Genomic DNA, 72,089 nt, shown 5'->3' with positions numbered 1-72,089 from the left:
AAGCTTAAACTTCTTTCCCTTCTCCATAGAAGTAGGTTCTTCCTTTAATAGATAATGCAGTGTGAGTTCTAAGCATAGAAGAAACTCTAGATAAAAATTTCTGGAGGTCAGTGATTGATATGATGTATCCATAACCCTGGTTCGTCCTTAGGAAGTGTCTTCTCTTCTTGATGTCAGTGGGATTCTGATATCTTATTGGCATTTGGCAGAGACAGCTGCTGGCTGATTGTTGCTTCATTGGGAGACTTCCTTATTGTAAACCCAGGAATAATGCATTCTGTAATCCGGGAGAAGTCCAATATGCTTCCCTTTCCCTTGTAGAGTTGGATATTAGCAGGTCAATCCTCCCTGAAGATACTGGATATCTTTTTTTGAATTATTTGTTATTGTAATTTTATATGCTTGTATTTGGAGCTGATCATCTCTGACAACCTGTGCTTCAATGAAGGCGATGTTTTGAGCAGAGAAGGCACTGAATGACCTTCCTTCCAGAATTATCCAGTTCACTTTCTCACTTCCCCCTCTTCTTGTTCTTGCATCAGCTGTTTGATTGAGATGTGAAGGTCCCTCACAGCTCAGAGTGGCAATTGGAAACTAGATTTCTCCATAGACTTGGGAGCTAGCAGCCTTTGTGAGAGGCTAATCCAATTATCGAGGCTGAAAACTCAGGAGAGATTTTCCAAATTGTAATGTTATGTCCACTGCTTTCTCTTTGTTAAAAATAAACATTTCTGAGTTGCAGGCCCTTTGTTTGAGTTGGTTGGGTAATTGAAGGAGGAGGAGGGACATGTCCTCTTGGAAGCCCCCAAGTGGTATATGTAACATCTTACAGCCGTATCTTCTCCTTACATTTTTTCATTTAATTTAAAAAATGGTCCTATTTTACATTTAAAATTATCTGGAAATGTGGGGATTTGTTAACCCTTTCAATTTTGTTTTGTCATAGGCCTCTTCGCAAAGCATGCCAGAAACTCTGACCAGGAAAAAACTTGGTGTTGCTCCTACATTTCTAGTGAAGAAACTGAGGTAGACTACAGATTTTCTGTTCAAGATCACATGGCAAGGTTTAGTGACCATGCCACAGGAAGAGCAGAATTACGGTCTCTGCCTTTGCTCCATTCTCTACAAGGTCACTGAAATATTTTTTGCAGCTTTCCAATCTGATAATGTGCACATTTCATGATTTCTGACATTCAAGTCATTCATTCAATGTTATTTATTCATTCGATGGTGTTGAAGACTATAAGCATACCGGTGTGCCAATCTCCCTCTCCCTATATATATATTTTTTAAATTCACATATCTGTACAAATTAGACTCATTAATTTTGAATTTACCCTGGTTAACATAACAAAATAGAAACACGTTGGAAGGATCTTGAAGGATATCTCAGAGAAATAGATTGGGGAATACGCAAGAGAAAAGGTATTCTGGAGGGGAAGAAAAAAAATGATAATTTCCCAAGAGAGATACAGGTAAGTTCTTCAGAAAACTCAGTGAAAGGAGAGAACAGACACCAAGGCGGCTCTGGGAAATCAGGGGCTGCATTCTGGAGGAGGTGATGTCTGAACTCATCCTTCAAGGAGAGGTAGGATTTCTATGTGTTGAACTAGAAGGACAGGGAAGCATATATATATTTTTTTGGGGGGGGAGGGGGTATAAATTCAAGATCATTTTTCTTTTACAACACCGGATACATGAACACTTAAAGTAGGTGGGTATGTTGGAGGTAAGGCAGTACGTGAAGAGCCAGAGTGTTTGATTTCAACATGATGTTAGTTGCTGGAGGTAAGGCAGTACATGAAGAGCCAGAGTGATCGATTTCAACATGATGTTAGTTGCTGGAGGTAAGGCAGTACGTGAAGAGCCAGAGTGATCGATTTCAACATGATGTTAGTTGCCCCACACTCAAATTCATTCTGGCCCAACTTGGGTGAAATATGGCTGTTTGCACTGAGGATTTTTTTCCAGTTTGTTGTTTGTTTTTCTATCTTCTTACTGTCATTTTTCTCTCCATGATCTGCCTTTTTACACCCCTTTTCCTTTATTTATGCACCAGTTACCTCCTCCCTATTGTTCTCTTAGCCCACTGTCCATGATTATTGGCCTTACTTTTAGGATATGAACTTTAGTATAAAAAATGACCTACTTCTGAGTTCCACTTCTGGCCTGACAGCACGAGGGAGCTCTGTAGACATAATACCCTTAGAAGCCGGTAAAAAAATTTTCAAAAAAAAGTTTAATCTCCAGAAGTGGTCCAAAGGGCATATAGCAAACAAAGAAACATTTATTCTAGAAAATCTGCACAACTCTGAAGGAATAGTGAGAATCTATAGTATCAAAACCAAGGCTCCCTCACTCCCCACTCCCAGCTGAGTGAGACAGAAACGGACTCCAGACTGTTGCTAACAAGGATACAGGGCTCCACCCACCCTAGGCTCCCAGTCGAGAAGCTGTCTTCCCAGGGGGAGCAGTGTGTCAGCATTGCTCATCCTGTCCCAGCTATCCATCGCAGAGGCGAAGTTCCGTGTGAGTACAGCCAAGTGGTGACTGTTCTCTTCTTCTGCTCAGCCTCCACCAATGGGATGGAGGCTCTACTGGGAGTGCACCACTGCGAACAGTGAAAGGCTAGTCTCCCTTGTCCCAGCTTGTCAGGCAGTGTTTCTGAGCTGGGAGAAGCAAGCCAAGAAGACCTGACACTATCATCACCACCATCCTGGGGGCACTCAGCCCCTCCAGTGGGGAGTGCCATTCAAAGAGAAGCATGGCATGGTCCCAACCTCCAAACTCGGAGCTCTAGCTCAGAGATCTGCCTAGGGGAAAAAGCAAGCCTGAAACAGATAGTTCTGAAACTCTTCCCAAAAGAACTGACTTCATTTACAAAAGAGCATCAAGAATTTGAGGCTCGGCCCTGGCCAGTTGGCTCAGTGGTAGAGCATAGGCCTGGCGTGCAGGAGTCCCTGGTTTGATTCCCGGCCAGGGCACACAGGAGAAACGCCCATCTGCTTCTCCACCCCTCCCCCTCTCCTTCCTCTCTGTCTCTCTCTTCCCCTCCCGCAGCCGAGGCTCCATTGGAGCAAACATGGCCCGGGTGCTGAGGATGGCTCTGTGGCCTCTGCCTCAGGCACTAGAGTGGCTCTGGTTGCAACAGAGCAACGCCCCAGATGGGCAGAGCATCGCCCCCTAGTGGGCATGCCGGGTGGATCCCGGTCGGGCACATGCGGGAGTCTGTCTGACTGCCTCCCCGTTTCCAGCTTCAGAAAAATACAAAAAAAAAAAAAAAAGAATTTGAGGCTCAAGAGCTCCCTCAAAAGCAGTGTAGTCCATGAGAAATGGCAGTTGGGAAGATACTGGTAAATTCACTGGAGATGTAGACTACACTGTAGGCCCTAGAATTATAAGAATGAACCAAATGGAAAGTCTAGAGTTAAAAAAGTAGAGTAACAAATGAGATAATCACTAGATTGTTAGCTGGATTGAAAGACTTAAAATTTATAGGATGACAATATTTTCCAAATTGATCTATAGATTCAGTGCAATCCCTGTTCATATCCTATATAATTCTTATAAGAAAACTAGTGATAAATCCTCATGATTTTAGATTTGGTCCTGGATTCTTAGATATGACATCAAAACCACAAGCAACAAAAGAAATGATAATTTGGACGTTAACACTTAAGACATTGTGTTTCAAAGGATGCTATTAAGTAAGTGAAGACAGCCCATAGACTGGGAGAAAATATTTGCAAATCATTTATCTGATAGAAAACTAGCCTCTAGGATATATAAAGAGCACATACATTTCTATAATAAAAAGACAATGCAATTAAAACATGGATAACGACCTTGAATAGATATTTCTCTAAAGAAGACATATAAATGGCTAATAAGTACTTGAAAGGCTGCCTGACATCATTAGTCATTGGGGAAATACAAATCAAAACCACAGCGAGATACCACTTCACACTCACTGGGATGAATATCATAAAAAAGACAGATGATGGCACGTGTTGGTGAGGAGGGCAGGACCTCTCCTACAGTGCTGGCAGGGATGTTAAATAGTCACTTTAGAAGACAGTTTGGCAGTCCTCCAAATGATTAATAACACAGTTACCATAATACTCAGCAATTCTACTCGTATGTATATACCTAAGAAAAATTAAAACATGTTCACCCCAAAACTGGTTCACAAATGTATAGCAATATTATCAACAATAGCCCAAAGACGTAAACAGACCAAGTATTTATCAACAAATGGATAATCAAATTGTGGTATATCCATATAATAGAATTTTAGTCGGCTGAGAAAAAGAAATAAAGTACTCACAGATGCTACAGCATGGATAAGCCTGAAAACCAGTAAGCTGTCAGCAATTTTCAACCTTTTTAAATTCACAGCACGCATAAACTAATGACTAAAATTCTGCAGCACACCAAAAATATATATTTTTTGCCCATCGACATTGAAATGGGTATAATTTTTATTCATTCACACTGGATGGCTGTTGTTCTGTCAGTTTTTTATTTGACAATCTAAGGGAAAAGAGGTCAGTGTCCCTGACTCGACATTCAAGAATTGCATGTTGTAAAAATTCTTGTGGCACACCATTTGAAAATTGCTGTGCTGTATGAGGGAAGCCAGTCACAAAATATCACATTTATAATCCCGTTTCTATAACATGTTCCGAATAAGTAAATCTACAGAGACAGACAGTAGGTTAGCGTTTGCTCAGGGCTGGGGCCATGAACAATGGAGATAGCAGTGAGACTTCTGGGGGCCAGGGTTTCTTTCTGTGGTGATGAAAATGCTCTAAAATGGACTGCAGTAACAGTTGAATGAATTTATGAGTATACTTAAAACCATTGAATGGTACCCTTTAAACAGGTGAATTGTATGCTAAGCCTCAATAAAGCTGTTCAGGGCTCCAATGAAGGTTCAGGAATATGCCGTTATTAAAGCCATTCCCTGACACGTGAACTGACCCTCAGTGAGGAATGGCAATAATGATGACGGCAGAAATCACACTGATTGGCTGTACCTCGAAGTTCCAGAACTCTTCTTCGACCCTGCCTTGTCTTTCCTCCCCAGGGCACTCTGCCGTGATTAGTTAGCCCTTCCCCATGCTAAGGGGTCTATTTCCCTATTGTCCACTTGTTTGCTAAGACATATACCTGGAAGTTTAAAAACTAACCTGGATTTCAGTTCTGGCTTTGCCAGATTTAATTGTATAAAAAAGGACATTTATTACTAAGTCTTTTTTCTTGTAATTAAAAAAAATTTTTTTTCAATTACAGTTTACATTCCATATTATTTTGTATTAGTTTCAAGTGTAGAGCACAGTGGTTAGACAGTCAACTGTTAGAAATGAGTATTCTTGCTGATATTTCCAGTACTCAACTGGTATGGATAAGTAAGTTTTAGTTTTCATTTAAAAAATTGATTGCTCAAAGAAACAAGAGCTTCCCTCCTTAAAAACTTGACTAAAAAGAGACAAATGATCCGGCACGGCCCAACCACTACCCATTGGCCCAGTTGAGCTTTCTGGAATTTGTCTCAATTATGACAGCATTCTTTATCCTCACACTAACGACGGCATTGGTGGTGAGGTGAGGCGAGGAAGACAGACGGATGGCCCAGCATCCTCAGAGACAAGTGCTGAGTTGTTGACTTTCCTAGGTGTGTATATTATTTCTCTTTGAGTCCTTGCTGTTTACGTTCCACTTTTCCTCTCTATGTCCCCTTTTTTCAGGTCTTTTAGCTTATTTTAAAAAATTAGCTCCCACGCTTTGACCCCAGAATCCATCCCTCCATTCACCATGACATTGTAGTAATTGTTTAGCGATCAGCTCCCTGCTTTTGTGGGACTGATTTCTCCTTGTCCTGCAATGTGTGTTGGTGTAACCTAACCCTGCAGGTCAGACCTAGTTAGGTTGACTTAAAGTCACATTTTGATTGGACAGCCCATAGTTCAAGTGCACAGACTGAATCTCTACCCCTAACAAATATATTTCCATTGACCACAAGTATGAGACCAGGTAATTCTCTGTACTCTACCCTCTACCATGACCAAGAAAACTAGAACAAACTGTAACATGGATGCTGCACTGTGAGTCTAATTTTCCCATGTGAAGGACAGAGCAGTCCAACATACAGAACTCTGACCCTATCTATCACTGCCTCCCGTGTAAAGAGAGCTTAAAGATGCTAGGGATCAGCGCTGAGCAATCTCCAACCATATGCTGCCCCTTGGCTTTGCCATATGGCTCTGAGTCTAATTCAAACTCACTTTTCAGCATATTTGAACGTGAAGGAGTTACATGGAAATGAGGGAAGTGCAAGGAAACCGCCCACCAAGCGCAGAAGAGATTTTAGAATGGCCAGTCTACCATGTGTCCTCCAGCTGGACGGGGACGGAGTCAGGTGCAAAGGCTTGTGGATGGTGAACGCAGAACGCAGAGCAAACGTCTGTTGAGGAGCCCCGAGGCAGCTGGGCCTGTGAGCTTTGTTGTGCATTCCTGACTGTGCAGGCCCAGAGGACCTTAGTCTAAGGAAACGGACAGAGGATTTACTTCATTTTGCAGAAGGAGGACATTTTTTTTTTTTTTTAGTTCCATCATTTTAAAACCTCACATTGTGCTATATTGTAGCATCAAATACTTTTATTTTGTTTGGGGGAGTTACGGATAGTTTTGAAATTTTTACTTAAAAAAATTTATTCTGCTATAAAGTTTATTCATTTGTTTTCCTTGCTTTCTCTCTCTGTCCAGTCCTCCCTCCTTTCTTTCCTTTTCTTTCATTAGTCACCTTTTACTACAGGGTGAAGTCCTATGTAGAATACACGTATATGCAAAGCAAGCTTTCTATCCTGGGGGAGTTCCTGGTTTTAGAGAGGTATGAGTTATGACAAAAATGCCTTTGAGTAAAGATAAGTGTGTATAAGGTTCAGGACAATGTTTCTAAAGAGACTCAGAGAAAGGTGAGACCACTCTGACCTGGTACGTTGTGAGCATGTGGGCCGGGAGCAAGGACACCGAAGAAGAAGCCAGACCCTTTGTGGAGGTCAGCTTTGAGCTGAGCTGGAGCCTCGGAAGACAAGATTTCTCCCCAAACACTCCGAGTCACCACCTCCTTTTCATACTCACTTCTGGTAGCCCGGGTTACGGTAACGTGCTCCTTCAGTGGAGAGAACCGTTTCTGGGAATTAAACCCCAACATACGGGGTCATGGGAGCTTCACTGGCCATTTACTTCATAACTTCTCAAGTCATGGGAAATACAAACTACCTCAAAGATGTAAGATATTAAGAAATCAACCCAGAAGAAGCTGTCTGTGATCAGAAAGATACCTTGGGTGGTACGCTTCCACAAGCAATGAGAAATCCCCAGTGAGTTTTAAATATAAATCAGAAAATAAGTCTAAGTTGGTCATGATCTTAGCTGACATCATCTCATTTTCTCCTTAAAAGAAGCATTGCATGTAGAGGAAACTAAGGGGTCTCGAAGTTAAGTGACCTGGTAGAAGTCACAAAGCTAGCAAGTGATAGAGCATCAGAAGCATAGATGCCCAACTGAATGCATAACCAATGCATTTCAGTTATTTTTTCGTGCCTCATCACTGAGATCACTCCTTTATTTGCCATTCAGGAAACATTCAATGGATGTTTACTCTGAGCAGTTCCCTGCACTGAGCTCTACAGGAGACAAAGATGAGAAAGGCATGGTCCCTTTAGCGAGGATCAAAAGGGAAGAGTCGAAATGGAAACATATTTATGCTCAGCATTCCAAACATACCTTTCTGTTACACAAAGCACGCAGTTCCTCTCCACAATGTCACATTAAGCCTTTTATTTTTCTCTCTCTCTGCATCTTCCTGCTCCCCAGAGCCTAAACCTACTAAGATCAAGGTGCTAGAGATGTTTTTCTTTTTTTCTTTTTTCCTATTTTGACTCAAAGCAGGAAAGGAGGGAAGTACTTATACAAGCATAAAACATGAAATAATTGGTTGAAAAGACTTTCACCTTCACCATGCATGTATCCATCCTTTTGTTCTATTTTTATTTCTTTATTTATTTTTAACCCATGGTGGCCATTCCACAAGGTCTTCTTTGTCCCACACTCCTCTCCTTAGGGTCGGTAGATCCTCCTTTCTTTTACCCATGAACCAACCAGGAAAAGATTAACAGCTTACATTGAACTTGGTAGTGAACAAGAGTGCCTGGACTTTGGAAGGAAGAGAAGTGTTAAGGACCAAGGGTCTGCAGGGTTGGAGGGGACCATATGAGGAACAGGCTATGGGTCTGATACATTCTGCAGTGAAAGGGACAGTTCCTCAGTAGGGGTTTCACAAAGTCTGGGGGTGAAGCTGGGGACCTGCGGAGGGTCCATGAGATACACTCATTCCTCCAGGAATGTCGCTATGAATTCTGCATCACCTCCTGGATTCTGTATGGATTGACTAGTATCTCTTACCCCTGAAGGTGTTCACTGCATTCTACTCAGTGCTTCATGTCTCTTTGCTCATCAGTTTCCCACTTGATCATCTCTAGACTCCTAAATTCCTCTACTGTGGAAGATAAGAGAATAGGAGAGCTACTTGTGGAATTCACCAGCCAATTGACAGATGATATAGATTTCCTCACGTCGTTACCCTTTTCCTTTCAAAGATTTGTGTGCCGTTTACATGTGCACGGGCTGTCTGCAGTGACTTGCTATGATGTGGTCTGCAAACTTAGCATAAAATTGCATTAGATACTAGCTCTAAAGATTGCATCATAGGTTGCCTTCTATTAAAAAAAAAAGGCAGATATTCTTTTTCAGTTTCTCTTCCTCTCCTTCAGGAGAAGTTACAATGAAGGGAAGCGCTGATGATATTGCATCTACTCATTCTTTGTTATTGAATCAATGTCTACTGTGCACTAATTTATACCTGACTAGGCATTGGGACTACAGCTATGAATGTGACAGACACAATCTGTCCTCTCCTGGATCTTATTAGCCTGCATATAAAATGATCAGCTGCTATTATTATCCAAACTTATCATCATAGTCGTTAATGTAAACAAACATGCTTTAAACTCTCACTGGGTATTGGGTACCGTGACAGATGTAGAGTATACAGAGATAAACCAGATACAACCACTGTCATCAAGGGTCTAAGAGCTTGGTGGGAGAGGCAGGGGATTCCTCTTGAGCATGGCAGGCAGTGCTGTGTGAGCAACGAGGAGAGTGTGACGATGACTGTCTGGAAAGGCTGGGACAGGTGTCAAGAAGATGCAAAGCCTTTTCAATGACCTATAATGCCATAAGTAACCACCATGGCCATCTGTGCCTCCCTACAGTTGCTGCCTTGTTGATTCTGGGCATTTCCACTTTGTATTTAAGGAAACTCAGTGATGTTAAAAATAAGTCATATCAGGAAACAATGATGCCAAGAAGCAAAAGGATAATTCAATATATTTTTTAAAATTTATTTATTAAATTTAATGCAGTGAAATTGATAAATCAGGATACATATGTTGAAAGAAAACATCTCTAGATTATTTTGACATTTGATTGTGCTGTATACCCCTCCCCCAAAGTTAAATTGTCTTCTGTCACCTTCTATCTGGTTTTCTTGTGCCCCTCCCCTCCCCCAACCCCTCTCTCCTTCTTCGCCCCATCCCCCCTCCCCCCACCCTCCACCCCTGTTGCCATCTCATTCTTGTTCATGTCTCTGAGTCTCATTTTTATGAGACTCCCTTCTATGTATGGATTCCTATAGTTTTTAGTTTTTTTCTGATTTACTTATTTCACTCTGTATAATGTTATAAAGGTCCATCCATGTTATTGTAAATGATCCGATGTCATCATTTCTTATGGCTGAGTAGTATTCCATAGTATATATGTACCAAAGCTTTTTAATTCACTCGTCCTCTGACAGACACTTGGGCTGTTTCCAGATCTTTGCTATTGTGAACAATGCTGCCACAAATATGTGGGTGCATTTCTCCTTTTGGAGCCGTTCTATGGTGTCCTTGGGGTATATTCCTAAAAGTGGGATAGCTGGGTCAAAAGGCAGTTCGATTTTCAGTTTTCTGAGAAATCTCCATACTGTTTTCCACAGTGGCTGCACCAGTCTGCATTCCCACCAGCAGTGCAGGAGGGTTCGCTTTTCTCCACATCCTCGCCAGCACTTATTCTGTGTTGTTTTGTTGATGAGCGCCATTCTGGCTGGTGTGAAGTGATATCTCATTGTGGTTTTAATTTGCATTTCTCTAATGATTAGTGATGTTGAGCATTTTTTCATATGTCCTCTTTGGAGAAGTGTTTATTCATCTCTTTTGCCCATTTTTGGATTGGATTGTTTGTCTTCCTGGTGTTGAGATTTACAAGTTCTTTATAAATATTGGTTATTAATCCCTTATCAGACATATTGTCAAATATGTTCTCCCATTGTGTAGTTTGTCTTTTTATTCTGTTCTTGTTGTCTTTAGCTGTGCAAAAGCTTTTTAGTTTGATATAGTCCCACTTGTTTATCCTGTCTTTTATTTCACTTCCCTGTGGAGATAAATCAGCAAATATATTGCTCCGAGAGATGTCGGAGAGCTTACTGCCTATGTTTTCTTCTAAGATGCTTATGGTTTCACGGCCTACATTTAAGTCTTTTATCCATTTTGAGTTTATTTTTGTGAGCGGTGTAAGCTGGTGATCTAGTTTCATTTTTTTGCAGGTAGCTGTCCAATTTTCCCAACACCATTTGTTAAAGAGGCTATCTTTACTCCATTGAATTTCCTTACCTCCTTTGTCAAATATCAGTTGTCCATAGAACTGTGGGTTTATTTCTGGGTTCTCTGTTCTGTTCCATTGATCTATATGCCTGTTCTTATGCCAGTACCAGGCTGTTTTGAGTACAATGGCCTTGTAGTATAACTTGATATCAGGAAGTGTGATACCTCCCACTTTATTCTTTTTTTTTTTTTGTATTTTTCTGAAGCTAGAAACAGGGAGAGACAGTCAGACAGACTCCTGCATGTGCCCGACCAGGATCCACCCGGCACGCCCATCAGGGGGCGACGATCTGCCCACCAGGGGGCGATGCTCTGCCCCTCTGGGGCATCACTCTGTTGTGACCAGAGCCACTCTGGCGCCTGGGGCAGAGGCCAAGAAGCCATCCCCAGCGCCCGGGCCATCTTTGCTCCAATGGAGCCTTGGCTGCGGGAGGGGAAGAGAGAGACAGAGAGGAAGGAGAAGGGGAGGGGTGGAGAAGCAGATGGGCGCTTCTCCTGTGTGCCCTGGTTGGGAATCGAACCCAGGACTTCTGCACGCCAGGCCGATGCTCTACCACTGAGCCAACTGGCCAGGGCCTATTCTTCTTTTTTAAGATTGCTGAGGCTTTTTGTGTTCTCTTTTGGTTCCATATAAATTTTTGGAATATGTGGTCTATATCTTTGAAGTATGTCATTGGTATTTTAATTGGTATTGCATTGAATTTATAGATTGCTTTGGGTAAAATAGACATTTGACATTTTAATGATGTTTATTCTTCCTAACCATGAGCACAGTATATGCTTCCACTTGTTTGTATTTTCCTTGATTTCTTTTATCAATGCTTTGTAATTTTCTGAGTACAAGTCTTTAGTCTCCTTGGTTAAGTTTACTCTTAGGTACTTTATTTTTTTGGTTGTAATTGTGAAGGGGATTGTTTCCTTAATTTCTCTTTCTGACTGTTCATTTTTAGTGTATAAAAATGCCTCTGATTTCTGAGTATTGATTTTATATCCTACCACTTTGCTGAATTCACGTATCAGGTCCAGTAGCTTTTTGACTGAGACTTTAGGGCAGGGGTCCCCAAACTACGGCCCGCGGGCCGCATGTGGCCCCCTGAGGCCATTTATCCGGCCCCCACTGCACTTCCAGAAGCGGCACCTCTTTCATTGGTGGTCAGTGAGAGGAGCATAGTTCCCATTGAAATACTGGTCAGTTTGTTGATTTAAATTTACTTGTTCTTTATTTTAAATATTGTATTTGTTCCCGTTTTGTTTTTTTTACTTTAAAATAAGATATGTGCAGTGTGCATAGGGATTTGTTCATAGTTTTTTTAATAGTCTGGCCCTCCAACAGTCTGAGGGACCGTGAACTGACCCCCTATGTAAAAAGTTTGGGGACCCCTGCTTTAGGGTTTTCTATATACAATATCGTATCATCTGCAAATAATGATAGTTTTACTTCTTCTTTTCCAACTTGAATGCCTTTTATTTCTTCTTCTTGTCTGATTGCTGTGGCTAGGATTTCCAGGACTATGTTAAATAAGAGTGGTGAAATGGGGCACCCTTGCCTTGTTCCTGATCTTAAAGGGATTGCTTTTAATTTTTGCCCATTGAGTATGATGTTGGCTGTGGGTTTCTCATAGATGGCTTTTATCATGTTGAGGTATGTTCCCTGTATTCCCATATTGCTGAGAGTTTTGATCATAAATGGGTGCTATATTTTATCAAATGCTTTTTCTACATCTATTGAAATTATCATATGGTTTTTCTCCTTCCTTTTGTTTATGTGATGAATCACATTGATTGATTTACGAATATTGTACCATCCTTGCCTCCCCAGAATAAATCCCACTTGATCATGGTGTATGATTTTTTCCATATATTGTTGGATCCAGTTTGCTAATATTTTGTTGAGGATTTTAGCATCTATATTCATCAGAGATATTGGCCTATAATTTTCTTTCTTTGTGTTGTCTTTGCCTGGTTTTGGAATCAGAATTATGTTCGCCTGATAAAAGGAGCTTGGAAGTCTTCCCTCCTCTTGAATTTTTTGAAATAGTTTGAGAAGGATAGGAGTTAGTTCTTCTTTGAATATTTGGTAGAATTCCATTGTAAAGCCATCGGGCCCTGGACTTTTCTTTGTTGGGAGTTTTTTGATAACTGTTTCAATCTCATTTGTTGTAATCGGTCTGTTTAGGTTTTCTGATTCTTTCAGATTGATTTTTGGAAGATTGTATGTTTCAAGGAATTTGTCCATTACATCTACGTTGTCTAGTTTTTTGGCATACAGTTCTTCATAGTATTTTCTTACAATATTTTGCATTTCTGTTGTGTCAGTTGTTATTTCTCCTCTCTCATTTCTAATTTTATTTATTTGAGTCTTCTCTCTCTTTTTCTTGGTGAGTCTAGTTAAAGGTTCATCAATCTTGTTTACCTTTTCAAAGAACCAGCTCCTAGTTTCTTTGATCCTCTGTATTGTTTCTTTAGCCTCTATGTCATTTATTTCTGCTCTGATCTTTATTATTTCCTTCCTTCTACTACATTTGGGCTTTATTTGCTGTTTTTTTTCTAATTCTTTTAGATGCAGGGTTAAGTTGTTTATTTGAGCTTTTTCTAGCTTCTGAAAGTGTGCCTGTAGTGCTATGAACTTCCCTCTCACTGCTGCTTTTGCTGTGTCCTATAAATTTTGAGTTGATGTATGCTCATTGTCATTCATTTCTAGGAATTTTTTTATTTCTTCTTTGATCTCATTCTTAATCCATTCATTATTTAACAATCTGCTATTTAGTTTCCATGTGTTTGAGAATTTTTGAGCTTTTCTGTTGTGGTTCATTTCTAGTTTCATGCCATTGTGATCGGAGAAAGTGCTTGATATGATTTCAGTCTTCTTAAATTTGTTGAGAGCACTTTTGTGCCCTAACATGTGGTCTATCCTAGAGAATGTACCATGAGCACTTGAAAAGAATGTATATTCTGCTGCTTTAGGGTGAAAGGTTCTGAAGATATCTATTAAATCGAGTTGATCTAGTGTTTCCAATAAGTCTGCTGTTTCTTTGTTAATTTTCTTTCTTGAGGATCTATCTAGTGATGTTAGTGGGGTATTGAAATCCCCTACTATATTATAGTATTGCTGTTGATCTTGCCCTTTAAATCCATCAAAGTCTGCTTTATATATTTGGGTGCTCCTATATTAGGTGCATAGATATTTATAATAGTTATATCTTCCTGTTGGATTACTCCCTTTATGATTATGTAGTGGCCTTCTTTATCTCTTACTATATCCTTTGTTTTAAAGCCCAATTTGTCTGATATAAGTATTGCTACCCCAGCTTTTTTTTCATTTCCATTTGCATGAAATGTTTTTTTCCATCCTTTTACCTTCAATCTATGTGTATCTTTTGTTCTAAGGTGTGTCTCTTGTAGACAGCATATGTATGGGTCCTATTTTCTTATCCATGCAGCTACCCTATGTCTTTTGATTGGATCATTTAATCCACTTACGTTTAAGGTTATTATTGATATGAAGTTGTTTATTGCCATTTTCTTCTTTAAAGGTGTATTCCTTTTTTGCTATATTCTTTTCCCACTTTGATCTGTTTACAACAGGCCCCTTAACATTTTCTGCAGCATTGGTTTGGTTGTAATGAATTCCTTGAGTTATTTTTTTGTCTGGGAAGCTTTTTATTTTTCCTTCGATTTTAAATGATAGCCTTGCTGGATAAAGTAGTTTTGGTTGTAGGTTCTTGTTCTGCATTACTTTGAATATTTCTTGCCATTCCCTTCTGGCCTCAAGTGTTTCTGTTGAGAAGTCGGATGTCATCCTTATGGGGGCTCCTTTGTAGGTGATAACTTTTTTTTCTCTTGCAGCTTTTAATATTTTCTCTTTATCGCTTAGCTTTGGTATTTTAATTATGATGTGTCTTGGTGTAGGTTTCTTTGGGTTTCTCTTTAATGGAGTCCTCTGTGCTTCTTGGACTTGTGAGAGTTTCTCTTACATTAATTTAGGGAAGTTTTCAGCTATGATATGATTGAACAAAGTCTCTATCCCTTGTTCTTTTTCTTCTTCTTCAGGAACCCCTATGATGCGGATGTTATTTCTCTTCATGTTGTCACAGAGCTCTCTAAGAGTTTCCTCTGACTTTTTGAGTCTCTTTTCTCTTTTCTTCTCTGCTTTCATGCCTTCATTCCAGTTGTCCTCCAACTCGTTGATTCAATCCTCAGCTTTATCTATCCTGTTTTTAATTCCTTCCATTGTGGTCTTTATTTCTGATATTGTATTTGTCATCTCTGACTGATTCTTTTTTATACTTGCTATTTCTTTATTTAGGTGTTCATAATGACCATCCATTGTGGTTCTAAGATCCCTAAGCATCCTTACAATCATTATTTTGAACTCCGCATCTGGAAGTTTGATTATTTCCATATCACTCAGTTCATCTTTTGAAGGTGTCTCTTGTGGTTTCGTATGGATTGTACTTCTTTGTCTTCTCATTGTCTGTTTTGGGGTTTTTTATTTGTAGAGTTGGTTGAGTCTAGGCTTGGTGTTGTCTGCCTCCAGTTTTCAGTTATTTCTAGGTCTTCTTGGGTTGGTATCAGCTGTTATCTGTAATCCACTTTTGGATTTGGGCAGCTTTGAAGTCTTGATTTGTTTGTTTTCTTAACAGGTGATAGTCTTTTTACTGATCTCAGCAGGGGCTTCCTTGAAACTGTATCCAGGAATGTGGTGGGTGTAATCTGAGACTCTGAAGGCCTCTTTAGTCAATTAATCTCTCTGGGGTCAGGGTGTTTTCTCAGCTTCAGTAGGGGAAGGTGTATCTCAGATCTCCATGGAGACCTTAGTTACTGCCCCTCCTCCCCACTTCTTGTTTTCAGCTGGTTCTTGTTGCGCTGATTGGAGCTAGATATATGTCTGGAGATCTCTGATCCGTAAGCAATTCAGCTCTGTTTTGTGAAAGGTTCAGTCCCTCCCCCAGCTATGGCCACCTCCAGCACAGATGAGTCAGCTTTTTTAGTTCGTCTCCTGCATTCCTAGCCCCTCACAGTCTGTCACTTTCCCTGTCCTTTCCACTTGGGAGATAAGCTGGTCTTTTAACACACCTCGCTCTCTGGTTGCCAGGCAAGTGGCTGTGAGCAGTAGTTTCTGCCCTTTTCCCTGTGTGAGATCCCCTCTGGGCTCTCAGCCTTACCCCCCCCCCTCCGTTCCTGTAAGCAGGGGAGATTCAGACACTCCCTACCAGGTTTTTTGTGGCTTCTTCTTTGCTCCTTGGTTTTTGAGAGCTGTTCTTGTAGTTCAGAGTTGGTTTTTCATGCTGATTTTTCCTAATTTGATTTGTATTCCAGTTTGGTGGTGAGAGCTGGGCGTCTGTGTGTCTGTCTACTCCGCTGCTATCTTTTCAGTCCTGGATAATTCAATATTTTAAATATAAACATTACCACATGCTTTTCTAGGGTTTGGATGGACAAGCAAAGAATACCTGGGAAATTGGTGGGGAAATGGGGAGACAGAATAGAGACAAGAATCCCGTGGCCTGATGAATCGGCTTCTGCCTTAGGTTCATGACTAAAAGTGACAAAGAGAAACTTTCTACCCCAGGAAAAGAATGGTGTTTGCTGCAACAAGGACCTTCATCCTAATCCACTTGCTATGAGTCTCTGCTTCCTGTGTAGCTTAACTTTGGGACAGATACTCTCAGGGAACATTAGGAAGTACAAAAGTATAAAGAAGCATCAGAACAATCCCTTATCTTATAAGAGAGTGACAGCCTCAACACAGAAAGGTGACAATCCTATAGAATCCCAGCGACATAGTGAAAACTAATTGAGACCTATGGCTCGCTGATTCATTCATGACTATTACGGAGCACCCACCCATATATGTACTCAACATGTCAACACTGAACAACCCTCTACTCTCATGGAGTTTAAATTCTACTGGTGAGGACAGACGATACAGACACAAGAAATTCATTCAATGTGATTTTAAAATAACAGAGGAAAGATCCAATACGTTTCAGATTGGGAAGGAGTAGGCATTACTTAGTCTGTTTGCCTTGATAGCCCTTGTGGGGGTGCTCTCACCTGTTCCTGGTACTAGGGATATTAGGGAGCAAAATATTGAGATGTACAGGGCAGATTTTAACATAAAAACCCAGCCCAAGAGACAATCTAGTTACCTGGATTAAGAGAATACATTTTATACCAATGTTAAGAGCAGAAATTCTATACCGCAGGTCACAGGACTATTGGTTCATGGCACATTGATGGCTACAATGTTGGTAATGGGTATCCTAGGATAAATGAGACTAATACCGATCAAAACAGCTAGTAAACACTGAGACTCTATTTCCCTTTGTAGATGTAAAATACATAATACTCTAGTAAATGTCCTACCATGTCCTTAGGAAACCTCTGTAGTCTCGGTTAAACCATTTGTTTTCTTTATTTACTTGAACAGAGCCTGCGTTTCTTCTTCCTTTTAGCGGCAAACTGGTCTTCATTGAATATAAGATATCATTCATTGTAAGCAGTATCATCACTTAATTTGCCATTATTCAAGAAAAAGCACTCTGCCAATTATAACTGCAATACATTGTCATCTATGAGATATTCTTGTTAGAGAGATGTTGATATGGGAAACAATGTGAAACTTAGACTTGTTGGGTAGAATCAAACCTGGATCTTAGATATGCCAGACAAAGAGGGCTTCTCTTCTCTGATTTAGGACCTGTTGTGTTTGCCCACTCATTATTTTCTTTCATTCACCATAAAGTGGATAGTATAGGGTGTTAAGTTGGTAGCACAGAAAACCCACTGATCAACACAGATTTATGTGTCTTTTCATAGTATAGAATATATTTGGTGTTGTGAAGCAGTACCCACTAGTAACTATGGGCGTGTGTGTGTGTGTGTGTGTGTGTGTGTGTGTGTGTTGTGTGTTCTGGAAGGGGATAAAAGGCTTAAAGTTCTGGATATAGAGAGCTCTTGCAACTGGGTGTGGACTTGGGACTGGGTCTGGTGAATGGAGCAAGAGTAGAGGTGATACATGTCACTTCTGGACAGAGGTAGTTACTGTCTGTGGGCTGGCCCCACGCTCTTCTCACATTCTGCAGCACCCTTAGAGGCTTCATGTTGAATATGGCAGCAGATGAAATAAAAGGAGCCTGGATCCATGATTCATCCTTGGAATACCTCCAACCAGGAATATCCTCATGGAGAATTTCATGAGCAAGAAATAAAATTTTATTATGTTAAGTCACTAAAGTTTAGAGGCTGATACAGCAATAGGCCTAATCTAACACAGGTCAGTTTTGTTCTTTTATTATTTATTCTTGAATATGCAGTCCCTGCCAAGTAATATTCAATACTTCTTCTAGAATTCTGGTGAAGGTGAGATGCTTTCAGAGACTCAAGGATGATTGGTACTGAGTTTACCTTGCTCCACTGAAAGGGGGTAGAAAATCAAGCCTCTTCCCATGCCCAAGGTGTAACTATTACTGTAATACACTGGAAATTATGGGCCCAGGACAACGGCCAATCACCACTGTCTTACTTCACTGGAACACTGCTGTAGTGGGTCCATCAACAAAAGCAAGTAAAATTTGATAATCCAGGACTTAATGTTTCTCTTCTGTATTTGATACATAGCCTGTCTTCTGGAAGAGGCGCGCAAAAAGCTAGATCTCTTTGATTAAGGGCATTGATGAGGAGGAAGATTCTTTAAAAGGCACTATCATGAATCCTCTAGTACCCAGAGATAGAAGCATTTTCCAGGAAGATTTCTATAAACCCTATGTATTAACATCTCGTGAAGCAGAGCCTAGGAGATTGTCTTGAACCCTTCCTCCGAGGTCTCATCTTGACCATCAAAGGTTTTTCTCTCCAGTGACAAGAAAAAGAGGGTTTGCACCCTTACACATACAGATTACTCTATTAACTTAAGTGCCATAGCCTAGCAATGGGGTCCAGTTGTGTCTGGCCTCAAATAACACACCTTAATTCTTCTTATAAAGTGGAGAGGGTGGTGTGCTTGTGTGTGTGTGTGTGTGTCAGGGTGGGGGAGGCCAAGAAGCTTGAGGTCTGGGCATTGTACAGCCTCAGATTATTACTATGGCATGAAGTGATTCAATTTGCATTTTAGAAATACTGCTTTAATTTTAGGAATAAAGATGGATTGGTAGAATTGAGACGGTGGATGAGGTGAATTTGATCCTGGGGCAATCCATTAACATCCCCATTTTATTGCACTAATCTAGGACAAGGGGGATCATAATGACATAAATGAAGATGGACATGTTAGAATTATTTTATAGATAAAATCTATAGGGCCTGGTAAAATGTCTTGTTTCAAAATGTAGGTTTTATTATTTGGGTGTGGTAAGACCACTAGATGGAGAGATGATGACCATGACTATCACTGATAGTTTGTTACTCACAGCTCCCAGGAGGAGGAGACATGCCACACGATGCAGGGCCACGTGGGGGAGCTCTAGGGTTCATCAGGAGGCAGAAGGAGAGAGGCTGAGGCATGGACAGGAGTCTTTATTGTGGCTTCTGTGGGGGAGGCAAGGAAAGGCAGGGTAAGCAGGCTTACTTACCATTGTCTGCTCTGAATAGGCTAGGTTAGGGGTTAGGGGCTTTCTCTATTCCATCTGGAATCTGGCCCTGTGATGATAAGGGCAGAAGAATATTGCCTCCTAGAGTATTAAAGCCAGATAGAAACTGTGGTTCAGCAATGGGTTTTGGGTGGGTTAGTTTGCAAATCATTTGTGATGCCTAGGAACAGGCTAGCCCTGGGAGGGGCAATCTATCCTCAGCAAGACCCCCATGCCAGAGCACCGAGAATACAGAAAATAAGAAGAAAGTAGTTACAGTCATCCCTTGCAATATTGTGGTTCACTTTTCATGGCCTCACTGTATTGCGAATTTTTAAATTGTATGTATCTAATTTTGTATCGCGGATTTTTCACTGTATCATGGGATTTTGAGGTATACAGGTATTTTTTATATATTTATCATTTTAATTAATTTTGAGGTAAAATAAGTATTTTTCTAGCTTAAAAGTTGAAAACAATGTAAAAATATTAATTAAAACATATTAAAAGAATATTAAATCAAAATAAAATATGTAGTGTAGAATTTTATATGTTGTTAAAATTATGTAGGTTTAAGAGTGTAGAAAGTGTTTAAGAGCAAAGGAAGTGTTTTTTAGAGTGTGGGAAAGGTTAATAACAGTGTGGGGAAGGTTTAAAAGAGTGTGGGGAGGGCTATAAAGCCTTAAAATATATATATATAAATAATAAAATAAATTTAAGATCGCTCCTTCCCGGATTTTCACCTATTGCACGGGGTTCTAGAACCTAACTCCCGAGATAGACAAAGGACCACTGTATTATACATTTGATAAGAGAAAGGAGGAAGCCAAAGAAATTTTCATCTTCAGTGACTATATGGATGGGAAATGCTATTAAGTTTCCAGAGAGCTAAACTTTACTGAGCACCTACTCTGTGCCAGGCCAGGCATTGCTCTGAGACCTTCACATAGTCTCACTGAATCCTCAAGGCAGAGTTTTGACACAGGGACCTTTTTTAGCTTCATTTTACAGCTGTACTGAAGAAGTCTGTAAGAGCTTCTGCTCAGTCCCCAGGACATGCTCCCTCCCAACTTGATTTCATATATGTTGGATTTGGGGTCCCTGCAGAACATCTGGATAGAACTACCTATATAGGACGCAATACCAGTAACACCCCATTTTAAAGTATGCTCTTATTGAACAGAGATTTACATGGTAGTCACATCATCCAGACACTGTTTAAAAGCTTTACAAATACCAATTTATTTAATCCTGTGACGATCTTTGAGGTACATATTTATTCCCATTCTATTCAGATTTTTTATATAGTTTTACTTAGACAATTAATTTTAACATGGTGACATTGGTCAACTAGAGCACATAGATTTAGAGAAAACATCTCCAGATCATTTTGACATTCGATTATGTTGTATACCCATCACCCAAAGTCAAATCGTCCTCGTCACCTTTCATTTGGTTTTCTTTATGCCCCTCCCCTCCCACCACCCCCTCCCTCTCCTTTCTTCCCCTCCCCCTGGTAACCACTGCACACTTATCTATTCTATTCAGATTTTAATCATCACTGTAGCTACCAATTTATGGAATATACAAATGAACCATGCTCTACTCTAGATGTTTTATGTAAATGAACTTAATGCACTCATGCAAGACAAATGTGATTGTCTCCATTTTAAAGACCAAAAGACTAAGGCTTAGGGGCTGATAGCACTTGTCTCCTGTCATGTGGCTTTAATGATATGAATTCTATAAATTCCAGCTTCTGTTACGATTAAAACTTTTTATTCCATTTTCACACCAGTAATTAAGGTTCCATAGTTTAAATGACTTGACCAATGACATACGGTCGTAAATCACCCATCCTGGACTTGAATGTCAGTATATTTGATTCTTCATTCTAGTCTTTCCTACACTATTCCTGTACTTTGCAAAATGAGTTTCCCTGGAGCTTAATTTTCAGTTTCAGAAGTAATCCCAAGATTTCGCAAGGTTGGATGGTGCAATGGGCCGATTGTGACCTCCCTCCCTCCCCGTTCACGTGTTGAAATCCTAACCCTCCCCCTCCCATGACCTCAGGGGGTAGTAGTATTTTGAGATAGGGTCTTTAAAAAGGTAGTGAAGGTAAAATAAGGTCAAATGGGCAGGCCCTCATCCAATGTGACTGGTGTCCTTCTAAGAGGAAATCAGGACACAGGCACACAGAGGGAAGACCATGTGCAGACACAGGGAGAGGATGACCATCTATCAGCCCAGGGAGAACCTGCAAAGTAATCAACCCTGCTGACACCATGGTCTCAGGCTCATACCAGAACTCTGTGAAAAAGTATATTTCTGTTGTTTAAGCCACCCAATTTGTGATCTTTAGTCATGGCCGCTCAAGGAAATTCATAGGCAGTAAGTGAGCAGGACTAAAACTTTGTGGGAAAGCCACCATCCTAGACAGGTACAGAGACTGCTTAACCAGTCTGATTACTTTCCCAGCTTTGCTAGCACTGAGGTCAGATGACTTAGCTGGGATGACTGCCAGCTTCCTCTTGCTGTTACTCCAGCCACTGGTCTGCAGACGTCTTCCCCTAACTTCCCCTCTCGAGACAGGGGAGATAAAGATCAGAGAAACAGAAGTCCAGAATGCTAAGGTTGCCACTCTCAGTTCCTCCTGCCACTTAGCAGAGGGCTGCTTTGAATACAGAAATTGTCGTGGGGCACTGAGCAAGGAGCGAAGAGACCAGCGCTTCGGAGGCTGCTGGGCAGGCAGTCACAGCGCGTCCTGCGTTCGCAGGGCCGGCTCTGCTCACAGAGAATGCCGGGATGACGCCTCCCACCCGCCTGGCTGGGACTCTGATCCCAGCCATGGCCTTTCTCTCCTGCCTGAGACCTGAGAGCTGGGAACCTTGTGTGCAGGTACGTGTCCCGGGTCCGATCACCTCCTGTGCACTTTGTTTCACTTCTGAAAAAAAACCCTGCTTTCTGCCCAGAATTTCCCACTGTGGGCTCTGGTTAGTTTCATTTCCAAAAAGGAGTCAAATTACCTTCAACTCTGGAGAAGCCACAGGGACCAAATAATTCATGGCTATAAGGCACTTACGGGCAGCCCGTGGGGTCATGTCCCATTTAGGACTTTCGGTCAGATAGACCTGCTTAAAAAATCACTGTTCTTGGGCTTCTGGGCTGTGCGATCTTGAAGAAGTTATTACACCTCTCTGAGAGCAGTAGTTCTCACAGCTATAAAAGAATGATCATACTTCCTACTATGATCGGGACTTGTAAGAAGGTTGCTTCCTCGCATGTCTTTCTGCTGGTGGTCTGTACTCAGCTTCAAGTAGTCACTTTGCCCCCTTTCCGTCTTAGGAGGATTTTTTGTTGTTGTTGTTTCTGAATAGGAAAAGCTTTCTAAGTGGATTTCATTCTTCTGAAGCTAGTCATAGTTCTCTCCAAAGGGCGAGAAGAAAAGAGACTTAAAAAAAATAAAATAAAAAGGAGAAAGAGAGAGACTAAAGAGAGGAAGGGAAAAAGAGAGAACAATAAGTGGAATGTCAGCTAATGCAATGGTTCCTTTTCTCTGTGAAACACCCACCAGCTGGTGTGCAATCACATTCATGGTGGATCTCGTTCGCACGGCTGCTTTGGAAGCCCAGGATAGAACCAGAGAGCCAAGAGATCGTCCTGGGATTCAGGGTGTGGTGGAGTTGGAAACTCAACAGAAGCACAGCCAGCCGGAGTCCTGGAATTTAAAGACACAGGGGTAAATAGAGGACTTTAATATGTAACAAAGATGAATCTGTTATTGCAGAGTCCTCTACTTCCCCAATTCCCTACCCTCAGTCCTACACTTGTCCTCTCTGTGACTCCCTTGCTGTTAGGTTAATGGGAAGAGATCCACCAATCAGGGTCGCCCCAGGATGAAAGCACACCAACTTCCTGCCCCTCCCCTTCCTCACGCCTTGTATTCTCTCCCCGCCCATCCCCAGTCCTCAGTTCTCCTGGCCTTGACTCTTGAACAATTACCGATCTTTTGACTGCATAACGCCCTTCCTTCAATCCACTCTGCATATTTTTCCTCGTTGTTTGTTTGTTTGTTGTTGTTTTTTTCCTGAGGCTTGTTCCTAACAAATTACCCTCTTTAAAAACATAATAGCTCTTCATTGCTATCAGGACTGTTTCCTAGCACCAGGCCTTTGACTGGCTGTTTCCTCTAGCTAGAATGCTTTTTCCCAGGACAGTGCTGCCCAATGGTAGTGGCACGTGGACCACACGGTAGTATTTAAATTTAAATAATAAATATAACTAACTAAATTTTAACTAATTAAATTTAAAACATAGTGTTTTTTTAAACCCAGTATATTCAAAGTTTTATTTCAAAATGTAATTCAAACTATTAATAAGAAATTTTACATTCTTTCTTTGGTACTAAGTATATATTTTACAGTGACCATACATCTCAGGTTAGCCTATCCACATTTCTCATGCTCAGTGTCCTTGGGTGGCTGACTAGTAGCTACTATGTTGAAGAGGGCAGCCCTAGATGTTTGTATGGCTTAACTCCTTACATTATTCAGATCTCTGCTTAAGAGTCACCTCCTCCAGGCAGTCTTCTTTGATCACCTCATGTAGAGATTCCCACCCCATATTTGCCTCTAATCTTTTGTGCTGCTTTATTTTCTATAGCACTCCAATTATACATATATGTTATAGATATATATTATATGTATATTTTATACATATATATTTGTTTAGTTTTTTCCTTTTAAATAAAATTTGTAAGAGGGCAAGGTCATTGCTGGTTTTATTTACCACTATATCTCAGTTCCAAACACCCAGCAGTTGCACAATTTCTATGTACTGAATGATTTCAAAGTCTCGCCACAAGACAAAGTATACGGAAGGATCCTTCTCCGGCACCGGCTTTCCCTGGGGCTCAGGGTTTCAGCACTCCCTCCATGTGTCAGCTAATGATATGAACTAGCTTTTCATCCCTCCTCACTTGCACTGCTCTCTCCTCCTCCTTCTCTCCATGTATCCAAATCTTGCTCATCCTTTTCAAGACCCACCTTGAAACCTTCTCTTTCTCCATACCCTTCTACCACCCCTGGATGCAAAATCGATCATCTGTCTTTTCTAAAACTGGAGGAGACACGTCCTAAGTCTGGTTGAACGGCCCTTCTCAGTAGTGTGAGCTGTGCTCCCGTTTAAACCCCTGTTCCAGACAGTGAGCTCATGGAAGTCTGTAGCCGCATCTCCTTGGTCTTTGTGTTGCCCAACACACTAACCAGAAAATGCCTGCAACCGGGATCTACATAAACCTCCATTCAATCAGCAATTCATTGAACATTTATTAAACAAATATTTATTAAGCGTCGGCCATTCTCCAGGCACCATTCTGAGGGCTGGAGACATGGCAGAGAGCAAGACCACTGAACCTTATAATCTAGTACGGGAGATGAATAGCCCGCATGGGACAATCGCACAGACAACATAATGTTAGATGGTGCTACTTCCTGTGAGGAAGGATGAAAGAGGGTATGAGAAGAGTGCTGGCACCAGCCTCTATTGTGTGAGGCTCCTATTAAGGATAAGGTTTAAGCAGACATGGAAATAAAGTGAGGACTTGCTTGTAGGGCCTGGGAGACTTTATGTGTATTCTTTTATCTCCCTGAATTCTTCTTTAAAAAGTTTATTTGAAGATTAAAGTATAGAATGTAAGAAATATGCTGGTATAGAGTAAGGAATTAGTAACAACTAGTAAAAGTAAATGTTAACATTTATTGATCATTTAACTGTAACAGGCTTTGAGATAATCTCTTTTAAATTCCTTACCTCATTTAATCCTTTCAACAGAGTCTATTGGTGTTAAACAGCAGAAAGCCAAAATTATACGGATTAAGCAAGACATTTTATTCCAGCAGCGATTTTCAACCTTTTTCATTTCATGGCACACATAAACTAGTTACTATAATTCTGCAGCACACCAAAAAACACAGGTTTTACTGATCTGACCAAAAAAAAGGTATAATTTTGATTCTTTCACAGCAGACGGTTATTGTTGTATTGGCGACTGTTGTTTTTTTATTTGACAATCTAAGGGGAAAAGATCAGTGTCCCTGAATAAATAGGTATCGCACGTTTTTAAAATTCTTGTGACACACTGGTTAAAAATCGCTGTGTTAGAGAAATCAGGGAATTCAGAAATTAAGTGATATTTTAGAGAACAAGGCTTACAAAGAATTTGGGGAAAACTATAATAGGAACCAACACAGGAAGCAAGGCGGCATAGAGGACCTGACATTATTTACTAGGGTCTACCACTGGAGTCCATGCCTTCCAACTTGTCCCTCCCACCCCATTTCTGTGTCACCTGCTCAAAGTTCAGTAAGTCAAGGGAGAGACAGAATTGACCAAAAGTGGGCTATGACTAAGAAAGGTCTGGACACCTTGACTGGCAGTCTCCCCTGGCTGTATACAATGAATATACAATGTATATGCTGTGGGCGGAGGATTACTTAGAAAACAAAATCTTGCCCTAAATCACATGAAAAAGCTAATATGAGCCTGACCTGTGGTGGTGCAGTGGATAAAGCGTCTACCTGGAAATGCTGAGGTCACTGATTCAAAACCCTGGGCTTGCCTGGTCAAGTCACATATGGGAGTTGATGCCTCCTGTTCTTCCTTTCTCTCTCTCTCTCTCTCTCTCTCCTCTCTAAAATAAATAAATAAAGTCTTTAAACAAATAAAAAGAGTTCATAAAAAAAAGAAAAAGAGCTAATGTGAATCCCCAAGGTTTTAGACTCCCAAGCCTTAGCTCTTCACCACCAGATTCTACTGCTTCTTGCTAAATGCTGCAATTATTATAGTAGAGATTATAATATTGGTTTTATGGTAGCTGTTCTTTTCTTTTTATCTAGAGTAAAATGTTTTATAAGTATAAAGTGAGTAGGAAATGGGTGAGTGGGTGGATGGGTGGGTTGATGGATGGGTGGGTGAGTGGGTGGGTGGATGGATGGATTGGTAGGTGAATAGATGGGTGGATGGGGTTTGGGAGGTAAATGGGTGGGTAGGTGGGTGGATAGATAGATGAGTAAATGGATAGGTGAGTGGGTGGATGGGTGGGTGGATGGATGGATGGATCGATTGATCAATGGATCAATGGATAGATGGATCAATGGATGGAGGTTGACTGGCCACTGTGCTTATACTAGAGGCTTCTCAGATTCTGGCTTAGAGGAGGGAAAGGTATATTGAGGTACAAGTGGTGCCTGCAGGAAGACACTACGTCTAATGTATGATTATTGCAGGTGGTTCCAAACACTACTTACCAGTGCATGGATCTGAATCTCTACAAAATCCCTGATAACATCCCCGCATCAACTAAGAACCTGGACCTGAGCTTTAACCCCCTGAGGCGTTTAGGCAGCCATAGCTTCTCCAAATTCTCAGAACTGCAGGTGTTGGATTTATCCAGGTAATGAATGAGCTTTTAGACACTGCTATAAGGTAAAATGTTCATTGTTCTATCATTTCATTCACTTATTCATTCACTCATTCAACAGATGTCTTACTTGCCATATAACTTGGGGAAGCTACCTGCCATCTCTTATTCTCAGTTTCACAGGTAAGATCTGTGAAATGAGACAGTTTCTAAGGATAATTCTATCTTTAATTGATTCAAACTCTTTCATCACCAGATATGAGTCCTGCTCTATGTTGTATATTCTACTATGAAACAAGAATATATTGATATATAACATTCAACTTTAGCTATTAAGGAGGACGTACCTACTTGAAAGAGTTAATGTGTTAAAATCTTGAGCACATAATAGACATTCAACAAATATTACTGATTTTGATTTTGGATTTTGAAGCTGAGATAAGGATAGTAATATATAACAGTAGATGATAAGCTATGTGTAAATTAGAGGCAACATGTATTTTTCAGAGGAGAGGTCTTCTCTGCACTCAGTAGTCCAGACAGATTTCATGAACTGTGTGGGGATCAAATAATGTTTGGAATATTGAAAATGAAGTAGAAGATAGGCAATTAGGAAGATAAAAGTAACCAAGGAGAAAGATGATAAGATCAAAGGGAAACATCTGCTGTGGGCAGTGAACAATGGCTAAGATTTCTTTTCTGATGCAGGGGATATATCATTCTTTAGGACAGGTCAAGTTAGCATTATTATTTGGGATGGGGCGTCTGAATCTTAATATTGGTTAGAGGCCTTATTAAAAAAAGTAATGAACCATTTTTAGATAGTGGACTAGATAATGAACCATATTCTCTGAAACAGTTTGTGAAAAATAGAGAAACATTTTTCATACGGCTTTTTATTATAGAAAGTCCTAATAAAGACTAACAGCATAGTATGAAAGTACTTTTCTAGAGTAGATATTTCTGTAGAAGAGTGAGCATCTGACGTTTTGTATGGTATCTTGGATACTGATAGAGTATAACGAAGCAAGAATTGGGCATTTTAACGGCAATGGTGTAGTTTTTAGATCCCCATGGGGTCAAAAGACCTGAGCCAGCTCATTCCACAACATTTATAGCCATGTGGCCTGAAGCATGTCTCTTCACCCCCCTGAATCTCAGTTTTCAATCAGTGAAACAGAAATGATGAAATTTACCCCACAGGGTTAAATGTGATAATGAATGTTGACATGCTATATATATTAAAAACCTTACTAAAGAAGACTTTATAAATATAAAGTATTATTATTATTATTATAGCATTTCATTACTTTCTAAACTTCAGTTTTATCATTAAGAATTTTACCAAGAACTATATTGAGGTAGACAGACCAACCCTCTCCCTTTTTAAAACAAGTAGTATCCCATTAAACAGTGTCCCTTATAATTAACCTTTGATCCATCACCTACCCAACAGAGTTCCCTCAGAGGCCTTAAATATGTGCTCAGAGAGAGATTAGCCAGTAGGAGATTCTGAATTAGGGCAAGGACAAGCAATAGTACAACAGGTAATTCTCCTCCTATTCCTATTACTTTATAATGTTCACATACAGTAACTCAACTAGTTCTCTAAGGATGCTTTGTGATGGACCAGGAAGCCTTTCTTTCTCATAGAAACCTATTGATATATATATTTTTTCTTTTTATAGACCAGGAAACTGAGGCCTGGAGAGTTTAAATAATTTACCTACATTCATGTATCTTGTTGGCAGCAGACCAGAGATTCAACTTCACATTTCCTGCTTCCAAGTTAAATGTTTTCTTCATCTTAGTACTCTGCTTCTCTAGAGTGATGAGCACCCTTTGATGAGATAGGGACATGGCAAAACTCTTCTAGTCTTGCCTGATGCCTAGAATAATATGTATGTGTGTGTGTGTGTGTGTGTATATATATGATTATGGGCTATAAAGTCATATAACTGAAAGCAACTTGAAAAATAATCATTTTTAACTGACTCATTTAGAAATGTGATGACTTAGGCCCAGAAGGAAAAAGAAGCTTCCAAGAGAACACAGCACAAAAGGACAAGCAGAGACACCAGCCCCCGATGTCCTGGCCCTGTCTTCCATTGTCCTTTCTACTGCACCCACTAACCTCTATCCAGTTATCAATCAATAACAACCACAACAATTAAAGCTAGAACTTCAATGCTTTTATTTTTCATGAACCTTCTGAAGGGAGCAGGGCAAGTGGGAACATTATAAACATAATTCAGGTTCGACTAGGAAAGGCCTCATTTACAAACCAACTGTCAGGCATGTGCCGTGCTAGCAAGAGGTGACCATTGGGTCACTTACTGTTTGCCAACTGGAAGAAGGCCGTGTCTCTAGGACACCTCCAGGAAACATGGTTTATAGAGTGGCTTCCACTTCACTTGGGGTAGAATTCAAAACCATTTTTCTGGCCTGAAAACCGCAGTTCTTACTGGCTCTTCTGTATCAGCTGTTCTGCTCACGTCCTTCTCTTGTTCATCTACTCAGCTTTCAAATTTCAACTTAAGTGTTCTCAGAGAAGCCTACTCTGATCCCCCTTGTCTAAGTCTGCTCCCTGCGTGTAAATGAACTCTCATAATAGAATTTTCTCCCACAAAACTCACCCCTATCACTTGTATCTGTGACAACCACAGGTTTTTGTCAACACTAACTGCATCTTGTGACACTGAGGTGGGAGTTCTTATATCTTTGAAATTGACATTCACTGGTTGTTTATCCTGCCTAACTGCTAACAAATATCTGTATCAGCTGTCGCAATCAGACGTATGATCGCAATGACCCAAGGCAGGAACGTTGATCCAGGGCCGTGACACACTCTGCCAGCCAGCCGTAACTGTCTTTCTGTGCCCCAGTTATTGATTGTTAACTGGTTCCCTTCTGATGGCTGTGCTGTCTCTGCTCAGCATGTGTGCCTAGTGCGATGAAAAGAGCTCGTCCCCGTGGTTCGTCCGATGGTACCCCAGCGGGGAAGCTCTTCCTTGTTCATGCCCTCATCAGCCTGTTGGATATCTTTGTCTGTGTGCAATCACATAGCATGTCAAAGTTGTGTGTGAAGGGCTGTTTCTTTCTTTCTTTCTTTTTTTTTTTTTTTTAAATTTTTATTTTGGGCTTTCTATTATTCATCAGAAACATATAATCTATATCTGTTTTTCCCGTAGGTGTGAAATTCAGATGATTGAAGATAATGCATATCAAGGCCTAGAGCACCTCTCCACCTTGATATTGACGGGAAACCCTATCCACAGCTTTGCCACGGAAGCCTTTTCTGGACTGTCAAGTTTACAGGTGCTGGTGGCGGTGGAGATAAATCTACCATCTCTGAAGGCCTTGCCCATTGGATATCTGAAATCGTTGAAGGAGCTCAATGTGGCTCACAATCTTATTAATGAATTCCATTTACCTGAGTATTTTTCTCACCTGCCTAACCTGGAACTCTTAGACCTTTCCAATAACAAGATCCGACGTATTGATCGTAAAGGCTTGCAGGTTCTCCACCAAATGCCCCCATGCAAACTCTCTTTAGACTTGTCCCTCAATCCTTTAGACTTTATCCAACCAGAGACCTTTGAAAATATTCATCTCCATGAACTGACTTTGAGAAATACTTTTAACAGTACAGCTGTAATGAAAACTTGTATTCAAGGTCTGGCTGGTTTAACCATCAAACGGCTGGTTCTGGGAGAATTTAAGAATGAAAGGAACATGGATAGTGTTGACAAATGTGCCCTGGAGGGACTGTGCCATTTGACCATTGAAGAATTCCGAATAGCACACTTTGATGACTTCTCAGAGGACGCTCTTTATTCTTCAAGTTGTTTGGCAAATGTTTCTAAAATTTCTCTGGTCTCATTGAATTTGAAGAGTCTAGAAGGCCCCCCTAAAGATTTCAGATGGCAGTCCTTAACATTGGTTGATTGTAGACTGGAACATTTTCCCACTTTGGATCTGGCCTTTCTCCGGAAGTTTGTTTTCACTGCCAACAAACGCGTGACCACTTTTACTGATGTTAATCTACCAAACCTTGAGTTTCTAGACCTCAGTAGAAACGGGCTCAGTTTCAAGAGTTGCTGTTCTGACAGGGATTTTGGGACAACCAGACTGAAACACTTAGATCTGAGCTTCAATGATGTCATTACCATGGGTTCAAACTTCTTGAATTTAGAGCAGCTAGAACACCTCGATTTCCAGCATTCCAATTTAAAACAGGCCAGTGATTTTTCAGTCTTCCTATCACTCAAAAACCTCGTTTACCTTGATATTTCTTACACGAACACCCGAGTTGTCTTCCACGCCATCTTTGACGGCTTGTTCAGCCTCCAAGTCTTGAAAATGGCTGGCAACTATTTTCAGGATGACTTCCTTCCAAATATCTTCACAGATCTGACTAACTTGACCTTCCTGGACCTCTCTAAGTGTCAATTGAAAAGCGTGTCCCAGGACGCATTTGGCTCACTCCTTAAACTTCGGTTTCTGAATATGAGTCACAACAATCTCTTGTCCTTGGATATACTTCCTTATAAAGATCTCTCCCTTCAGGTCCTGGATTACAGTTTTAACCATATAGTGGCCGCCAAGAGGCAAGACCTACAACACTTCCCACGTAGTGTATCTTCCTTAAACCTGACTCAGAATGACTTGTCCTGTGCTTGTGAACACCTGAGTTTCCTGCAGTGGGTCCAGGACCACAGGCACCTCTTGGTGGGAGCTGAGAAAATGGTGTGCGCGAAACCGTTAGACAGGCAGGGTATGCCTGTGCTCAGTTTTAGAAACGCCACCTGTCAGACAAGCAAGACGATCATCAGCGTGTCGGTTCTCGGTGTAGTTGTGGTGTCTGTGGTAGCAGTTCTGGTCTATAAGTTTTATTTCCACCTGATGCTTCTGGCTGGCTGCAAAAGGTACGGCAAAGGCGAGAGCACCTACGATGCCTTTGTGATCTACTCGAGCCAGGATGAGGACTGGGTGAGGAATGAGTTGGTAAAGAACCTGGAGGAAGGGGTGCCCCATTTTCACCTCTGCCTTCACTACAGGGACTTTATTCCTGGTGTGGCCATCGCTGCCAACATCATCCAGGAAGGTTTTCACAAAAGCCGGAAAGTGATTGTTGTCGTGTCCCGGCATTTCATCCAGAGCCGATGGTGCCTCTTTGAGTATGAGATTGCCCAGACCTGGCAGTTTCTGAGCAGTCATGCGGGCATCATCTTCATCGTCCTGCAGAAGGTGGAGAAGTCCCTGCTTCGGCAGCAGGTGGAGCTGTATCGCCTTCTCAGCAGGAACACTTATCTGGAGTGGGAGGACAGTGTCCTGGGGAGGCACATCTTCTGGAGACGACTCAGGAAAGCCCTGCTGGATGGTAAACCATGGAGTCCGGAAGAAATAACAGATGCAGAGAGCAGCCAGCAAGAGGCAACAGCCTCCACCTGACGAGCGAACACGCCTTGGGTGCTTCTTGCCCAGGTGGACCCAATACTCGTTCAGTTAGCTCGTATTCAGTTCTGCAACCTGGTAGGCATTGCACGAAGGGAACGCGATTCAGCGGCACACAGGAGACACGGGAGTTTACAGTGCAAAGGGAATACACACTGTGCTAAAATGGACACCCTCCAGGTGGACGTTTCAACCAACTCACTAAGGCGTTCATTACAGGAAAATTCAACTCAAATCTTACATCTTATAATTGAATTATAACTAAGAGGCTTGCCCTGTTGACATCAGAAAAGGACATAATTCTTTTTCTGTGTCTTATGAATGGAAAGTACCTCACATTTTATGTTTTGACCACTTTAAACCACAGCAGTTATGGTGGTTTCAACTAAATTGGGCCTTGGCTCACTTTTCCATTTTCTCTTGACTACATTTAAATTCTATATGATACAATGGCCAAGACATAAAAGCAACCAAAGTGTCCCTCAATAGAGGACTGGATAAAGATGGAATACTACTCAGCCATAAGAAATGATGACATATTGCCATTCATGGCAACATGGATGGACCTTGAGAACACTATGCAGAAAAAGCTAAGAACTGTATGATTTCACACATAGGAGAGATATAGAACTGAGACTGCTGGACACAGATAAAAGTGGTTACCAGAGGGAGGGGGTATGAGGAGAGGAGTAAGGAGGGACAAATATATGGTGATGGAAAATTATTTGACTTTGAGTGATTGGCACACAGTGCAATCAACAGTTCAAATGCTACAGAGATGTTTACCTGAAACCTATGTACTCTTATTGATCAATGTCACCCCATTCAATTTAATTTCTAAAAATAAAAATACAATACAGCAAACGTTTAAAAAAATAAATTTTATTGGATGACTTGAGGTTAAAACCTTGCAGGAATTTTCTTAAAGAAACCTGATTAACACATAGTCACAAATATCCTGGTCATTTTTTTAGCCTATTCTATTTATTAACTAAGAGTCCTGATATATTTTTGTTTTTATAAATTCAGTTCTCACTTTACATGTCTTCTCTATAAACCTTGATCATCAATAAGGTTGTCCCTGACATTCTGGGAATATCCATCTTTTACCACGATCTTTTAAGCAAATATGTAAAATATAGTCTTGTCACTTTGTCACTTGATGTCATCCTAAAATGTATTGCCTACTCAGTTATGACTGTCATAAAGGTAGCATTGAAATAATTTGATGGAAAGTGGCACTTATTGTAATGGAGGAGAGAAGTTTGACTTCTTAGTCTCTTAATGAGCAATCTGGGCTAGAGGAAGGGCAAGGGATGGGAGGCCTTCCGGAGCTCAGCTCCTCTTGAGGATCCCAGAAACACTGGGGCGGACACAGCCAAGGTCCCCAGATGACAAGAGTTAAAGTAGAAGCTTCTCTTCTGCCTCCAATGAGTGTTGTTTGATGAAACAGCAAGTCCCTCAGGGGATTGTGACATGATTCAAGGTGCGGAGCACACGTTGCTTCTTCCTGTTAGTTTACAGCCCATGACCACACTTACAAAAGAATAGATGTTCTCGTGGAGAAAATACGTTCCTGAGGTTACTGTGGGTCATGGTAAGGGGAGTTCTCAGAAAAGCACACTCATCCAGCTTCCCTAGAATGGTGCATTCAGAGAAAGCAATTAGGACCTTTGGCAGATACAGTGGTCCAAAACTGGAACTAGGGTCACACGCAGGAACGTGTGTATGGCTGAGTGTTTCAAGGGTGTACTTCGGTCTGAGCATGGTTGGAGTTGCCGAACATGCCTGGGTGTGTTTCTAGATCTTAATGGGCTCGTGAAAGTGGAACCATGTATTTGTGCACACGACTCGATGTGTTCTTGGCTGTGTCTGTGCATATGAAGAACATGCATATGTGTGGGATCCTGTCAAGGGGAAAGGTGTGTCTTTCATGTGGCTATCTACAGCTGTTTGAGTTCTGTTCTCGTGTCTGTGCCTGTGTTAGATTCCGAGTAGCCTGACGGTCTGTCTCTGTGTATCTCCAGGCTATATGTGAGTGAGCTCGGGCTCATATATGAGTGTGTGTTCTGCATATGTGTTTTAGTCTAAGCACGTCCACAGGACATCAAGGAGCAAACTCAAAGTACAGCTGTGTACTTGCCTCCTTCCTAGTAGCCCCTTCTTCCAGATGGGAATGGAAGGTAAGGCAGACAAAGAAAGGAAAGAAAGAATGAGACAGAAGCAAAAAGGGAAGAAAGAGGAAAGTCAGGCCTAGGGACAGGTTTTTCAATCCATGTAAATTCTCTGGATTAAAGACACATGAAGGGCAGACTAGAGAGGGATTAACATAATGAGAAAGCTTTAAATTTGTACGGTAACCTACAACTTGGAACACACTGCCACAGTTATAATCACATCTGACTCTCTTGTTATCCAGGTGAAGCAGCAGGCTGAGACTTAGTTTCCCTGCTTTGCTGATGTAAAACCTGATGCCCAGGGGAGAATACATGTCGGTAGGCCCTAGAATAAACAACGGGCCAGCCTAGCTTTTGGGCAACCAGCCTTCTCAGGGCAGCTTCCTTTCCACTATGCCTCGCTGCTCCACGCAGAAAGCCGGCAAATGAGAAGTGAAACCACTGCAGTTCGTGGTGGGGTTGATGCTTGTCAAGGGTTTCTCACTGAAACCATGAATCATTAGGCAAATGCATATGCATATTTATACACACACACACACATACTGAATGATTTATTTATAACACATTCCGTGAAGGACGTGAGGGAGATTCAACCATAGTATACATGGACAATAAATTTAATCAACAAGAACTAGAAAATCTTGACAAAGAACACAAAGAGGAAAGAAAGACACCAAAGAGTAAGTTTTTGCGGACTCGTTCCCATTCTAACTCCAGAGACGGTTTTGGGTAGCTGGATAGTGTGGCTTTTAGAGACAGCCAAAATTCACAGTCCCATTTCCCGTGCATGCCTTGGGCTGGCTTCACTTCTCTGAACATCTACTTAACTCACATATAAAAAGAGGGTGGACTATTACTCTGTAAAGCTGCTCTAAGTATTTCACATAAGCTATGTCTCATACAAGGTACATGATTTGTGTGGTGAGTAATCCTCTGGAACTTCGTAAAGAAGTCACAGGGAGAAATGGTTGACTGATCTTTTCAATCACAGCGTTTTATCAATGGTTGTTTACCCAACCTGTGGGACCACAGGAGGCCAGTAACTGTAATCAGACCATTTCTTTCTGACTTGGCTTCCCTCAGTGGGGTTGTTGGAACCCCAGCCTCCTTCTGAACTATATGATCTTTCTAGAAAACGCCAACAGGTTCTTAGAGAAGAGTCCTCACAAGAATATCAGGGCTCTGAGAGGGTATAGAGCTTCTCCAGCCCTGACCTTGATCACCTGCACCAAACAGGTGGACAGCATCTGTTTATTTAAAGAGTTGATGAGTTAACAAAGAAGCATCTCTACAGGGAAGGTTGTCTTCTGGGCTTTCCAGACAAGGCTCCCAAGTCCCACACCACTGTAATTTGGGGGCCTGTGACTTCCATGCTGCCCTTTATTCCTGTTTTTGTCTACATAGATTTGCACAACCACTTCCTCCATGTGGTTCCTTAACTCCAAGTATTTGAAGTTACTCTGCAAACAGAGGGGAAGAGGACTGCCCTTACCATAGTTATCTTTAATGGTCATTTTTAGGTCCCATTCTCCTCCTTTATGTATGATATTTAATTTAAATGCTCATACCATGCCTATGAGTTGGACAATAGTAACAAGACTGTTGTTATCTATGAGGAAATCAAGGCTCAGGGACTGTAAGTAACCTATTCAAATTCACACAGGTCATAAACGGCAGAGCTTACACTTAAACCCAGTCTCTGGATATTAAAAACCAAGTATGCTAGATGCTATTCTCTAATGTCTTCCACCTATTTCATACACAGATTGGAATGTTACTGCTCTTCATTTTTATTTTCTCATTGTTGTCGCCAGGGGTCAACACTAGAGCCAGGCATGATGGTTGAACCGAAGGATGGGTATTATTAGGTTGAAGGATGAGCTGTGTCAGAGACATCAGGCACTTGAAACCAACTGTTTTCTCCAGCAATGATGGACAAAGCCTCTCCCACTTCAACCCTCTTTCCCGATGGAGTAAATTCTTTTCTACGAGGTTCTAATGCAAATCAGTCTGTCCAGATAGGCTCAGCTATTTCTGCATTTATACCGATGACCCAACCATTCTTCACTCAGAGATCCTTTCTGCCATGTGGTTTTAAACAAGACTCCTCCTTTCAATGCCTTCGTTAAATGGCAATGATGCGTCATTGGAAACCAACTCAACATTGAGGCTTAGCTCAGAGAGTCTGAGTGTATCAGTGTTAGCACCTTGAGACGGGATTTGGGTGGGATGATCTGGAAGAGGAGCAACAGACCCGCCCCTTGGACTGCGTACCACGGGCGCCATGATTCTCCTTTCTTCTATCTCGGCTAAGTCGGAAGACCCTAATAACTGTGAGCTTGAGACTTAGACTTATAGCCCAGTACCCGGAATGCTAATAATCCATTTTTCTAGTTGAAGAAGGTTACAGAGGATTTGAAAATCAGGAGTGGCTGGAAAGTTTGCTTTTTATTTTCTTCCCATGGAATATTCTAGCCACTATTACTAGAGAGAGTTACAGATTTTTAAAAAATTCTACATGGAGTTTCATGTCCATACTAGTGTAGCAGGTGCACACAGCAGGCAGGGATTTGGATTCTGGTCCTTCCACACATTCACGATATAACGTTGGACCAAGTTCTTTAATGTCTCTGATTTCAGTTGGTTTCCTTGAATAGGGAAGCTAAATCGCTCTTATTCTACAAGGCTACTACTGTAAAGATAAAATCGAGAGTGGAGGGGAGACACAGCATAGCTCTAATTTTAGCTGCGTGAAGGGGCTTCCCTAAGCACAGTATAAATGAACACAGAAACCTGGAAGCCCAGAAGTCTCTCAGGCAGGCGGTCTCACAGCCGTAGTCAAACTCAGGGATTGGACTCTCAAAGAGGGAGACTAGAAAGCGAAGGCAGGGTTCCAGATCTGAAGCACATACTCAGTGACCAGAACTGCTGCGAGAATTGACAAAGTGGCAGAGCCACACTCTGTTCACTTCTGATGGAGCAGCATCCTGGTGCAGTGGACGGGGAGCGTCCTGGGAGGGTGCAAGCCGAGGTCTGGTCCAGGCCCTCCGTTTATTTCTTTGAGTGATTGTGGGAAAGTCATTCAAATGTAAGATGACCAGTCGTCCTCCTTCAGGGAGGACAGTCCTTCTGTTGCAAGTTCCGTCCTCCCTCGAAAAGTGGCCTCCTTTTTGATATTGGAAGAGTAATCTGTAAATGTCTGTATTCAATCAATGCAGAGTTGATCCATTGTGTGTGATGTGACATATCTGTATCTAAATCAGTACTTTTTTCTTACAATTACTATTAAAAATTAATAGGCATGTAAGCATAACTATAATATAAAATATTACAAATGTTTTTATTATGCATTTATCATATTATAGTGTATTATTGTTGCAATGAATAAAATATTTCTTTTATTTACGATATTGTTTTCTTCAATTTACTTTTGTCCTCCTTTTCACTGTAAAAACGTTGGTCACCTTATTCAAATGGCTATAATGATAATGCAGATGATCATAGGAATTATCACCTTTCCCTGAGCAATCATTCTGTGTAAGGGTTTTCTATGTGCTACCTCTCATTTACTTTGCCACATCAACGCATTAGGAAATAATGATTATTTCCAATTTACAGATAAAGAGATTGACACTTGGAGACATTCTACAATGTGTGGAGACATTCTGTAATGTGCTAACCCATGGCAGCTGTGAGGTGAGAAGGTGAGAATGTCAGTCCACTTCGTTTCTTCGCTAGGATTATTAACCACTGCTCCATGCCAGAGAACCGTTCTCTCCCCGAAACGCGTTAGACCTTCTAACTCAATGTCATCATTTTGACTGATGTTAACCAAAGGTAATTATTACCAGTGATACTCATTGGTATTACTAGCACAGCCATCAGAGCTTGGGCAAAAGTAAATCAGAGATACAGTGATTAAGGATTTTTTAGCAATGGACAGATCTGACCCACTAGACAATGGCATCTTGTAAACAGCCTGTTTCAGTTGCTGTCTCACCTCTCTGTTCAGTCTCACTTTCTGATGGGAATTATGACAGACGGCAGTCCCAGAAGCTGAGGACACTTTAGATGGTTGGAATAAGGTCATATGCTCTGGGCTCCATTATGGAGATCATTACATCTTTCAACTCAAAGTGAACACTGTGGAATAAGTGGTTGATCAAAAGGCACCAAAGTCACGGAGCACCATTTGTACTCATCCGCTTGCTTCCATTACCCTGTGAGCTAGGCGCCAGTCTCCCCATTTTTTAAAAATATTTTATTTATTGATTTTTTAGAGAGAGAGAGGAGTGAGAGAGAGAGACAGAGAGAGAGAGAGAGAGAAGAGGGGGAGCAGGAAGCATTAACTCCCATATGTGCCTTGACCAGGCAAGCCCAAGGTTTCGAACCGGCGACCTCAGTGTTCCAGGTCGATGCTTTATCCCACTGCGCCACCACAGGTCAGGCCAGTATCCCCATTTTGACAATGAGGAAATGAAGACCCAGAGATAATGAGCAACTGGTCTACAGTCATACAGCTTCTATAAATTCATCACAATAATATTTGCCAAGCTTTTGGGTACGTGCCTGGGATTTCTCTATCGTGCACATTAATTAATTTGTTAAAATTATATGGGCAAGTATTGTGGGTGGTGTCCCCTCTCAGATGAAGACACTGAGGGGTAAACAGTGAAACCCCCAATTGGGAAGGAGAGAATTAGGGTATGAGGCCAAGTTGGCCTAAGTCCAAGGCTGCATTCTTCCCACCATGCAACAGCTGCTGCGGTGTCCCGGATGCTCTAGCAGGGGCATTCAGAGGAGTGACCGGAAAATAATCCAGACTCCTGTGCCGCTTAGAAATTGGAAGTTTAAAAGGCTATGTCTGCGATTCTCCTTGATTTCTACAGAAATAGAGACGATACCTCCCCATGACAGTGCTGAGTGACAAGTCTGAGTGTAAATGGGCTTTTTGGCACAAATTGTCCTGTCCTAATAGTCTTGATTACAATTATAAAATAATGGGTTTCTGAAAGGCTGCAAGCAGTTCCGTGGATGGAAAAAAGGGTTTAGAAACGACATGTTGTTTATGCGAGAAGTGTTTTGTTGAACATTAAACCCGCGTTCAGGAGAAAGGATTATGTTGTACGCTCTTAAGAAACTATCTCACTATGTAATTAAATCAAAGCCAGCCAGCTTCTGATTTGAGCTCTTGTCTCTCCCTACCAACACCCCATCTCCCATGAGCCATCAAGACAGAGCTGACAATAACCCCGCCCGGAGGTCATTCACTGCTCCCAGAACCTTCCCCCTCTGTTTCCCAGGGTCCCTCCAGGAGATGCCGTCCCATGGCCCAAGTCCTTTCTGGGACTCCCTCTCATCTTTCTCTTTAGACCCTTTCTTGGGGGTCTTCCCACCTTCACAAAAAGGAATGAACCGTCTTCCTCCTTGAGGGATTTCCTGGGAGGTACTGTACAGATAAAGAAATGAAGGGACAGTTTCCGAGGCTCTGAACTCCTCACAAAATCCCCAGAGGTGCTATCTGTCACTTCATTTCTTAGACGATAACAGAAGTCTCTCTCCAAAGGCTAGAGAGCCATCTCTGTTCCAAGATCCTGAAGTTCGATCAAGCTAGCTTCCGTGTGAGCTCTCTCTCCCTCTTCCTCTTTCTCTCTCTCTCATCCGCTTTGTCTTTGTCTAGCTTCTTCCCCCAACCTTCATTTTTACCCAGTCTATTTTCAACATGGACTCCAGGCAACTTACATTTAAGAGGATTTCAATGAAACAATTAACAGTGGAAATACTACATCAAGAGGATAAAGTTTACCAACTCTGACTTTTTAAAGTGCTGTGCTTAAGAATCACTTGACCTTAATTATGCTGTATCTGTCTGCCTCTTTTTCTAGATATGTTTATGACCCTTATTGCTGGAAAATTCTGATTTACTGTCAGAGGTTGAGTCCAAGGAATCTGGATTTTGCAATATTCCCCAAGTCATTTTAATGCACAGGCAGGCCTGGGAACAGCAGTTATAATAGAAAACAGAGGATCACACCCCATGTTTACTCTGGTTACTAGTCTTTCCTTGAAATGTATTGCTCAGGTTCTTAACAGAATGGGGTAGGTCATTCTTTTAGTTAAAGGAAAGGAGGCAACCCATTGGTCAGATCATTTCTTTCTTTCAACATTGTAAAATTGTTTCTCAATCTCAGCAGGTCTGATTTATTGGGAGAGCAGAGCTGGCCTATTCGATTCTGAAATTCTGATATTCATTTAGATCAGGGGTCCCCAAACTACGGCCCGCGGGCCACATGCGGCCCCCTGAGGCCATTTATCCGGCCCCCGCTGCACTTCTGGAAGGGTACCTCTTTCATTGGTGGTCAGAGTTCTTTATTTTAAATATTGTATTTGTTCCCGTTTTGTTTTTTTACTTTAAAATAAGATATGTGCAGTGTGCATAGGAATTTGTTCATAGTTTTTTTTATAGTCCGGCCCTCCAACGGTCTGAGGGACAGTGAACTGGCCCCCTGTGTAAAAAGTTTGGGGACCCCTGATTTAGATGCTGTGACCACAGCAATTGTTTAGTTCTCCTAGTTCTTTCTAGTGTGTCACCAGTTTCACTTCTTTATGCTCCAGGGTAGCTGAGACCTGGCATCAACTTCGACCAGAAAAAGTGTCTTGGTCTGCCCTGAATTCTCCTAGTTCTGCTGCCAATTTTATTTTTTTCTGACTTTCCATTTCAAAACAAAACCTATCAACTCCACTTTTGCTAATGGAAATGGTCTTCTCTGGGAAACACCAGGATCCCTTGTGTAAAGGCCTGCTTGTCAGTCTCTTCCCGGGAGCCTGTTTTTCAGTACTGTTGGGGGGCGTTGGGGCTGTGAGCATTCAAAGTTGATCTTCAGGAGCTCTGATCATTACGTTTGAGGCCCTGAGTCTTCCGGAGGTGCCTGACTGCCCCTCAGTGGGAAATACCTACTGGAGAAAGTTCCTACTTGCCAAGAGAACCTTTGGAGATGAACGGCAAGGGGTGAATGCCCAGCTGTTCTGCTCAGTGCTGGGTCCTGCTGAGTCCTCTGTGCACGTCATCTTCGGCCGGACGGGCTGTGGCCTGAATGTTGGCCCAGGTCAGAGAACTCAGCCTCCCAAGGAGAGGGGAACATCTTTGTCAGTTGCTGGAGTAGTAGCTGCTGAGATGAGGGAGTGAGCAGGGGTGGGGGTGAGGTGGTTCTGAGCTTCTCTCTGGACCTACGTCGGTCTCTGTAAAGTGGGACTCTGGGACTGGGTCAGCATTGTCCAGAGTGTGGTATGTGGGTGAATGGACAATTTATGTGGTTAACAGATGTGCATATTACTTTTAATGACAAGGTATAGATGTTATGATTAATTTCTATTTATGATAGCTTTTGTGAATAATAAGGAATATAATCCCCTAAAAATATATAAGTTCAAAATGTGGGTCGCTGGCTTGAACCCAAGGTTGCTGTCTTGATAAGGGGGTTACCAGTTCTGCTTGACACCCCCCCCCCAGTCAAGGTACATATGTGAAGCAATCAATGAACAGCTAAAGTGAAGCAACTATGAGTTGATGCTTCTCATCTCTCTCTTCCCTCTCTCTTTCATCTCCAAAAAATAATCAACAAATGTGGGCTTTAAAAACACAAAGAAAAAAATAAACAACACAGGCAGTATGCAGTTGTAAACACAGATTTGAAAATGCTGGGAGAAAAATTGCCTATGGAAAAGCAGTGGACCAAATGGCCACTGAGGGTCAGGCAAGCTTGACATTCTAGCATGCTTGCCTGTCCAGCACTGCTTCCTTGTCTATACGATGCAGGGGTTGGAGCAAATATCCTTTCCAGCAATTCTAGTCTGTGATGAGACGTGTAACTCCATCATATGGATGCTCCAGTATCCTCGATATGGGGTTCTAGCATTTAACAAATCTTGACACTGTGTGAAAACAGGAGACTCAAAAAAAAATTTTTTTTTTTTGTATTTTTCTGGAATTGGAAACCAGGAGGTAGTTAGACAGACTCCCGCATGCGCCCGACCGGGATCCACCTGGCATGCCCACCAGGGGGCGATGCTCCACCCATCTGGGCCATTGCTCTGTTGCAACCAGAGCCATTCTAGCGCCTGAGGCAGAGGCCACAGAGCCATCCTCAGTGCCAGGGCCAACTTTGTTCCAATGGAGCCTCGGCTGCTGGAGGGGAAGAGAGAGACAGAGAGGAAAGAGAGGGGGAGGGGTGGAGAAGTAGATGGGCGCTTCTCCTGTGTGCCCTGGCTAGGAATCGAACCTGGGACTCCTGCACGCCAGGCCGACACTCTACCACTGAGCCAACCGGCCAGGGCTCAGGAGACTCAATAATTAAGTAGTGGTTTATTTATGCATTTATCATTTTCCCAGGCTCCCTCATTTTTGGAAAATATCTATCTGTCAACCAAACTGAGCGGTAGATGAAAGACTTTGGAAGCAGGAGTGAAGACCATTGGATGGTGAGTTGGCCCTACCACTCTCTGTTTAAAAACCAGTCCCTTGACCTTTTGTCTCTTGGTCACTATGTTTTTGTTCATGGGTGCGTGGTTTATGGAGCCACTTCTATGACATCTGGGAGAATCAAATGGATCGGGGGAGTCACAAAATATAAGAAAGTGCTATATAAATGGGAAAATGGATACATACAGAATTAAAAACTACTTGAAGGAAAGGTTCCTGCTCTGTTCAACCGTATGATCCCATGAGCACCTCCCATCTTGCCTACACATTTAAAACCTTCTAAAACCTTCTACATTAATCCACATGTCATCTTTACAAGACTCTTCTACATTTCAGCCATGCGTTACTTGGCTAATCTGAATTACCTTCAGGGGAGAGCTACAGCGTGCCTACACTCAAGAACATTCTCATGCTGCCATGCTTGCAGTTACCCTTCCCTTTCCCCACACTTGACATTTAAAGTGGTATCTCCCAGGCTCCGGAATAGTTCACTGTGGAGGCGCCGTTCAAGCCCCCGTGCCTCTCACCATCTGCGAATTCTCACCAGCTGAGAGGAAACACTCCGCATACATTTCATAATTGGCGGTTGGTATCAGCAGAGACCTCTGGTCCCTCCTCCCTTCCTGCTCTCTTTCTTAAAATGCCATCTGCAATGATCCCTTCTATCACTGCGGGGCTGCTGTCCTCCCTCACCCATATGCCACTGCAAACAGCCACGGAGAATGTACTTCGTGGCCAGGCTGCCAGACCCCCCCCCCCTCAGGCACTTCCCTTCTCAAGCAGTGAGGTCAGGCCAGCCCCTTCCCGAGCTGTGACATCTGTCTCTAAATCGTCCTTCCTCCTTGGCCTGCTGCAGGGCCCTGGCTTTGCCCTCCACCCTCTTGTGGCTCCTGAAACAGTTCTGAAGAAAACTCGTCCAAATATCTGGGGTTCAATTCTGGCACCATTCTAACCTGCCTAAATGTCACCACCTTCTTCCTTCCTTTGCAAGTTCTAATTGGCATTACATGGGTTCTTGCCTAGGACGCCACATGCCCCTTTCTGCCTTGCACTGACAGTATGCCATTATCCTTACTTTTTTCTTTTGATGCTCTTCTTCCCTTCTCTCTTTTCCATCCCTTATCGGTGAACTCCATTAACTGTGTCTGCATGTGGCAATGCCTTTGGCTCCCCCTGAAGAACGGGCCTTTTCCTTGTCTAATGTCTTGGAAAGAACACAAGCATGGGGACCAGATGATGCCAAGTTTCGGTGTCTGTCTCGTTTGCCTCAGCTGTGAAGCGAGGACACGAATACCTACTTCTCAGATTTGCTGGCAGTTTACATAACTGAAGTAAAGCCCTCCCTTTCCTTTTTTTTTCTCCTTGTGAGTTTTCATCACCTCCCTCATCCCTCCGTCCCAACTTTACGGAAGAGCTACCCTGCTGTGAGCACCCGGCAAGATCCACGATGTCACCAACACAAATAACGAAGACCCGCTCCAGGACTCAGTTTGGTGAGGGATGTGTCAACAAATAATCGGCACATGCACATATGCATAGAAACTGTTATGTTGACATGGGAGGGCATTTGTTCTGTCTAGAAGCAGTCAGGGAAGGCTTTACGGAGGAGGTGCTATTTGAGCTGGAAATATGAACAGAAGAGCTCTTGCAGGTGGACCATGGTAGAGAATGAGGGAGGGAACTCTCAGACAAAGCAGAGGCTTGGATGTGAAGAATAAGTCTGGGAAACTGTGAGCAGAAGAGTGTAGCTCTAGCACAGGGTGGTAGAAAGAGACAAACTAGGAGAGATAGCTAGAAATTGTGTAGATGCCAAGAGTTAATTGGCACCAGTTGACCCTGGCAAAGCTGTTCATCAAAACTGTGTCTCGGTCAGCTCATCTTTCAGTGAAGGATCGTATAGTTAATGAGGCAATACAAGCAAAGTGCAAGGCATTTAGTGATCATTTTAAAATACTATTTTTGTGAGTGTGTGAGTGTGTGTGTGTGTGTGTGTGTGCTTTTGTTAAGAAACGGGGAGGACACAATCAGAATGAAAGCTTAGGTAATTTCTCAGCATTAAGTCCACTGGGCTGCAGGGCCTGGGACTGGAGTCCAAGTTCTCATCCTCCTGTAGCTATGAACTTGTTGGAAGTTATAACTCAGGCTTAAAGTAATGTGACTGATTATTTGTTTTGGTTTTGAAACTTTCCGGGAATTGCAGTGACCCCACCCTCCCTTTCAAAAAACAGGGAGGCATTCTGGGAGGTTACAACATCAGGGAGTTACCCCCATGAAGGGAACGAGTCACTGGCAGCAGAATTGTTGCCGGTTGTGTAACAGGGTTATGTAACTTCTCCTTCCCCTATTTTTATGGCCACATGTTAAAGATTCTTGACAGGGCAGTTTTGATTCCCTGGAGTAGACACTTCAGTTAAATAGGCTCCATCGCTTAGAAACCGGTCGCTATGGAGACAGCAGCCAGAGGGCATTGAGCGAATGCACAGTGTTACAGCAGAGGGTGAAAAGGTACACAGAGAAGAGACAACCACCACCTGCCCTCAAGGAGATGCCAGTTGAGCAGCAAAGATAGAATGTGAAACGTCACACAAAAAAATATACGTCTTCGGAAGAATTCTCTAGGACGAGCACATTAGTTTGGCAGACTTAGGCCTGGGCTCCCTGGGGTCCCTCAGCTAGTCTCCTGTTGTGCCCAAGGTCGCAGGGTCAGTGAGAGGCCTGGCCTGGATTCCAGCCAGATGTGCCTGTTCCCACTGCACACTGCTAACAGTGTATAAACAAGACAGTGCTAGCAGCAGTAGTGAAACGCTAAGAATAAAGACTACCACGGTTGCTAATAATAAGAAGAAAGGACCGAGATGGAGGGAAGGGGGTAGGGAAACAAGAGAGGCATTAACTGGTGCAGTTTTACTTGACTCTTTTATATTTGGTGTTTTTTAATAAGAGTTTCACTGCTGTGGTCAAAATTTGTGCGTGTGTGTGTGTGTATGTGGGATTATTTTAGAAGCTTTTGCTTAATGTTCTATCCAGAGTAGGACTTCCTTCTATTACCACAAAACAGTAAGAATAAAACCCATCCTAATGAAAATATATTAATTCCATTTATACTAACAAAGAAGTCTTTGAGCAGTTATGACACACAAGGCACGACACTGGGTATCTGACCTGCATCGCCCCATTTCATGTTCCCGAAACCCCGCGAGACGGGTGTCATCATCGCCAGTGGGCAGAGGAGGAAACTGGGGTTTGGGGAGATGGAACCGATTCTTTCACATCACTTAGCTAGTAAGTTTCAGTTGGTAAGGTGTAAGGCTGGAACCCCTGCGGGCCCAATTCCAAAGGCTGGGCTCCCAGATTTTGCCCTCAAAAAATCTTTTATACATGATTGTTCAGATGATGCTCAAAACTCCAACGATGGGGCTGATTACTCCCCCAAGTATTTCATTTTACTGTATGACAGCTCTGTTGACAGATATATAGACAGGAATATTTAAATGAAGCCCAAATCAGCCAAATATGCATGCGAGCTGGTCCACCATTTCACCTGTGATACGGAAGCAGCCTTGAGAGTTGTGGCTTTACAGGTGTCTGGTTGGGAAATAAAGGCTTATCCAGAAGGGCAACTGGAGACAGACCTGCCCGTTCCTCTGCAGGGACTGTGGGCCAGCCTGGAGCAGGGAGTGTTTGTCCTGGGGGGGGCACCATTCCTGGAGATGCCTCCTGCACAGGCTTTTTCTTCTTCTGGCGGAGCTTCGGGGAGGAAGGAAACGCTAAGGGAATGCACACAGAGGTCCCGCCCCCTGGGACCTCCAGGAGGCATGCAGTTCATCTGCGCTGTTCACCACTTTCCCTCATGGCACTGGGTGAAATGTGCTGTGCTTACATAAAACGGGGTGACGCGTGTAAGCCCCTCAGCACAGTGCCTGGCACCTGGTCCCCGCACGGTCTGACACGTGGTCAGCTTTAGAAACTAGCTGCTGAGCCGGTGCCGAATGGGACATCAGGAAGCAGTACCCTGCTGCTCAGGCAGGCCTGCAAGCTGGAGGGGGCAAGTGAGAATCCCCCCACTAACCCCTTTGTCCTCCACAGCCTGGCTGGCAGAACTGACATCACTCCGGAATACCGTGCCCATTTATTCAAAAACCTTGGCTAAAGTGTCTGTTTATGTTGCTTCTCATTTTTTTTATTGGATTGTTTGCTTGTTTGTTGTTAAGTTTTGTGAGTTCTTTATATATGTATATTTTGGATATTAGCTCCTAATCCGTGCTGTTGTTTGAAATATCATCTCCCATTTAATTGGCTGTTTGTTTTGTTATCAGTTTCTTTTGCTGTGCAAAAGCTTCTTAGTCTGATGTAGTCCCATTCATTTATCTTTGCCTTCACTTCCCTTGCCTTTTGGGTCTAATTCATAAAATGTTCTCTATGCCCAAGGTCCATGAGTTTAGTACCTATGTTTTCTTCTATGTATTTTATTGTTTCAGATTTTATATCATATTTAGGTCTTTTATCCATTTTTTATTATTTGTACAAAGAGACAAACCGTAGTCGAATTTTATTCTTTTGCATGTGGCTGTCCAGTTTTCCCAGCACCATTTATTGAAGAGGCTTTCTTTTCTCCATTGTGAGTTTTTGGCTCCTTTATCAAAGATGCTTTGACCATATACATGGGGTTTTATTTCTGGGTTCTTGATACTGTTCCATTGGACTGAGTGTCTATTTTTCTGCCAATACCATGCTGTTTTGATTATTGTGGCTCTGTAGTATAATTTGAATCCAGGTATTGTAATACCCCCAGCTTCATTTTTTTCCCCTTAGGATTACTTTGGCTATCAGCCGTTAGAAAAGATGACATAGGATCATTTACGACAACAACATGGATGGACCTTGTTAACATTATAATGAGTGAAATAAGTACATCAGAAAAAACTAAGAACTGTATGATTCCATACATAGGTGGGACACAAAATTGAGACTCATGAACATAGATAAGAGTACGGTGGGTACCGGGGGAGGGTAAGGGAGGAGAAGGAGGGGGTGGTGGGAGGGGAGGGGCATAAAGAAAACCAAATGAAGGTTGATGGAGGACAATTTGACTTTGGGTGATGGGTATACAACATAATCGAACGTCAAAATGATCTGGAGATGTTTTCTCTAAATCTATGTGCTCTAGTTGACCAGTGTCACTCCGTTAAAATTAATTGTCTAAATAGAAGTATATAAAAAGAAGAAAAAATAGAAGAAAAAAACCCTTGGCTGAGCTCACACTGTGCAGCAGGCCCTTAAGGGGAATGGTGCACAAACCTTGACAAAGCATGACCTCCCCACTCAGGAGGGTCAAGTTCCCGCAGAGCAAAGAGAGGGAGCAGCGTGACGGGTACGTTTCTAAACTGAACGCGCAGTGCTGTGGGTCATCTGGCAGCCGGCTGACGATCAGGGCTGTCGTTCGTGGACAACCTCCTCTGTGTCCTACGTTCTTCCAAGTGCTCATTTACGCCTCACTCGAACCCCATCATCCAGGTAGGACAGGAAGGCACAGAGCAGCTAACCATTCGGCCCTAGTTCATTACCAGTCCGCAGGGCACAGAAGCATGATTTGAACTAGTCTGCAGCTAGACCCTAGTTCTAACCATGCCTCTGTCTACCACTAGGAGATAGAACATAATATAATACAATATGGAGGGCATTTTCTGAGTGTCTGCCACAGTTTTGTTCCAGCTTGGGATCAAAACAATAAAAAAAAAGTATTATTTTTATTCTGGTGACTATTTGGTTGAGAAAAAGAGACAAATATGTGACCTTGTGGTCACATTGTAGTGTGATACACAGGAGGTGAAGATTTCTGATTAAGAGTCTAGGGTTTGGTGACAGGCAGACCGGAGTGCCAGATCTACTACATAGAAGCTGTGTGAGCAGGGCAGGTTGCTTACCTCCTCTGTTCCTACTTTTATCATTATACCTGGGAAAATGGGCCCCATGCAGCTGCTTGCCTCAGAGAATGACAACGGGATAAAATAAATGGATATGACAACTAGAACGTGATTGGCATACTGTCACATAGTATGCCCTCAGTAAGTGATCCTCATGATTATAATTACTTTCAATGATGAAAGAATAAAGGAGATAAAGACAAGAATACGCTGGAAAAACAGTGGGGGGCCCAGATCTCAGAGAGCCTTGACTTATCTTAAGGTATTGGGAGATGGCGAAGCTCTCTACTGAAGCGATGAGATCAGAAATGAGCTTTGGTTCTGTGACTCAGGGGCTGGTGTGGTAGACGGATGGAAGGCAGAAAGACTGGAGTCAAAGCTGGACCTGGAGGCCATACCCTCAATTGCCTCAATGAATGTCAAAGAGATTCCTGGTCTTGTTTCAGAAGGAACTAAGAGATCAGGAGGCCTTAGGAATCTTGGCTCATTTCAGCTCCATCCTGTAAAGCATGGAATGGGGCATACAGGGCCAGAAAATAATCTGCTCCTTGTTGGCCCTGGCCGGTTGGCTCAGTGGTAGAGCGTCGGCCTGGCGTGCAGAAGTCCCGGGTTCGATTCCCGGCCAGGGTACACAGGAGAAACGCCCATCTGCTTCTCCACCCCTCCCCCTCTCCTTCCTCTCTGTCTCTCTCTTCCCCTCCTGCAGCGAGGCTCCATTGGAGCAAAGATGGCCCGGGCGCTGGGGATGGCTCCTTGGCCTCTGCCCCAGGTGCTAGAGTGGCTCTGGTCTGGTCGCGACAGAGCGATGCCCTGGAGGGACAGAGCATCGCCCCCTGGTGGGCAGAGCGTCGCCCCCTGGTGGGCGTGCCGGGTGGATCCCGGTCGGGCGCATGCGGGAGTCTGTCTGACTGTCTCTCCCAGTTTCCAGCTTCAGAAAAATACACACACACACACACACACACACACACACAAAAAAAAAAATCTGCTCCTTGTTGAGAGAAGGTAGCAACAGTGATGTCTCCTGTGGACTGACCCTACCATGTGGGCTCTACTCATTCATCTCAATAGTGCCGGCACTAGGTATACAGAGCACACTGGCTGACAACAGGCAGAAGGTAATTTAATTTGAGCAAAGACCCCGAGTGGAAGAGACAGGAGGCCCTTCGGAATGTAAAGTCTAATGTGCACAGCTTTGTTTTTTTGTTTGTTTTTGTTTTTTTTTTGTTATTTTGTTTTAACAGGGACAGAGAGAGGGATAGACAGACAGGAACAGAGAGAGATGAGAAGCATCAATCCTTAGTTTTTCATTGCGAGACCTTAGTTGTTCATTGATTGCTTTCTCATATGTGCCTTGACCGTGGGCCTTCAGCAGACTGAGTAACCCCTTGCTCGAGCCAGCAACCTTGGGTCCAAGCTGGTGAGCTTTTTTTTTTTTTTTTTTTTTTTTTTTTTCCTCAAGCCAGATGAGCCCGCACTCAAGCTGGTGACCTCAGGGTCTCGAATCTGGGTCCTTCCGCATCCCAGTCCAACGCTCTATCCACTGCGCCACCGCCTGGTCAGGCCAGCTTTGTTTTTTATTCTTGTTTATCTCCTAGCAAAGACTCAGGCTCATCATGTCTCCAGTTGGATTTGGCCAAACAGTAGAAGGAAAGAGACACAATCTAGGCCAGTGCTTATAAAAGGGGGGATAAACATATCTTGAAAAAAGAAAAAATATACACGTATTCCTCTTAGTCTCCTAGAGGGTGTGAAGAGGAGAGTGGGATTGGCTGTAATTCCCATGCCATCATTCACTTCCTAGGAGGCTACAAGTCCTCCTCTCCTCGATCCTCTAAAGTTGCCCTAGAATGTATGACCCAGAGGACAATGGGACAGGTCTGCTTAGATTTTAGTAAGTACTTGTGGGCTCTTGTGTGTGTATCTTTTTCATTCTTTTCTTTTTCCTTTTCTTTCCTTTCCTTTCCTTTCCTTTCCTTTCCTTTCCTTTCCTTTCCTTTCCTTTCCTTTCCTTTCCTTCTTTCTTTCTCTTTCTTTTTTTAAAAGACTTTATTTATTCATTTTTAGAGAGAGAGAGAGAAAGGGGGAGGAGCAGGAAGCATCAACTCCTGTATGCGCCTTGACCAGAAAAGCCCAGGGTTTTGGATAGGTGACCTCAGTGTTCCAGGTCGACGCTTTATTCACTGCACCACCACAGGTCAGGCTTTTTCTTTCTTTCTTTCTTTCTTTCTTTCTTTCTTTCTTTCTTTCTTTCTTTCTTTCTTTCTTTCTTTCTTTCTTTCTTTCTTTCTTTCTTTCTTCTTTCTTTCTTTCTTTCTTTCTTTCTTTCTCTCTCTTTCTTTCTTTTATTCTTTATTTCTCTCTCTTTTTTTTTCTTTCTCTTTATTTTCTCCTTCCTTTCTCTTTTCCTTCCTTCCTTCCTTCCTTCCTTCCTTCCTTCCTTCCTTCCTTCCTTCCTTCCTTCCTCCCCTCCTCCCTCCCTCCCTTCCTTCCTTCCTTCCTTCCTTCCTTCCTTCCTTCCTTCCTTCCTTTCTTCCTTTCTTCCTTCCTTTTTTCTTTCCTTCTTTCCTTCTTTCCTTCCATTCTTCCTTTTTCTCTCTCTCACTCTTTCACTCCCTTTTCTTCTTTCCTTCCTTCCTTCCTCCCTCCTTCCCTCCCTTCTTCCCTCCCTCCCTCTCTTCTTCCCTTTCTTTCTTTTTCTTTCTCTTCCTTCCTTCCTTCCTTTTTTTTTAACCTCCTCCTCTTCCTGAGCTACATATTCTCTTTGCTTCCTCTGCAAATGACTACATTGTCACCTTTTCCTTTGTTTGTCTGGGGTTTAATCACATACCTCAAAGCTCCTGAGATTTAAAGATAAGCCAATATGGGTCCAACTCAGCAGCTCTTTTGATTGTTGATATTGACCTCCAGTAAGATTTCTGGCTGATAAGGCTTCCCTGGGTATTTGCCAGGCACCCCCAGGATGCCACGCTTTGTGCTGCCTTACACTCTACATAAACTTGGCTTGACCGTGTGAGATAACACTAAGGTGACAGAGATAGGTGTGAAGGAGGACAGACATAGATTCAGCACATGTCAGAGTTCTCATGGGAACCAGATCAGACCAGTGCTAGAACGGACTTCCCTGCAAACAGTGATTCCCTAGACAGGGTTTGGCCTTGATTGTCAGTGGCCCTACATGCCAGTGCAGGGGTTGGTACAGGAGAAACATCCCCCTGGATGTGAAATACATGTAGCTTTGATTTATAGATACAAAGCTGAGGTGTAGTTCAACGGTCATCACACCTGGCCGGTCACCAACATATCCCGGGGAGAAGGAGCATTGGAAAAGAGAGAGGTGTCATTGAGACACTTTTCTGAGTTAGGGACAGAAAGTATATATATATATATATTTAAATGTCCCTGGGTGATTCTGATAATCCAGCAGATTTGAGAAGCACTGATTGGGACCATCCACCTTTTTCCAATAGGAAGGAAACCGAGAACTTAATCCATTCTCAGTCTTCTCCTGCTCTTAGAGAAGTTTAAGCATCTCCTATAGGTGCTGGTCGAATACCTCTGCATTTGACAAATTAATTTCAGCTATTAGGCTATAGTGACCCGAAGAGGGAGCACTGTTTCCTCTCTTGTCATTTCTATGCTCACTCGCACGTATATCATAGGAATTGTCTGGGCCCAGTTCCTGGTTCGGTCCAGCTCTGGAAGCCACCGTGTCGTGAGTAGACTCTCTGTCCCACACATCGTGTGACTCTCTTGACCCCATTGCTTCAGAGAGTCCTACTGACTTCCTTGGAGGAACACTATCATTGTCCTCGTTGTACGGATAAAATTGCAACAGAGAAATTAGCTAACTGGCCTAGGATCCCACGGCTGCTAAGTGGCAAAGCCAGGATTTAAATCCTGAGGCATTTATTTTCCAGAAGCTACTCTTAAAAATCAACGTTGTGCTTCAGAATGGTAACATGTGTCTGCAAAGCTTCTGTCTGATTCCAGTTTTAAACGTGGACTTTTATGCCTAGCCACTTCCCAATGCCTCGCCTTCCCTAAGACAGTTAAACATCTTCTTCCAGATAAGTCTGTTAGACTGTTTCAAGAAAGTCGTTTCTACGAGTATATTTTTGTGGAAATTGAATTTAAAAATACATTATGTTTATTCTTTTCTATTGTATAACTGAGATCATACATCTTCCCCTAGATGGGGAATATTCGTTGATGTGCTGGTGAATGTTTAACAACCAGCTCTTCAGGGTCAGTGGAGGGGAGTAGAAAGTTGATACTGTTTGCTGCTTTTTTTTAATGTTAATTTATTGTGTTTACATAGATTCTAGTGTCCCCAAATACACCCCTCCCTCCCCTGTGTTCCCCACAACATCCTCCTTTCCCCCCTCCCCCCAACATTCTCCCCCTTTTCCTCCAGGATTAGCTGTTTTGCTCTCTATAATGGCTTGTTATGTGTGTGTGATTTCACCAATCTCTTTCCCTTTTCTGATCCCTTCCTCTCATCCCCTTTCCCTCTGTCCTCTTTCCCTCTGGTCCCCTTGATCCCACCTCTGTCTCTATTCCGTTCCTCAATTTCTATTGTTCATTGGATTCCTCAAATGAGTGAGGTCATATGATATTTTTTCTTTCTCTGCCTGACTTATTTCACTTAACATAATAGTTTCCAGGTCCATTCATGTTGTCGCAAAAGATAAGATTTCCTTCTTTTTCATGGCCCCATAGTATTCCATTGTGTACATGTACCATGGCTTTGCCGATTTTTATGGTGTAAATATTTCCACCCTGGCTAATTTCAGTAAGCCAGAATGACGTCACTAAGCATGCAGTTGAGAAGAGATGCTTTATGATCAGCCCTCAGCAGCCAAAAGATCAAAAATTATAGCATGTTTTCCCTCCAGGTTTTAGAATAACTTTTCTTGCTCACACATAAATCATATCCATTTTCCAGGTCCAATTTATGACTCGGTGAAATTGTGGAAACCAACACTTACCGAGCAATCTTTGTGTTCCAGGGACTATGCAAATCACTTGATATAACATTCCATCGGTTGTATTTCAACAGAAAAGAGTAGGTTAAGTAGAATTTCCCAGCTTACCTTGCCCTCCCTGCTCTGCGGAGCAGTGTGTGACGCACCAACCCTGACGGGGGCAGGCTGACGCATGGGAAAAGGAGTGTGTCTGGACACAGGGGCAGTACTAGAGGTGTGACCTTAGTCAAGACACAATTTCTACTGGATCTGAAATACACGGCCACCTATGCTAACAACACAGGGCTGTTAGGAGGATTAAATAACGGACCTTATGTAAAATTCTGAGCACAGTACAGATGATCAATAAGTGTTAGCAACCGACCCTTGCTCCTTTCATGAATCACTTCCAGTCGCTCAGTCCACACTGCCTTCCTTCTTAGGCTCCAATCATCGCCCCTTGTTTGTCACTCAGAGCCCACACGCTCTGCTTCCTATTTGTAGTCTACGTCCCCTACTCTGCATTGTGATGTCTCTGTATCTGTCATTCCATTTTCACCCTTCACGGCGTCTTTTCTAAGCCGCTTAGCTTTTCCCCTTTGAGTCCCAACACTGCTTCTCGGGCTGCGCCTTTCTCAGCCGTGCATTTCTCCCCCTACTGGGATGTGCGCTCCAGCACCGCTGGGACTCTTAGTCTCAGCTCTTTACTTTTCCCTCCATTAATTTCTCACAATTCCCCTCCCGCTCCTCCTCTGTGGGTTTCCGACCAAGCTGTCTTTACTGATGTGGGCTCTGTTTGCTTTGCCACACCAGAGCAGGCTTCGCTGTCCTTTTTATTTCTTACATCTTGTAGGGCCCTTGCTCCCGCCTACCCTTTCCCTAACTCCCCAGGGCTTTCTCGGCTTCAACGGAAAATCCATTGCCTTTATTTTCCCCATTTCTTCTCAAGGGACCTCTGAATCCTTCTTCCATCAGCTCATTATTTGTCTTTCCCTTTCATTTTCCCCTGAAACCCTTCTAGCTGGGTATTTCTTTTTCCTTTTATGATGCAAAGGAATCAGGGGGTAATCTGCATTGATGTATCTGTTTTGCACCATAAGGACAATGCCCAGAGTAAGAGCTGAGGAGCTGCGTTCTTGTCTTTAACTTGCAGGAGGAAAACGCTCCTGTCTCTGCACCGAAAGCTCTTTAATAAATCCCTGCACTGAATGACAGGTTAGGTAGTGGAAAGCACATGGACCTAGTTTCAGATGTTGCATGTCTCAACCATGGGCTCCACAGCAAAGGAAGTCACCTCCTCAGACCCCACTGTCCCCAGCAGTGAAAGGGGAAGCAGCACAGTGCAGAGCGCAGGGTCTAAGAACGAGGCTCTGGAGATGGACAGGCTGACGTCCAATTGCTGCTCCATCTTCCTAAGCTGTGCAGCCGTAAGTCAGCCACTTCAGCACAATGGTACGCACTTCTTTATCTCTGAAATAGGTCATCTCAGAATTGAAAGGATGGCTCAAGATCATATGTGCAAAACCCTGAATCCATGGCCTATGCCGTCCTATGCACTCAGTACTGGGGATTCCGTCTACCTTTCTCAGAAGGGACACAGCCCTCACGCAGGCTGACTTCGCTCTGCCTGTTTCCTCCACTTGGAATGTATTTGCACTTACTCCCTGACTTGTCTTCCATGACTCTTCCTTTTGCTTCTTCTGCAAAGCCTTTTTCTAATCATCCCTCATTTCTCCAAACACAACCAGCCATTCCCCACTGTCTGTCCTCAGAGCACTTTGTACATATGCTGCAGGTCTAATGACCCTATTTTGCAGTTGTCAATTTACTTCCAGGCATACTTTTTGCATATTGTTTCAGATTGTGAATGTCTCTAGAGAACTGGACTCTCTCTTGTTTGCTCAGTGTTTCAGTACCAAGCCCAATGCCTAACAATAGAGCAAGTACTCCCTCCATATATTTATTAAGAAGTCAGCAAATGAAGGCAGATGGTAGGTATTCACTCTAAGTTTGTGATGAATGAATGAATGAATGAATGAACACGCATGAAAACTCCGTTTCTATAACAAGGCCTTAAGGCGAAGCCTAGACAACGGACACCCGAACTTCAACCCCAGCGTGCAGGACCAGGTCAGACTCGGCCCAGCAGGCTGACTGACCAGCTGCTGAGGCCCTCCGGTGCGGATTGGGTCCGCTCACACTTCTGTAGGCTGGGCTCAGGGCTTGTCCCCAAGTGCGCAGTAGATTGGAGTTTGGATACAGGGTTCAGTGGCCCCAGACTGAATGACAAGAGCAAACCAGGGCAGGAAGACAAGCGTCAGCAGAGTAATCAGGTAAATTTGGCTCTCTCAAGAAGCAATTCCCAATCTGGAGTTTTGACACGTTATCATCTTCCATTTTATATCTTTGTACTTATCTTCTCATACTTATGAAAATGACAGGGAGAAGAAAAACTAAACCGTAATGAGATTTTTTTAAAAAACAAAATGAACATTTTTGTTTAAAATTGCAATACCTCCCATCCCCCGTTCTTTGCTGATACGTTTGTGAATAAGACCAACATCTTTCCGATTATTATGTATCGGGTGTTAACCATGTGTTAACATGATTTAATCTGTGGAACACATGGTCAAACTTGTCATGTAATAAGCATTTAGTGAACACAAAGTATGATAAGGACACCATCTGACATATCAAGAAAAATTTTAAAAATGATGGCATGGGAGAAAAGTCAAAGGCTTGAATTCGAGTCTGCGGCTCCACCCCTGGTTGGCCGTGGGATCCAGGACAGGTTATGTGGACGCCCTGAGCATCAGTCTCTACATCCAGAAATAGGCAAGAGAGGAGTTGTCTTCTCTCCAACACTTTCTCACAGAATGGCATTAATGGTTTGGGTCAGGGATTTTTTGTTGTTTTTTTTTTTTAACCAGAAAATAACATATGTGTCATTCTGAAGAAATTACTATAAGTCAAATGGAAGACAAAAATGAAAGCTAGTAAGATGAACCCTAAGACAATCCCCCACGTTCTGACTCTGGTACAAATTAGCTGTATGGTTTCAGTCAGTTCAACTCCCTTGCCTGGGCCTCATTTTCCTTATTTTGTAAAATGAGCTTGCGCAGACCAGTTGAGGAGCTCTAGAGACCCGTTTAGCTTAAACAATGTTCTAATGTGATTCCGTGAAAACCACTGCCATTTGCCTGAATTGGTAGTGAATTATGTTTAGAACTCGACTCTCTCAGACCGCTACTATGACAGGGCGCGATTGAATGGAACACACTGCAGGTGGAAGACTGAGGAAGGCAGACATGTTCCAGGCCTAATGTCAGAGGAGGCCAACATGATTTCTGGGGCCCTAGGCACCTTTGCCTTCAAAGGTCCCTCCCTTAATTACAAAAAATAAAAAGTATATTTTATGACTGCATTAGTATAAAGATAAAAATAATCCAGGATCAATTATATATTTATTTCTTTTGATATAAAAAATACAACATTTATAAAGTAGCTCCCTAAAGTTGTTATGGACCTTAGGCACTATTGTTACTGTGTCTAATGGATCAGTTAGCACTGCCGGGTTCTCCTTAAAGTGGTGGTACCTTTGACTTAAAGACTGCAAGCCGGCTGAAGCCTGACTTCCTTCTAGAGCAAGGCTTCTCAATGTCATCATTTGGGGGGTTCATACTGCATAATTCTTTGCTGTGGGGGGCTGTCCCATGCATTGTAGGCTGTTTAAGAACATCCCTGGCCTCTATCCACCAGATGCTAGTAACATACCTACCCCAGTTGTGACAACCAAAAATGACCTCCGACACTGCCAAGTGTCCCCTTGGAGGCAAAGTCTGTGGTTGAGAAACACTATTCGAGAATCTTCATTCTCAGTGATGTTCTAGCTTATGTTCGGAGCTCATGATCTTGGGCAATGGCTTTCATGGCACTCTTGATAAAAGATGAAGTCCCTACATGGGTCTACAAGGCTCTCTCTGACTTTGGCCCCACGCTCCTCTGAATTCCTTAATGTGCTTCCTGACACCCGTGCGGCTCCAGCCTCAGTGTCCTCCTTGCTCGGTCCTGAATCTGCCAGACACACGACCACGGTCTTAGGACCTTTAGATGGAACTCCCTTCCACACGGAGCACACTTCCCTGAGGTAGCGCACTTGGTTCACTCTCATAACCTCTCTTCTTTGTTTAAATATTATCTTGTCAATGAGGCCAATCCTAGCCACCCTTTTAAAAATATATCACCCTATTCCCTGGAATTCCTCTTTCTCTTCTCTGTCTCATGTATCTCTCCATCTCTCCCTCTACTTCTTCCTCTATACTTCATTACCTTCTGTCATACTATATCATTTACATTATTTCATTATTTACTGTACTTATCATGTATTATCCTCCTCCCCCTGCTAGAACATAAACTTCACGAGGACAGGAATCTTGTTTGTTTGCGTTGTTCATCTCACAACTGCTACATAGTAGGTGCGCAATAAGTATGCACTGGGTTGAACTGAAAAATAATACGAACTGAAGTAGCCCCCTCTGTCTTTGAACAGGTGCCCTGGGAATTTATTCCTCGTTCTGACCCCAAACCCCACCTCTGTGTCTCCCCTGCTGCATGAATATTCCCTCCACAATGACATTGTGTGTCTTTTCTTGAAGATGCTTCTCCTTGTCTATGCCTTTCTCTTCCCCTTGTGTGCCTGGGCTGCCTGGAGCGGCCGAGGGGAACCCTGCATGCTTGGGTTTCAAAACGGCTGATTCTTCACATCTTATCGCCGTTCTATCATGAAAAGGAGTGATTCAAAAGAGACTTGAAAAAGCAAGTCATCCCCGTGAGCACAAACAATGACTGTGTCTGGAATGATTCGCCCCTGGAGCTGCTGAATAGAAGGGCCAAGCTACGCGCTTATTATGGCTTCCTCTCAAAGCAGGCTGGAGAGAGGTGGCCAAGGTGTGCCTCTGACCAGGGCTGGCATGTGGGGACACCAGGAGCCCACGTCTTGCTGGAGAGTCAGCCCTGGCTGACCCAGTTTGAGCACAGCATTGCCTGACACAGCACTGCCATCCACAACTTTAATAACTTGGTGACACACAAAGCGGGTTTGATGCAAAGTGGAGCTGACAGAGCAGCGGAGGGGAGGCTCTGCTCCTCGCGGAGCTGCGTGGGGAATCCACTCAAGGTGACTGCAACCTTCGCAACCCAGCTGACAGTCTGAGCCCGCTCTGGCAAGCAAGGGAGGCTGGTCTGTTCTTCAGGAGGGCAAGCATGGGAGTGGCAGTCAGTGGGGCCAACTTAGAAGGACTGGCTGATATGGCCTGACTCTCCCACTTTGATCTATGTCCCGAAGAGTCCTGCTCTTCATCCTCCCGCTGCCTCGGCCTTAATCCAGGCCCCCATCTCCGGTGCTAGCGGACTTCTGCAGAACATTGCAGGGATGTGTCCCTGCCACCTGAGCCGATAGAGCAATCTTCTAAAAGCGTATCAGTGACCATGTCACTTTGTACCTCAAACCCTCCCATAGCCCCTCATTCCTGTAACAGTGTCATTAACCCAAAACGCAGTTCTCGGTGCTCAATCTCTGAGCTGCACTTTTAGCTTCTTCCCCTCAGTTCTGCATATTTCTCCCCCCTTCTTGCTGCCACCACCTCCCTCACTGCAGACTCTCCTTTCCTCTTTATAATTTATTAAATACACACAATACTTTTTATCTCATGATGTCCAGATAAATATAGTCAGTGTCAGCTTGAATGCTCCCTGTGCTGGGGGGACTCACTACCTCACATGAGAGCCTTTTCTAATACTGAACAGCTTTGAAGCTCTGCAAGTCATTCCTTGTGAAACATAAACTCTGGTCCATCATTTTCACTTCTGACCCGTGTTCACTCTCTGAATCCCAATAATATGGTCTGTCCCAGGACCGGCTTCTGAGAACTCAACTCAGCAAAACACATCTCTGAGCATCTTTTCTGTGTCCCAGCGGCAGTCTCCTTGACCTGTTTTCCTGGGCTAAGGTTTCTCCTGTTCCCAGCCTCCTCCATCTCACCTTTCTGCATCTTTCTCACTTACTTAAGTTGCTCCTTAGAATCAATAGGGGAGGGTGGCACGTTGTGCTCGAAAGTAGTGGCAACAATAATTAGCCGCTATTTCTTGGCGTAGGGAAATGGATGTTTTGATTGAGCTTTTGCCATCGTAACGATTTATTCTCCTATTAATTAATTCATTATACATCCAGAATGACAGCATATGGAGTACTCCATGGTCTCGAAGGTTCTTACAATTTCTTACACACCCAAGCAGTGTATATATTTAGAGGTCAATTCCTGCATCCCGGCTGCACTTCAAATGGAGTTCCAGAAGAGAGAGATTACTGGGGCTTGAAATTGTCAGGACAACCTCCCTGGCTCGGGAGTGTCCAGAAGGGGCCTGGAAGGAACACAGTGTGGAGAGTAGAGAGAGGGGGAGATGAGTATCTACATGCAAATATGTCCGCACACATACATCTGTTTCATATGCATTTAAACCTTAAATTGACTTTCACTTACCTTCCACTTTGGTTTCCATGGTAACCCTGACCACTTATTTTTCTTTTAACCTCTTTTTCATTGTTTCAGGATGAGGTGAGCCGCGTGAGGGTTAACCAGTCAGGGGAAGACAGGAGATTTTAAAGCAATTATTTGGATTTTTTTTTTAATAGAAAACTGCCAACTTTGCAATTTAATGCAAACTGTCTTTGGTATATTTGCCCTGCAGGATGCTGAAGGGAGAAGAAGCTGGAGCCAGATTCCTTTCTGACCCCTCCTCCCTGATTTCTATTATTACTGTGCACTTACTGCTAATACAGCATCTAAACTTGCAATCTCGGTAACTATGGCAATAAAATGGGTGAGATTCCCTGCCATTAATGATTTGAATTGTTAGGACTTTGCAAAGAGCACGTACATTTGCACGGGGGAGGGGAGGTGGCACGCTCTGAGGAAAACAGTTATTTCAGCTCCCCACAGAGTTGCAGATCCTTGTCTGTCAGCCCACGTTCACACGGAGGATTATCGTCAGGCCTGCGGAAGAGGATGCAGACGCCGCACCTGGGGGTTACCGGGCACCCCCAGAGCTTGCAAACTCCCCAGTGCACAGCCCGCACAGCCAAGGGGAGGGGCTGCACTGAGCTTAAAAGAGATGCGGGCAAGGGGCAAGACAGGAAGAACTAATCCAGGGGCCAGCAAACTTTCTCTGGGAAGGACCCAAGAGGAAATATTCCAGGCTCTGGGGGCTGTACTGTCTTGGTTACACCTACTCAACTCTGCCTTTGCCGCTCAAAAGCAGCGCTGACAAGATGTTAAGTGAACGGACACATATGTCCCAAGACAGTCTTATTTATGGACACGGAATTGTGAATTTGGAATACTTAGATCACAACATGCTATTCTTCTGTCATTTTGTTTTTCTCTAACCATTAAAAAAGTGTACGAACCAATCTTAGTACCCAGGGTCTAAAAAAGACAGGTGGTGAGCTGCACTGCTCCCCTAGGCCACAGTTTGCAATTTCTTCTTCTTCTTTTTATTTTTTTTTAAGTGAGAGGTAGGGAGGCAGAGAGACAGACTCTTATATGAACCTGGACAGGAATCCAACCAGCAAGCCCCCACAGGGCAATGCTCTGCCCATCTGGGGCTGCTGCTCTGTTGCTCGGCAACTGAGCTATTTTAGCACCTGAGGTGAGGCCATGGAGCTATCTCAGAGCCAACTTGCTCAAACCATTTAAGCCATGGCTGTGAAAGAAGAGCAGAGACAGAGAGAAGGGGGAGGGGGAGGGTTGGAGAGTCAGATGGTCACTTCTCCTGTGTGCGCTGACTGGAAATCGAACCTGGGACTTCTACATGCCAGGCCGATACTCTACTAACAGGCCAGGGCTGCAATTTCTTATTTAATGTACAATGAGAACACTTCACTCCACCCCAGTGGATTGTTATTATTCTTGCCTGTTTTATCACTATTGTTACATGTAGTAGTCAATACTACTATGATTTTTATCATTCACTGTGTCAAGCACCATATTAAGAACTGTAAATATTTCATCCTATTTAAACATTACTAAAACCCACTTCAGAGTTGAGAAAAACAAAGCTCAGAAACTGAGTTCCTTAAGGTCATGTATTGTATAAGAACCAGTTGACGTTCACATCAAGGACTGTGTGGCTTTTAACGACACAGTATGGCTTTTCTTCTCATAGACACACTAACCTTCTGGATTAGGAGAGTTTCTATGTCCACCTGGTTCTATTACATCCTGCTTTCAGATGGCTGGGCCATTAAATCTAACAGAAGCACATCTGTGGGAACAGAGCCCAGGGACTTCCAAGAGCCTTTGCAATAATACAATATCCACAAGAATTCACTGGGCATGGCCTTGTATACCCCAGTCCCCCTGATATCTCTTTTAAGGCCAGTACCCACAGCTGTTTTAGCCATGCACATGCAGGTTCCCATTAGATTCGGGCAGATGGTAAAGAAACAGTGGAGCCAAGAATTGGTGGGCCATTTCTATTTTTATTTTTTATTTTTTTATTTATTCATTTTTAGAGAGGAGAGAGAGAGGGAGAGAGAGAGACAGAGAGGGAGAGAGAGAGGAGGAGGGAGGAGCTGGAAGCATCAACTCCCATATGTGCCTTGACCAGGCAAGCCCAGGGTTTCGAACCAGTGACCTCAGCATTTCCAGGTCAACGCTTTATCCACTGCGCCACCACAGGTCAGGCCAGTGGGCCATTTCTTTATTCTAGCCTCGCACTGGCAGGCAAGTAAAACACACACAGAAGGAAAATACTTCCCTTTCACTCAGAGCTCACAAAGCTACTGACACATCCAGTTTTTCCTCGAATCAAAGGCCCCCACCAGTCTCAGTCACCTCCGGTTCCCCATCTGCACACCTCTCCCTTCTCCTGTCTGCACAGACTGGCTTCCTCTTCAGCACCCTGCTCTCTGGCCTTCCTTCTCTCCAGTGCTCTTCATCCCTGCTCTCACTCTGCAGAAAATGGCTTCCTTCTTCTTTCTCTTTCTCTGCTTGCAAAACTTTTTGACGTGAAAACCCCTCCTACAGCGAACATTAGCATAACGATGGCCCTTCCCAAGCAGGAAGGTAATCCGCAATTTGCCATCAACTGTCCTGCTCTGAGGGCAAGCACACACATGGCTGCCCAGCACCACTTTTAACAATAAAAGTGAGCAAACTCAAAAAACACAAATTTTACAAACTCATTTGCCCAACATCTCTTGACTGGCCTAATCTCTGATTTGCCTTCTGCCTTGACACGTAATGCCGTGTACGTATCCACTGTCTCCTGACCTTCACTGTGCCCCGGAAGAGCCCTCAACATTCTGGGCAGCTTCCACCTACCTTTGCAGCCTCTGCTGGCCTGTCTCGGGGCTGACAGCTTAGCTGCGTGACCCACAGACTCCCTTCATCGACCAGCTATTCTCAACTTACCCAGCCCCTCCCCTCCAGGTGCTTTCAGAAGAGGTCGGGGGACTTGGGCTCAGGAGGGAGAGAAGAAACTCCAGTGGTCCCAGGAGAGGGCCATAGTTTTCTCATCTCTGTGGAGGCGGAGATTTTAATCACGCAGGGCAGTCCTGGTGGGAAAACCTAGGGCCAGGGAGGGGACTTTATAAAGCGGCCTTGCAGATCTCATTCTAAGTCTCCAGTCGAACCCTCCGGCACAGGTGGCTGTGACACGATACAGAAAGGACCGAACTGGATGGGAAACAGGGGGCTAGATGTAGGGCCGACGTCTCTTTAATTAGGACAATCAGACCTAATTGTCTCAGCCTTCCTTTCCAGCTGGAACAAAGAGACTCAGTGACTTCAGGAGCTGTGTAGTTCAGCGACAGCTGGTCTAGATTCTCTTGGCAGGTTGTGCGACCTTGGGACCACCAAGTCCCCTTCTCTGAGCCTCAGTTTCCCATCTGCGCCACGTGAGGAGAACTCTCCAGCTCCCAAGACTGCGATTACCGCCCTTTCCGCTCTTTTCCTGAGGAACGGGCACATTTGGTTTTTGGATCCATTACTTTGCAGACTTTTAAGGGATCCCCCCCCTCCCTCTCAGTCCCTGGGAAATTGCTGCAGCTCTTTCTTTGGAAAGAACACTAGCCAGGCCCTGTGCTAAGCAAATGCATTCAGCTTCCCCCCACTATCTGATTTCTCTCTCTCTCTCTCTCTCTCCTCTCATTTTTTTTTCCGTTTGTCAGCAAAGGAGAAACCTCCCAGCTATTAATCAAACTCCTGGCTGTGGAGAGCTTTAATTGCAGAAACCATTGCAGGATGAGGGATGTTCAACTTTTCCAAAGAAAGCCGGCCGCCGAGTGCAGAAGAGAAACAATTAATTACCTGCTCCTCCTGTTCCCCAACAGAGATGCAGATGAACTAACAATATTGCTGCTGGCACCAAATCCTCCCTTCCCAAGATAGGAGAAAGCTAATGCAAACTCAGACAGCACGTATGGAAGTAAAATGCCCTAACAGAAGTTTAGCTATAAGGCTTTGGTGGGAGCAAAGTTTTGCCTCTCTTGGGCACCTTTACTTTATAATGAGCAGTGACAAGTTCTAGACCCTATTGAGGAGAGTGATTGAGGATGTTGGCATGCCTGAAAATCATATTCTCTGAGGAAGTATCTAGTGCTTCAGTGACGACAATTTCAAAGAATAAACAATTAAGGTGTAAAAGGGAGGGAAACACCCTAAAAAATAGCCGGAGTAAGAGAGATCAGGCTAAGTTTGTATATATTCCAATGGGCAGAGTAGAACTGTAGATGGAATTTACAGTTTCATATTAGAAAAAGTCCTTGGGACATAGAACCACATGCCTATACAAAGGGATAGCCTTCAAAGGTAATCACTCTCTCATCTCTAGAAGTTTACAAGAACCACTGAGGTGTTCCAAGACTACCTTTGCTTTGGATGGGAGGTTGATCACATCTTTTGGGGATAGTTAACTGCCTCTTCTTTGGGTCTTGCTTTACTAATACTCTGAGCTTCAAAATTTGCAGTCTTATATACAGAATGAGTTGGGGGAGGGAGACCTGATTTCACAATTAGAGTCTGTTTGAAGTAAAGGCTTGCATTGGAGAACCGTGGGAGCTAACGTTGGAATACTTAAAAGAAATAAAATAAAATTTAAAAAAACTGGAATTGCCACAGGACTATGATAGATAGGATGTTCTCTTTGAAACTTGGTATTAAGAACTCTGTTGTTTATCTCAGCCTGCCCAATACTTAGCAGATGTCTAGGACAGGGGAAATGTTACAATCATATTGGAAAACCATGTGACTGACTCAAATTTAAACTTGCACTTCTGCTGTAAGTTGGCAGAGGCAATACTGGACAGTCATGGAAAGAATAAACCTGAGTTAGTCTGACCTGGGTCTCAGTTCCTTGTTTACTAGGTGAGTGACCTTGGGGATGCTGCAGAAACTCTCAGTCTCCTCATCTGCAAAATAGGGATACATTCAGATACCTCATGGTGCTCATAGAGACTTAACGAGACTATCAATGCAAAATGCTTGCAACCAGGCTTGACCAAAGTAGCGGATGTTTAAAACTTAAAACAGAGTAAGCACTGTTTTCTGCATTTTGTATGTTATTTCTTTTATAATTCACAAGGATTCTATTGTTGAATATGATACTAAGGAAAAGAGAACTTAAACGATGTGCCCAAGGCAACACAGTGAGGAGATTATAGCAGCAGGATTGAGCAAGTGTTCTTGACCACTCTCGGTCTCTGCTGGATAAGCACTGACCATCGTTTCCACCAACCTTTCTCCTAGTGAAGGCCGGTGCCCATTCTTTCCTCTACTTGCTACTTCTGCTACATGTCTGTGTAAATGCTACTTCTTTGCTAAACCATAACATTTCAGAGCACTGAGACCTTGTGTGCTTTCTTATCACTTCTTCCATAGAGCCTTGCATGGCCTTTGCACTTGACAGACGTTGCTGACATGGTTGGTAGCTGCACTGAGGTTCCAGACCTTTAGAAGACTTGGATTGGAATCCAATCTCTGCCAGTTTTTTGGACAGAGACAGAGACATAGAGAGACTCAGAGAGAGGGACAGCTAGGGATGAACAGAAGAAAGGGAGAGAGATGAGAAGCATCTATTCTTTGCAGCTCCTTAGTTGTTCATTGATTGCTTTCTCATATGCGCCTTGACCAGGGGGCTACAGCAGAGCGAGTGACCCCGTGCTTAAGCCAGCAACCTTGGGTTCAAGCCAGCAACCCAAGGGTTTCAAACCTGTGTCTTCCGCATCCCAGTCCGACGCTCTATCCGCTGCGCCGTTGCCTGGTCAGGCATATTTTTCCCTTTCTCTTTCCTTGTTTCATTTATTCATTTATCAGTCTATGTTATTATTCACTGGCAGACAGCATGATGTGTTGAAAAGCACGGAGGCCCTCTGTGAATCCAGGCCTGGGCGCAGTTAACAGAGCCGTGTTAACCTGGGTAAGTTCTCTAACCTCTCTGAGCTTTGATTTCTGGTGGGATGGAAGCAAGGTAAAACCTACGTTTCAAGATTCGTCAGTAATATGGGGAAGTGAGGAACAGGATAATTTTCACATTCACTTGCCAACCTGCAAAACTACCAAAACAGAAATATGTGGTTTATGGTAAGAAGCCACCACAGTTGTCGTTGGAGACACCCCCTCTTAATTCCCCTGGATGGGGTTTACCTTCTTTCCTGGAAGTCCAGAGTTCCGTGTGTGTGTGTGTGTGTGTGTGTGTGTGTGTGTGTGTGTGTGAGAGAGAGAGAGAGAGAGAGAAGTGGGGGAGCTCTTAATGCCTTTATTTTTTTTTAATTACCTTTTTCTCTTTGCATGAAGTATATTTCAGGTTGTTTGGGGATTTTGAAAAAGTGTTTCTTTTTTTTAAATAAAATCTTGCTGCTCTTTCTTCTCTTGCGTCTATCAGGCTTTTTCATCGGCTTCAAATGGAAAACTTTGAAGTAAGTGAACTTGAAAGAAGAACTGAAAACTCGGCCTGATGCCCCGAAGTCCCACGGGCAGCCTTGGGTGGAACTCATTAGTGCGGGCTGTGCCGCACAGCGCCACGCAGGCGGGAGGCTCCCGGGCTCCGGCCGGGAGGTGGCCTGGACCTTCCAGGGCAGCGGGGACTGGGTGCGCTCACTGGTGCCGGATAGCCCACAGAACCCCAGCTGTGCAGCCCCCACTCCGGCGAGCAAACTCCGCCTGAACCTCCTTTCAAGACGCCAGCTGCTTTCAAATCGGGGCTTTGAAAGTCCGGGCTCCCCTGGCTCTGCACAGCAGGACAGGCTCGGCTTTCCAGGAGCCCGCGCGGCCCCCACGTGCCCGCCCCTGCGGCTCTCGCCTGCGTTTACAGCGAGAATAAAGGAGAGGAGCCTGTGTGGTGGGTGTTTGTGTGCGCCGTTCCCATCTCTTTATTTACCAGGGAAACGTCCGACTCCTGCAGTTCTCGCTGGCCTTTGAGGGTTGGATGGACTATTTGAAGTGAGCACATTGAACGTTTTTCTTCGGAATATATATAATTCTCGCCTTCTCTCCAAACTCAGCGATACCGTTTTACTTAGGGATCCGTTTGGAGAAGGAGACAACAAACAGATACACGCTGAGTTAAACAGGGTGGTTCAAACCCCCAGTGGAGGTTTAGAAAAAGAATTTCTGTTAGGGAAGTGAGAGTCGCCAGTCGCTGCCAGCCAACCCATTCCCCCTGCTTTGTCTCAGGCCTTCTGGTCCCCGGTTGAATGAGCAGTCTTCCTCACAATGGGAGAGGGGGTAGAGATCCCCATGGTGAAACTGCAGTGGGAAGCTGTCTGACACATTGTGGCCATCTAGCCCCTTCCCTCAACACCAGAAGGTGACCCCTTGCCTTGTCTCTCTGTCAGTTCCTCCTTAAACAAAGGTTGAGGTGCTTTTCTCGTATGTGTGTGTGTGTGTGCGCGCGCTTGTTAACAGTGCACAGGTCCACATTGCTGTCCTTTGCACCAGCTCTTTTGTGTGGTGCCCTTCCTTACTATATCTGCTTTAACATTCTTCTAGGCTCTTCTGTAAACCCAGCTTGTCCTAAGGCAGCCCTTCGCATATGGCTCACAGTTCTTGTTGTTCTTGGTTAGGAGCATGGCTCCATCTCTAGACCACCCAAAGCCATTCAGCAGACGGGACCGGCTTAAAAAGGAACTGTTAGTACTCTGCTCCAGGACACTTCTCTGTTTGGAAGGACAATTACTTATCCAGGGCTTCATAGGAAGTTATCAGTGAATCGGTATAAGCCTGGAAGAGCATACAGAAATAAACTTGCCCAGAAAAGAAGAATATAGATTCACCACATCGGTCCCCAGGGCGGTCTTGTTATCTCCTTCTCACAAGAAAGCAGGAATTAAGGATCTCTCTGAATTCCCAAGGCAATACAGAAAGTGGTGAATCCAGTACACAACAAAATAGAGGGTTTTTTCTGACTTAAAGTAGATGTTCTTTCTACACACAGCGAATTGTCATTCTCTTTACCCCATCCCGGGTCCCCTCTCTTCCTAGTTAGAACTCTTATCTCTTAATTCCTTGCCTCAAACTTTTTGTGCCCTGAAGCCTTATCGTGCTGTGACAGGCAGTCCTGGGCAGAGAGCCCGTTCAGTACCCTGTGAAAAGAACAGTTTCCATTCTTGCACACAGGCTATGTTGTATACCAAAACCCTGTTCCCTTTTTAGTGGGAGGAAACTGTTAATTATAGACACGCATGGGCTTTGTGTTCCGAAGTGACCCTGCACATGTCTTTGTGTCTTGCCCAGCCCAGCGGAGGAGAAAGGCTAAATTGTGTTTGAAAGCTGTAAAGGGGGAACCTTAATTGAGGCATAAAAGCATGTGTCTTTGATCTTCGCAGGTCCTGCGGTTCTCCCATTACCGGAGTCCTGTTCCTGATGACACCAGTTGGAAGGAAGCCTGCAGTGAGATTTGTGCCCAAGGCACCAAGCAGGCTGCCCAGTTGCTTTCTGCCACAACTGAGAGCCCCGCCTGTGTCTATTTACCTGTCACAGCCATCTGAATGTGCCCCAGAGCTGAACTCTGCGGCCAGACCCCTGTTCCATAGCACAGGCCCGTGCCCTCAGCTTTCACATATCCCAGAGAGAATTTCTCTGCTTCCCTCCTATCACCACCCTCTGCCCCCATCGAGTTCTCTCCCATACCCGTCCTGAAGTCCAGCTGCGACTATGCGATTCATTGACCCACTGGCTGGATTGCCCTCTTTTGCAGGATGCCTAGTTATTGATTCATTTCTTTTCTCCTTCACTCACTTATCCATGCATTTCTGCAAGCATTCACTCACTTTTTATTTTTTAGTCTCAGTTTAGGTATTTAATTGATTAGGCCAAAGGAGACTAAATGCATTATACGTTGACTTGAATTATTCTAGAAATATAAGGACTTCTGCACACATTTACCAGTTTGCATGCATGAAAATGGCCGGGGGTGGGGCTGAAGCAGAAGTCTGAATTCTGTGTAGCAATGCATTTCTCAGACATGTGTTCATCCAAGGTTGTTTGATGGTCTAAGTCTGCATTTAATGAGCAAGTCAGCTTAGTGTAATATAAAAAAAAAGTTAAGTTTGGGAATGAAAGAAAGGTCTGAGTTCACATGTCAGCATTGCTACTTAACAGCATTGCTACTAAAACTTTGGACAAGATGCTTAGCTGCTCTGAGCCTCGCTGTTTCATTTACAAAAGGGAGGTGCTAACATTTATCTTCCAGAGACTTTGGGGGGGTGGATAGTGCCTGTAAGTACTCAGCACAGGAGTTGGCACACTACTGTTGTGGCTGGTATTATTATTGCTGCCGTTGCTCATTCATGAAGGGAAAGGCCACGCTGGATAGCACTGTCACATTATCCTGTGTCCTCTGGGGAATCATAGAGATTCCAGTGCTCTCCTAAGAGAAACCCTGGAAAATGGGTTTTCCCTGAGGAAGCCTTCAGCATAAAATGAAGATGCTGGTGCTTCTGTTAGCTCCTGTGGGGGTGCTGGAAGCCCACCTGTGCAGGACAGTGGTAGTGACATCTGGGAGGGCGGGAGAAACAGGTGGTGTGCAACACCTGATCAGATCAGTAATGTCCAAGCTTCCTGACTCCACCTTGGGTTCCATCCTGTTTGAAACATTCATTCAGTCATTTGTTCCTTCATCTTCTTACTTTGAACGTATTTACATTTGCTATGCTAAGCTCTGGATAAGCTTCTGAACAGGCCTGCCCTAAGTTGTCCCCTTCTTACCACTGCACTTCTAAGGTAGTTTTCAAATATTATTATCGCTCTTTACTTCCATTGCGGCAGCCCTGAACTACTCAGGCGACACCCGCCTAGTAAATCGCAATTGTAAAACAAATAACTAAGGGGTCCATTCTAGTTGAAGTCGAGGTTAGGTTCATGGAGCCTGGCCATTCAATCTTTGCTGGTCCTGTAATCCTATGTAGCCTTGCATGATTCTGGAAAAAACTCTTTAGTTTAGGAACTGAAGAATTAAGTTATCACAAGGTCATTGACAATGTGCAACCATATTTTATCAGAAGGGTGAAACATTCCCAATTTGCACAAACGTGTTTATGAGCCAGGGCTGGGAAATTTATCAACCACATGGACTGGTCAGTTTTGATGGGACTAGTGTGTTACAGTTCTGGGGAATGGTATTATGGTAGCAGAGGGAACACACAGTGGAGGCGATGCTCTTACATCACTGAATTGTCAGACGATCGGTAATGTAAGGAAAGTAACATCACCACCAGCAGCATTCCCGTTTATGGACGAAAAACCAAAGTTAAGAGAAGTCACCCAGGTGAGAAGGGGCTGTCTTTTAAAGTCAGCTTTTCTGACTCTCTCTCCAGGGGTCTCGCGAGTTTCCGTCCACCTGCACGTGTGTTGTATAAGCTGTTCTTTCTCGAGTATGGGAGGAGGCAGGACCCCGAGAAAATACTCCCTGCCCATCACACTGGACACTTCCCCTTCCCTTTCTGCTTGTTATCCTCTCCTCCTCACCTGTGGCTGGCAGATTAGTGTGTCAGGAAGATAAATGTCCCCTCCGATCTTCTGACAGAGATGCCTCCTCTCGGGAGGAAAGCTTACAGTAGCCCTCCCGGGCCCCACCCGACGGGAGCGTGCAGACACTGTGCCCTCCCCTCCCCTTCGCCTTGGAGGGTAAGGTTGCAAATGGCAGAGACGGGCAGTGGCTGAGCGAAGAGCTTCCAGAGCCAGGGGCCGTCACCTCCTGGCCATCTACCACTCAAGCCAGGCAAGTGGGGGGAAGGAGGGTGATTTGTTATCTGAGGCGGCTTTCCTTATCTCTCCCTTGAAACTCACCTTTCCAGTGAGAAGAGGCTGTACCAGGAGTAGAGGATAATTACTGCGTGCTTTCCCCACAGTCCGCGAGGCCCGCCGGCCCCTCCAATGTGTGTAAACATGCACAGCGTGGTGTGGGGCTCCTCATGTGGGCTGAAGGGACATGGGAATCCCCAGGGAAAAGGAGCCACTGATGATGAAATTGCTCCTTGTCATCTGAGCAGCATTTTGCTGATAAAAACTAAAGTTTTCTTGTACAGTATGTCATTTGATCCTCACAATAATTCTCTCAGGCAAGGCAGAGATAGTCAACCCATTTTAATGAGAGGGGAAATCTAGCCTTAACGTGGGCTATATGACTTGTCTAAAACAACACACTATAAAGTGGCAGAGCCAAAGTTGCAATCCAGATGTTATGACTCAAATGCAGGGACTACTACTATACTTATGCGTACCCTGAGAAAGAAGACACCCACTGAAAAGGGTTCCACTGGGCTCAAATTAAGAGAAAGGAGAAGGAAGGAAGGAAGGAAGGAAGGAAGGAAGGAAGGAAGGAAGGAAGGAAGGAAGGAAGGAAGGAAGGAAGGAAGCTTAGCAGTCATATCTACACAGGGTCCTCTCATGAAAACTGCACTTCAGAGAGAAGCCTGCACTGAACAAACCTGCCTCTGAACTGAATTGCCTACACTACATTTCTGCCATCTGAGCCAGCCTTTATAAAGAAGTTTCTGAAATCTTATTTCAACCAATAGGATAGGCTTTCCCTATCCAATCAGAGCTGTGCAGCACCAACCAATCAGAGCAGCTCCATTCTGGACCAAACAGTAAAATGCAAACTATTTGGAATCCTCATTTGCATGAAGATGGGCCAGTCAGGGACAGGGGTGGGAACTTCTGTCTAGAGTAGGGGTCCCCAAACTTTTTACACAGGGAGCCAGTTCACTGTCCCTCAGACCGTTGGAGGGCCGGACTATAAAAAAAACTATGAACAAATCCCTTCGTACACTG

General features: G+C 43.5%; 1 protein-coding gene across 4 annotated transcripts; it reads left to right on the top strand.

Annotated features, from left to right (window-relative positions):
- Positions 1–21,724: 21,724 nt before the first annotated feature.
- Positions 21,725–37,795, top strand: TLR4 (toll like receptor 4). Of its 4 annotated transcripts, none has more exons than XM_066367315.1 (3): positions 21,725–22,234; positions 26,623–26,789; positions 29,948–37,795. In XM_066367315.1, exons 1-3 carry the CDS (start codon positions 22,142–22,144, stop codon positions 32,208–32,210), a joined length of 2,523 nt encoding a protein of 840 aa, XP_066223412.1. In that variant the 5' UTR covers positions 21,725–22,141; the 3' UTR covers positions 32,211–37,795. The 4 variants fall into 4 exon arrangements, with proteins under 4 accessions (XP_066223412.1, XP_066223414.1, XP_066223413.1 ...); XM_066367316.1 differs by lacking the exon at positions 21,725–22,234 and adding an exon at positions 22,946–23,075; XM_066367317.1 differs by lacking the exon at positions 26,623–26,789.
- Positions 37,796–72,089: the final 34,294 nt, after the last annotated feature.

Source organism: Saccopteryx leptura, chromosome 2, assembly GCF_036850995.1.
Source record: "Saccopteryx leptura isolate mSacLep1 chromosome 2, mSacLep1_pri_phased_curated, whole genome shotgun sequence".
Lineage (NCBI taxonomy): Eukaryota > Metazoa > Chordata > Mammalia > Chiroptera > Emballonuridae > Saccopteryx > Saccopteryx leptura.
The sequence above is the reverse complement of the archived record's forward strand: the minus strand, read 5'-3'. Positions and strand labels throughout refer to the sequence as shown.

Coding starts and splice junctions, on each gene's coding strand:
- TLR4 (XM_066367315.1), top strand. CDS start 22,142: ATGACGCCTCCCACCCGCCTGGCTGGGACTCTGATCCCAGCCATGGCC. Junction 22,235..26,622: donor GCTGGGAACCTTGTGTGCAG/GTACGTGTCCCG, acceptor TGATTATTGCAG/GTGGTTCCAAACACTACTTA. Junction 26,790..29,947: donor CAGGTGTTGGATTTATCCAG/GTAATGAATGAG, acceptor TTTTTCCCGTAG/GTGTGAAATTCAGATGATTG.